Genomic DNA, 64690 nt, shown 5'->3' with positions numbered 1-64690 from the left:
ACTGTTCTAGTGAGTCAGTTGCCACTCTGACTGCAGTGATCCAGAACTCTCTGCTGACCACTGCTGGCCACGCATGGCTGCCTGGTGACATTCCTATGCTCAGGCTCTGCTATGTAACCTTTTCCCACAAGAGACTGTGGGTGCATCCTATTTCCGTGTTCCATTTGTTTAATGCACAAGATAATTGCTTCCTTTAGATTTGGTTTGAACTTATATTCGCCCTGAAGCTCATCCCTGCTACTGATAGAATAGAAGGACTATTTCCCAACCATGGGGTTAGGTCATTGTCATAAAGGTTACAGGGGGTCCCACGGTTAGCTGGTGTGTCGGGCAATTCTCTCTATTGCTGGCCTTGGATGTGCCAGGTGTCTAATACCTCTTTCCTGAATCGGGGAAAGATCCATTCAATGACACAGAGCCATTGATGACCTTGGGAGGGTCAGAGGTCAGGTCAGTTTTTTAAAGGTCACTTAACAGGATGATCCTCATTGTCTCAGCATGGTGGCCATGAACCAGCCATCTGCTGTCCCTAAGCTCACTGTCCCCCCCCCCCCCCCCCCGGATTATACAGCAGGTGCTTTATATGAAAAAAAACGGCCAAATACTTTTTTCCTGCTAAAACCAGCAAAATCCATAGAAGACCCGACAGATCTCCATTTAAGAGACAGAATAGTCCAGACTGGAAGTGTCTGCACATGGTGATCTGTGTCTATAGAGACCATACACACTTTGATAAATGATCGATTTATTTTCTGACTCAATCTCTCCTGGTAGGAATAATCGATCTACAGTCAGTAATTCACCTATCAGTCACACATGAGGAAGTGGACTTCAATCAATAGTTGGAAGACACAATCATAAACTATCCATCATATATCTGGTGTCACTATTTAATCTCAGATTCGATTTATCAAAAATGCTGACATTTGATGCAACACAATCAATAAACGTTCTGCCCTCTTGAATTGTTTTTGATTTTATTGTTTTCATCAAATCACAGATTGATACAATAAAAAAAATGGAAACATGTATGGCCACCATAAGCCTTTGCCATACACATTACTAGCTAGATTCACGTAGGGCGGCGTATGTTTGAGCCGGCGTAGCGTATCGTATTTACGATACGCCGCTGTAAGTTAGAGAGGCAAGTGCTGTATTCACAAAGCACTTGCGTCCTAAGTTACGGCGGCGTAGCGTAAATGTGCCGGCCTAAGCGCGCCTAATTCAAATTGTGAAGAGGTGGGCGTGTTTTATGCAAATGAATCGTGACCCGACGTGATTTACGTTTTTTACGAACGCCGCATGCGCCGTCCGTGGACATATCCCAGTGCGCATGCTCCAAATTACGCCGCAAAGACTTATTGGTTTCGGCGTGAACGTAAATTACGGCCCCATTCACGGACGACTTACACAAACAACGTAAACATTTCAAAATTTGACGCGGGACCGACGTCCATACTTAACATTGGCTAGGCCAGCTTTTTGTTGGACAAAATTTACGCCTGAAAATGCCTTACGTAAACGGCGTATCTTTACTGCGACGGGCAAGCGTATGTTCGTGAATAGGCGTATTTCGCTGATTTACGCATTCTAGGTGTAAATCAGCGTTCACAACCCTAGCGTCCGGCCTAAATAGAAAGCTAAGATACGACGGCCCCATCATTAGTGGCAGTGTTGAAAGAATAGTGCCCCAAGGGCGGGATAGAGGCATGCAAAGGGCCACAATTTAGAAACTACTGCATTAGATACTTGTTGGTAGATCTAAAGGATATTGTGGAGAGCTTAAAGTGGATGCAAACCCTCGCATACAGTGCCTTGAAAAAGTAATCATACCCCTTGGAATTTTCAAAATGTTTTCATGTTACAACCAAAAACGTAAATTTATTTTATTGGGATTTTATGTGATAGACCAACACAAAATGGCACATAATTGTGAAGTGAAAGGAAAATGATAAATGGTTTTAAATTTTTTTTACAAATAAATATCTGAAAAGTGTGGATTGCATTTGTATTCATCCCCCTTTACTCTGATACCCCTAACTAAAATCGAATGGAACCAATTGCCTTCAGAAGTCAACTAATTAGTAAATAGAGTCCACCGGTGTGTAATTTAGTCTCAGTATAAATAAAGCTGTTCTGTGAAGCCCTCAGAGGTTTGTTAGAGAACCTTAGTGAACAAAGAGTATCACAAAGGCCAAAGAACACACCAGACAGGTCAGGGATAAAGTTGTGGAGAAGTTTAGGGTTAGGTTATAAAAAAATATCCCAAGCTTTGAACATCTCACGGAACACTACTCAATCCATCATCTAAAAATGGAGAGTATGGCACAACTGCAAACCTACCAAGACATGGCCGTCCACCTAAACTGACAGGCCGGGCAAGGTGAGCATTATTCAGAGAAGCAGCCAAGAGGCCCATGGTAACTCTGGAGGAGCTGCAGAGATCCACAGCTCAGGTGGGAGAATCTGTCCACAGGACAACTATTAGTCGTGCTCAACACAAATCTGGTCTTTGTACAAGAAGAAAACCTTTGTTGAAAGAAAGCGACAAAAAATCCAATTTGTAGTTTGTGAAAAGCCATGTGGGGGACACAGCAAACATGTGGAAGAAGGTGCTCTGGTGAGATGAGACCAAAATAAAACTATTTGGCCTAAAAGCCTAAAACCTGGGCCTGCACATCACCCTGAACACACCATCTCCACCGTGAAACATGGTGGTGGCAGTATCATGTTGTAGGGATGCTTTTCTTCAGCGGTGACAGGGAAGCTGGAGCAGAATGCAGAGCAATCTTAGAAGAAAACCTGTTAAAAGTCTGCAAAAGACTTGAGACTGGGCCGAAGGTTCACCTTCCAGCAGCATATTCATGTGTTAGAATGGCCCAGTCAATGTCCAGACCTAAATCCAGTTGAAAATCTGTGGCAGGACTTGAAAAAAGGTGGTTCTACAAAGTATTAACTCAGGGGGGCTGAATACAAATGCACACCACACTTTTCACATATTTATTTGTAAAAAAAAATTGAAAACCATTTATAATTGTCCTTCCACTTCACAATTATGTGCACTTTTGTGTTGGTTTATTACATAAAATCCAAATAAAATATATTTATGTTTTTGGTTGTAACATGACAAAATGTGGAAAATTACAAGGGGTATGAATACTTTTTTAAGGCACTGTATACATAGTGAAGTGAACAGCTTCAGACGATACACAGAGATTAAACAAATCTCCCTACATAAGGTTTACTTGTATATCTGTTGTCTTCAGCTTTCAAGATTCTTTAGAAAGTGCACATTGTGTTAGAATTTTTTTTCCTGTTGCAGCAGTGGGATGGGAGTCTGGGCATACACTGTGTGTAAGATGATTGGAGGAAAGGCACGCACCCCCCCCTCCCTCCACATAGGCAGAGGAACAAAGAAAATTGTAGAGCTGTGCTGTGAATAGACAAGCTCTCTGCTTATCTCTAAGGCCCTGTACACGCGATCAGTCCAAACTGATGAAAACGGACTGAAGTTCAGTTTCATCGGTTCACCGATGAAGCAGACTGATGGTCTGATGTGCGTACACACCATCAGTTCAAAAACCGATCGAGTCCAACGCGGTGAGGTAAAACACAACGACGAGCTGAAATAAACGAAGTTCAATGCTTCCAAGCATGCGTCGACTTGATTCTGAGCATACGTGGGTTTTGAACCGATGCTTTTGCGTACTAACCATCGGTTTTGACCGATCGTTCAGGCGTCCATCAGTCCGATTTTAAAGCAAGTTCTAAAACTTTGGTCTGAAGGACAAAAGTCCGATGGGGCATACACACGGTAGGTTTGGACTGATGAAACTGAACTTCAGTCCGTTTTCATCAGTTTGGACTGATCGTGTGTACAAGGCCTCAGTTACCTCCCTGACACAAATTTTCAGCTGCTTTTATCTCCTGTGTCGGAGAGCGCGTGAGAAGTTATATTGCTGATAACAGAGGAACAGAGCAGCAGAAAGACACAGCACTTAGGACTTTGGAGAGAGATAAGTAAACACTACAGATAGATGTGCCCAGGTCATATTTCATGAATGGGGTTTACATCCACTTTAAGGCAATTAAATAAAGCGCAGTAACCTATAACAGCCAACCAGCAGCCATTTCTATGTTGTGGAAATATGATTGGCTGCTATTAGCCACCGTGGACTGTCGTGTGTTGCTCATCAGCATATTTTATGAGAGGGTCATTCCACCGGAATGTGTTTTAGTTCTAGGTGGAGTCTGGTGGCCGGAGCAGAGGGGTTTCCCCTTCATAGTTCTGGGCTATGTTTATGCCCACCTTGGTGTGTTCCCAATCCTGAACCATCCCCGTTCAGTGTGATGCCTTGTAACTGCCGTAGTAGATTGGCGGAATTCACGATACCGATACCACAGACCCCGAGAAACGTGAGAAAGTCACTGATGTCTAAACTCTCCAGCATCTCATGAAAACTGACCTTTCAGCTTCGGGTGGAGTGACCCTTGAAAAAAAGCCCAATTGAGTGATTTCTGAAATCTTTATTCTGTGTGTTATAAAAAATGTGAAGATGCAGAAGGTCTCTATGGTTGGGAACCGATGTGCGACCTAAAAGTCAGAGTGTCAGCTTCAATCAGAGGATTCTGAGACAGGCAGTTGGCTCTGTGTCTCCTCCACATCAATGTAGATGTCCACATATAAGAAGTCACTTACTTTGGCAGTGTCTGTGCCAGCCGGTCAGGATCACACGAAGGAGCGCTTGCGTCTTCCGCTGGTGCCGGAATTGCGCTTCCCTCCTCTGGAAGAGTCGCCTTCTCCAGAGCTCTAAAGCCCAACGGCCACTTTGTACGAGGCCCCATCTCTTCACCAAGTCTGCCCGCTCTTTGGCTTGTCTTGTGTGCCCCAACCAAGCCGAGAACATTCTATAAATACACAAAAGAAAAGAAATCAAAACACAGAATCAAATGTTTTAAAGTGGATAAACCCAATCACTAAAGTCTCATATATACGCTAACCTCGTAATGTCCTTTCAGAAGTAATTTTTTTTTCAATTTTTAAATCGGCATCTTCCATTAAAATAATCCCCGGTAATCCTGCCATGAAGGTCCTTGTTCAGGTACCCCTCAGATTCCCCTGAGGAAGTCACGTGATTGGTAAAGAGAGTGACATCATCACGCACATAATAAAGCAGGAAGTAACCCCCAATACTGAATGGAAGCTGGACACTGAAGTCCTATTGCTCGGTTACACAATGCGCCGATACTTGGGTGCACTAGATAGATAGAGCACTATAATATATGGGTGGTTTTAAGTCTTTTAACCACTTAAGACCCGGACCTTTAGGCAACTAAAGGACCCAGGCAGGTTTTACGATTCGGCACTGCGTCGCTTTAACAGACAATTGCGTGGTCAAGCGACGTGGCTCCCAAACTAAATTGGCGTCCTTTTTTCCCCCACAAATAGAGCTTTCTTTTGGTGCTATTTGATCACCTCTGCGGTTTTTATTTTTTGCGCTATAAACAAAAATAGAGCGACAATTTTGAAAAAAATTCAATATTTTTTACTTTTTGCTATAATAAATATCCCCCAAAAATATATAAAAAAACTTTTTTTTTCTCAGTTTAGGCCGATACGTATTCTTCTTCCTATTTTTGGTAAAAAAAAACGCAATAAGCGTTTATCGGTTGATTAGCGCAAAATTTATAGCGTTTACAAAATGGGGGATAGTTTTATTGCATTTTTATTAATTTTTTTTTTTTTTACTACTAATGGCGGCGATCAGGGATTTTTTTCATGACTGCGACATTATGGTGGACACTTCGGACAATTTTGACACATTTTTGGGACCATTGCCATTTTCACAGCAAAAAATGCATTTAAAATGCATTGTTTACTGTGAAAATGACAATTGCAGTTTGGGAGTTAACCACAGGGGGCGCTGAAGGGGTTATGTATGACCTAATATGTGTTTCTAACTGTAGGGGGGTGTGGCTGTTGTGTGATGTCATCGATTGTGTATCCCTATAAAAGGGGTAACACGATTGATGAAGCCGCCACAGTAAAGAACGGGGAAGCTGTGTTTACACACAGCTCTCCCAGTTCTTCAGCTCCGGGGACCGATCGCGGGACTCCAGCGGCGATCGGGTTCGCGGGTCCCGCGGTCCCGGTCACAGAGCTTCGGACCGGGTCACGGGCGCGCGCCCACGACCCACGGCTGGGCACTAGCACAGGACGTACCTGTACGTGCATGTGCCCAGCCGTGCCATTCTGCCGACGTAAATGTGCACGAGTCGGTCCTTAAAGCGAAGGTTCACCCGGAATTTTTTTTTTAACATTAGATTGAGGCTAATTACGGGAAGTAGAATCGGGTATTTTTTTTAAAATCAATGCAGTACTTACAGTTTTAGAGATAGATGTTCTCCGCCGCTTCCGGGTATGGGTCTTCGGGACTGGGCATTCCTATTTGATTGACAGCCTTCCGATGGTCGCATACAGCGCGTCACGAGTTGCCGAACGTCGGTGCGGCTCTATACGGCGCCTGCGCACCGACGTTCGGCTACTTTCGGAAACTTGTGACGCGCTGTATGCGACGGTCGGAAGGCTGTCAATCAAATAGGAACGCCCAGTCCCGCAGAGATACTCGGAAGCGGCGGAGAACATCTCTCTAAAACGGTAAGTACTGCATTGATTTAAAAAAAAACACCCGATTGTGCTTCCCGTAATTAGCCTCAATCTAATGCTAAAAATAGATTTTTTGGGTGAACCTCCACTTTAAGTGGTTAAAATGGTAAAGTACCGTATTTATCGGGGTATTGCACGCTCCGGCGTATAGCGAGCACCCCTAGTGGACCCGACATTCCTGTAAAAAAAGATTTTAGTACTTACAGTTTTGGTGTCTTGCTCGGCGTCCATTGGCGGCCTCGTCGGGTCCGGCGTCCGTCTGCGGCTTCGGGTGTCCTCTTCGTCGGGTCCGGCGTCCTTCTGCGGCGTCCTCCCCGCTCGATCCCCGCTTTCCCACGCCGAGTTTGAATACTGCGCCGGCATATACTAAGCGCAGTACACTCGTGTATAGTCGGGCAGGCTCGGCTACTCTCGCGCTCACGTCCTGGACGTACAGGACGTGAGCGCGAGAGGAGCCGAGCCTGCCCGACTATACACGCGTGTACTGCGCTCGGTATATGCCAGGACAGTATTCAAACTCGGCGCGGGAAAGCGGGTATCGGCGTATACCGCGCACCCACGATTTTGCCCTGATTTTCAGGGCAAAAAAGTGCGTGGTATACGCCGATAAATACGGTACTATGTAGAGTTTTTTTTTTTTTCATCTCGTTTATATTTTATGTTTTTATATGGAGTAGTGCTTCCCTGTTTTTAATTAATCTGTAAACATATGCATGAGTGTGGCATAAGGTGTGAGCAACAACTCATAGTAGGGAGGTGAATGTCATTGGCGATGGCAGCGCAAGGATTTAATTTGATTAAGTAAATACAAAAAACAAACTATCAAATCAAATGTTTTAAAATAGATCTAAACCCAATCAATTAAAATCTCATATACAGTATCTCACAAAAGTGAGTACACCCCTCACATTTTTGTAAATATTTTATTCTATTTTTTTTATGTGACAACACTGAAGAAATGACACTTTGCTACAATTTGCTGTCCTCTCAAAATAACTCAACACACAGCCATTAATGTCTAAACCCCTGGCAACAAAAGTGAGTACACCCCTAAGTGAAACTGTCCAAATTGGGCCCCATTAGCCACTTTCCCTCCCTGGTGTCATGTGACTCGTTAGTGTTACAAGGTCTCAGGTGTGAATGGGGAGCAGGTGTGTTACATTTGGTGTTATCACTCTCACTCTCTCATACTGGTCACCTCATGGCAAAGAACCCTCTGAGGATCTGAACAAAATTATTGTTGTGCTACATAAAGATGGCCTAGGCCAGTGATGGCGAACCTTGGCACCCCAGATGTTTTGGAACTACATTTCCCATGATGCTCACCTACACTGCAGAGTTCATGAGCATCATGGGAAATGTAGTCCCAAAACATCTGGGGTGCCAAGGTTTGCCATCACATCAGATTGCCAAGACCCTGAAAATGAGCTGCAGCACGTCCGCCAAGACCATCCAGCCATAGGTGTGCGCAGACCATGGCATTAGGGTGTGCACCCAAAGCTCAAACACACGTGTGTATGTGTGTGTGTGTGTGTGTGTGTGTGTGTGTGTGTGTGTGTGTGTGTGTGTGTGTGTGTGTGTATATATATATATAATCTCAGTGGATGGTGTCAGTAGGGAAGAAATTGATGTCAGTAGTTTATTTTTTTATCATAACTTTTTTTTACTATTTTTCACAATTTTTTTTTAATAATATATTATTATTATTTTTTTTATGTACAATTTTTTAGAAGCTCCATGTGGGGGCTTTGGTCAGATATCAGAGGTCTAAACAGACCCCTGATGTCTCACTTTTAAGACAGAGAATCTGTGCAGCACAGTGTGATTAGGGTGTGCCCAGGCACACCTGGCACACCCTGTGCGCACGCCTATGCATACAGCGGTTTAACAGGAAGGACTCCACTCAGAATGAGCTGAGCTCTGAGGGTGTGGGATTAATTATGCTGGCTATCAGACTGGGGACATCTAGTGACAGAAAATAGTAATGCAGGTGAAATCTCTGTATTGAAGGTGACTATTGCAGCTAAAGCCAGATTTGTTATTTTATCTGTTGCTAGGCTATTCATTTTTTACCTTGCTATTTTGGGCTAGAGTTCTGCTTTAAACTCATGTCAAAATAAAAATACATTTCAAAAAGGAATCAGAGTTAATGGGTTGAGTTTTTAAGGTTTTATATTCTAGCAGAGGTGGTGGATGATCTATGGACTTGTATAAATTGGATACCTTCTCTGGAGGGTCATTCTATGCAGCGTTTGCGCACTTTGGATGTTTCTAGAATGTCTCATCCATCTCATGAAACATCTTCTCAGCAGATTTTTCTCTACCTCCGTCTGGAGACAAACCTCCAACTCTCCGGACCCCTGTGAAATAATGAAGCGTGAGTATTTAAGTGCGCACAATGCTGACAACAAGCACAGAAATCCGCTCGGGATAAACTCTCCGACCCAGAATTCCTTCTTCTAATTGACAGTTCGGGAGGAGAGAGAGACGCTATTGTGCTCCTGGTGCCTTTTGTACGCCGGTAATTTCAGCTCCTCCGCCCGAGAATCAGGCCCGAGTCAAAAGTTTAAGTTAACATCAACATTTTGCGGCTTGGATTTCAGCGATTGTTCTTGCCCATAGCTTAACGGGTAACACGAGTCCGGCGTAACCTAATAACAAGCCGCCAGGCTCTTTCCTCCGAGCCGGAGATGGTGTCTATGATCTATATTTTCTGACCATGGGTGTCTGTTTCTCATGGTGGCCTTCTTGGGTCAGGAGCAAGTAGTGTACACAAGATTCTTTGAGGGGGGGGGGGGGGTGTTCTATGCCATGGCATTAAACAACTATTGGTCAATCCACCACATGGAGGTATAACAAACTGTGAAAAAAAGGAGATGGAACATGGCGTCTCTAAAGCCTCGTACACACGATCAGTCCGCGTCTACACACCATCGGTTAATTAACCGATCGTGTCAGAACGCGGTGACGTAAAACACAACGACGTGCTGAAAAAAACAAAGTTCAATGCTTCCAAGCATGCGTCGACTTGATTCTGAGCATGCGCAGGTTTATAACCGATGCTTTTGCATACTAACGATCGGTTTTGACCCATCGGTTCAATTTTAACATTTTAACCACTTTTTACTGGGCACTTAAACCCCCTTCGTGTCCAGACCAATTTTTAGCTTTCAGCGCTGACGCATTTTGAATGACAATTGCGCGGTCATACAATACTTTACCCAAATTATATTTTTATTATTTTTTCCCCACAAATAGAGCTTTCTTTTGATGGTATTTGATCACCTCTGCTATTTTTATTTTTTGCGCTATAAACATTAAAAAACAGAACATTTTGAAAAAAAACACAATGGGCCAGATTCACGTAGCCCGGGCGCAGCGTAACGTAACCGATTTAGGTTACACGGCCGCAAATTTTCTGTCTAAGTGCCCGATCCACAAAGCACTTACCTGGAAATTTGCGGCGGTGTATCCTAAATCCGTCCGGCGCAAGGCGGCTAATTCAAATGGGGCAGGTACCATTTAATTTAGGCGCGCTCCCGCGCCGGACGTACTGCGCATGATCCCGACGCAAATTTCCCGACGTGCTTTGCGCGAAATTACAACGCGCCAACGTTTTGTGAATCGCGACGTGAAAAAAAGACTTGCGCCGGGAATTTTATTTAAAAAAAAAAAAAATTCAAAAGCGACGCGGGAAAGACGGGTATACTTTTACATGGTGTAGTAATTTTACACTTTGTAAAAGGTGCCCTATCTTTGCGACGGCAAACTAACACTTGCGGCGACCTAACGACGGGAAAAAGTTTTGTGGATGACCGTAACTGCTAATTTGCATACCCGACGCTGGTTTAAGACGCAAACTCCCCCCAGCGGCGGCCGCGGTACTGCATCCTAAGATCCGACAGTGTAAAACTATTACACCTGTCGGATCTTAGGGATATCTATGCGTAACTAATTCTATGAATCAGTCGCATAGATAGAAACAGGGATACGACGGCGTATCAGCAGATACGCCGTCGTATCCCTTTTGTGGATCTGGCCCATTATTTTTTACTTTTTGTTATAATAATATCCCAATTTTTAAAAAAAATATATAAAAATGTTCCTCGGTTTAGGCCGATACGTATTCTTCTACATATTTTTGTTAAAAAAAAAAAATCGCAATAAGCGTATATTGATTGGTTTGCGCAAAAGTTATGGCGCCTACAAAATAGGGAAAAGATTTATGATTTTTTTTTTTTACTAGTAATGGCGGCGATCTGCGATTTTTTTGTCAGGCCTGCGATATTGCGGCGGACGTATCGGACACTTTTGACACAATTTTGGGACCATTCACATTTATACAGCGATCAGTGCTATAAAAATGCACTAATTACTGTATAAATGTGACTGGCAGGGAAGGGGTTAACACTAGGGGGTGAGGAAAGGGTTAAATGTATTCCCTGGGTGTGTTCTTACTGTGTGGGGGGGGGGGGGTGGGACTGACTGGGGGAGGTGACCGATGCTGTGTCCCTATGTAAAGGGACACAGATCGGTCTCCTCTCTCCCTGACAGGACGTGGAGCTCTGTGTTTACACACAGAGCTCCACGTCCCTGCTGTCACCGACGATCGCGGGTGTCTGGCGGACATCACGGCCGCCAGGCACACGCATCGGCTCCCGAGCGATGCGCCGGGCACGTGCGGCGCGCACAGGGAATGACAACAAAAGGACGTCTACTTGGCACTTGAGAGCCGCGCTGTGGACGTCTTTCGTCCATAGCGTGGATCCCAAGTGGTTAAAGCAAGTTCTCATTTTTTTGACCGAAGTTTAAATAACCTATGGGGCCTACACACGATCGGTTTGGACTGATGAAAACGGTCCTTCAGACCGTTCTCCTCTGGCGATCCTATTGTGTGTACGAGGCCTAAGTGTATTTGTATAATCGCATTAAATTCCAGGTAAAACAATGTCCACTTACCTTCTATTGTGGCTGCAACTGCACTGAAAGTGAACGTACTGAACATGGCTTTCCCTGGAATTGAATGCAGTTTTCGGATACTCTAAAGCTGGCCATACACTAGTAGATTTTTAAATGAATATTCATACATACGTTCGTACAGAAACTCTTAATACATTCAATGACTCTACCATGTCATTCAAAAGTGCTTCAAAATTTTGTGTATGTAGCACTACCCCTATAGGAGCCTCTAGATTTACTGGTTATTTCCCAAAATGAGTCCAGAGGCAGCCTGGCACACAGCAACAGTTCAATCCCTCTGGCTCATTAGTCAGTCTAGGGCAGGGGTGGGCAAACTTTTTGACTCAAGGGCCGCAATGGGTTCATATATTGGACCCGGGGGCCGGACCAAGAGTAGATGGACGGTGTGTATGTGTGAATTAATATAAATTAAATCAAATGCAGCCACTGTGCCATGCCATCAAACGCAGCCACTGTGCCATGCCATCAAACGCAACCACTGTGCCATTCCATCAAATGTAGTCACTGTGCCATGCCATCAAACGCAGCCACTGTGCCATCAATTGTCACCACTGTGCCATGCCATCAATTGTCACCACTTTGCCATCAATTGCCACCACTATGCCATGCCATCAATTGTCACCACTGTGCCCATCATTTGTCACCACTGTGCCATCAATTGTAGCCACTGTCCCATCAATTGTAGCCACTGTGCCCCGCAATTGTCGCCACTGTGCCCCGCAATTGTCGCCACTGTGCCCCGCAATTGTCGCCACTGTGCCCCGCAATTGTCGCCACTGTGCTCCGCAATTGTCGCCACTGTGCTCCGCAATTGTCGCCACTGTGCCTCGCAATTGTCGCCACTGTGCCCAGCAATTGTAGCCACTGTGCCCCGCAATTGTCGCCACTGTGCCCATAAAAATGCTGCCACTGTGACCTGTAAAATGCCCCCCCCCTGGCACTTACCTTTCTGGGGTCAGCCGTGCTTCTACTGTCCCTCGATTTCCCTCATCCAGTCCCTCGTCACACCCTCGATGACGCTTCAGCCAATCAGGTTACCGATTACCAGAATCAGATTACCTGATTGGCTGAGATGCCTGTCAGTCTTATCCAAGGAACGCACCGCCGGTACGTCCCGAGGATAAGCATTCAGGAAGCCGACTACAGCCTCAGGGCTGTACTCGGAAAGCCTATCAGAGCCGCTGGCTCTGATAGGCACTTCCACACAGCCAACCAGCTGCCGTTATTCAGCTGGCTGGCGCTCAACATCCGGCCAGCTGAATAGTGGGCGGCAGCGGCGAAAATAGATTCATACAATGCATGAATCTATATATTTTAGTGGCTGTACGAGAGCCAGAGGGGCGGAGCTCCGGCGCCCTCTATGGGCGCTTCCGACACAGACACACAGCGGCGGTGGTAAAAAAAAAACACCTCAGTCAGTTTTCCGCCCTGCTCCGCGGGCCAGATTAAAAGGCCGTAGTTTACCCATTCCTGGTCTAGGGGATGTCTTTTATGATTTTTATTGCTGAAGAACTTTAAAGAGGTAGTAAACCCTGCATTGCATAGTAGCCCACTATGTGACACTTACCTGCAGGAGAAGCCTGCGATGTCCCCGTCTTCCTTGCCGTCAGTGACCGTACATTCTTCACCCCTCTTCTTTCTGGGGCCCGCAAAACTCCGGCTCTGTGACTGGCCGGAGTCGCGTGGGCGCCGCCAGTCGCGGCATGACCCCAGCTTGAAACGGCACAGCGTGCCCTTTCAAGATGGCGAATGCGCAGTAGAAGGCATTGTTCAGGGACATTGTAAATATCTCCTAGACCGTGTACCAAAGACCGTAGATCGTTTTGCCTTTTGGCCAGCAAACACGAACTGACGTGTTTTTCCGGCTCTTTAGCGCCACCCTTTGGACACCTTCTGCTAATGTTGTGTTTGGTGAGCATTGCTTCTGAGCATGCGTGTTTGTACTTTGGATTTTTGTCCGATGGACTTGTGTACACACGATCGGAAAATCCGTCGACAGACAAATGTTTGTGGAAAAGTTTTACAGCTTGCTATCCCACATTTGTCTGCGGAAAACCTGACAACAATTGTCCGATGGAGCATACAGACCAGGGGCGGCCTTTGGGGTGTGCGAGCTGTGCGGCTGCACAGGGCGCCATGGGCAACAGGGGGCGCTGTGTGGCACGCACAGCTCACAGAATGTGAGTCACATGAGGAGCGATCCTAGATGGGGTGCAGTTCACCCAGGCGCCACAGAGGTGGGGGCGCTCAAGCCCCAGCCTGCCCTATACCACCCCAGCATGCCCTATACCACCCCAGCATGCCCTATACCACCCCAGCATGCCCTATACCACCCCAACCTGCCCTATGCCACCGCAACCTGCCCTATGCCACTGCAACCTGACCTATGCCACCACACCCTGCTCTATACCACCCCATCCTGCCCTATGCCACCCCAGTCTGCCCTATATCACCCCAACCTGCCTCATATTACCCCAACCTGCCCTATATTGCCCCAGCGGTCCCAATACCACCCTGTACTTTGATTTACAGGGGCCATTTTGGGGGGGGGCACCACAGGATTATCTCGCACAGGGCGCCTGAACACCTAAGGCCGGCCCTGATACAGACGGTCAGATTTTCCGCCAACAACCTGTCATCCCACAATTCCCATCGGAAAATCCGATCGTCATAGGCGTGCGCACAGGGTGTGCCAGGTGTGCCCAGGCACACCCTAATCACCCTGTACAGCACAGATTCTCTCTACTGCCCTGGAACCCCCCCTTCCCCCCCACAGTGCTTCCGGCTGCCCTCCTCTCCTTTCCCACCAGCTGCTGCTGCGGGCACACACAGGGGGATGTTTTAGGATGAGTGGGGAAGGGGCCAGTAAATATGTGATTTACTGGCCCCTTCCCTTTATGAGTGAACACAGTGAGTGATTAGTAGCGTGTGTTTGAGCTTTGGGGTGCACACCCTAATCCAATAGGCTGCGCACACCTATGCCGATCGTGTGTACGAGGCTTAAGAATCCATATTGTCTGTGAAATCTGAATATTTCAGGCTTACATTACATTACAGGATATTTTTCATGTTATTGATCTTTATGTCCAGACTTACATACTTATCGGCAGCACGCCTGCACTTCCCTTGTAGAACTCGCGCTCTGCTGTCTTGTAGGATGACGACCCATGCCAGAGCTCGGAGCCCTTTCCGCAATAAGTGGCACTCATAGAGCTTCTGGGCGCACTCATATTTCTCCGTGATCAGCTTATTCCAGGCTCGCAGGCAGCAGGAGAGGAGTTGTCTGTCTGCAAAACTCAGATACCTGTGTGCAGGGACAAGGATAAGGTCATAATGAACCAAAGTTCAATATAAAATGAACACACAAGGCTCAAGTCACAAAGGTTAAGCATCAAGAAAAATATACTTATTTTCAGAAAAGTGACAGTTATTTTCAACCAATCAAAGTGGTAGTAAACATATAGCCAGATTCATGTAGGCGGGCGCAACGTTAGGCAGGCGTAGCGTATGGCATATACGCTACGCCGCAGTAAGTTAGAGAGGCAAGTGCTGTATTCACAAAGCACTTGCCTCCTAAGTTACGGCGGCGTAAGGTAAATGGGGCCGGCGTAAGCGCGCCAAATGAGGATGAGGGGCATGCGCCATCCGTGGACATATCCCAGTGTGCATTGCTCCAAAGTACGCCGCAAGGACGTATTGGTTTCGACGTGAACGTAAATGATGTCCAGTCCCGTTCACGGACGACTTACGCAAACGACGTAAAATTTTCAAATTTCGACGCGGGAACGACGGCCATACTTAACATTGACTAGGCCAGCTATTTGTTCGACTAACTTTACGCCGGAAAAAGCCATACGTAAACGACGTAAAAAAAATGCGCCGGGCGCACGTACGTTCGTGAATCGGCGTATCTAGTCATTTACATATTCTACGCCGAACTCAACGGAAGCGCCACCTAGCGGCCAGCGGAAAAATTGTACCCTAAGATACGACGGCGTAGGAGACTTACGCCGCTCGTATCTTAGCCTAATTTAAGCGTATCTGGTTTCCAGAAGTAAGGGTGGGAAAAAAATGCCATTTGGACACAGAAGACAGCAGTTACAAACGAGCAGGAGCAGGACCCGTGGTGTTCCGGGTCTTCTGGTGTTGCTGAGCTCACTTGTGCGTTCTTTCTTTTTAAGGATGTTCCAAACAGTTGATTTGGCCACACCTAATGTTTTTGCTATCTCTCTGATGGGTTTGTTTTGTTTTTTTTCAGCCTAATGATGGCTTGCTTCACTGATAGTGACAGCTCTTTGGATCTCATATTGAGCGTTGACAGCAACAGATTCCAAATGCAAATAGCACACTTGAAATTAACTCTGGACCTTTTATCTGCTCCTTGTAAATGGGATAATGAGGGAATAACACACACCTGGCCATGGAACAGCTGAGCAGCCAATTGTCCCATTACTTTTGGTCCCTTAAAAAGTGGGAGGAACTAGGGAATAGGAAATATATATTCTATCTAACTTTTCCTCTCTCTCCCCTCTCGCCTCCCTTTAGTAGGGACTCCCGCAGTGTTTTGGTATATGTTTTGATATGTAATGTGTTTCTTATATTCAGTGGCTTAAAGTTTTTGGGGGGCGCAAACGATAAAAAAAAAAAAATTGCAGCCTCACTGTGCCCATCAAATGCAGCCACTGTGCCATCAATTGTCACCACTGTGCCATGCCATCAAATGCAGTCACTGTGCCATGCCATCAAACGCAGCCACTGTGCCATCAATTCGCACCACTGTGCCATGCCATCAAACGCAGCCACTGTGCCATCAATTCGCACCACTGTGCCATGCTATCAAACGCAGCCACTGTGCCATGCCATCAAATGCAGCCACTGTGCCATCAATTCGCACCACTGTGCCATGCCATCAAACGTAGCCACTGTGCCATTAATTGTCACCACTCTGCCATGCCAAACGCAGCCATTGTGCCCATCAATTGTCGCCACTGTGCCAATTGTCACCACTGTGCCCTTTAATTGTCGACACTGTGCCCATTGTCCCCACTTTGCCAATTGTCCCCACTGTGCCAATTGCCCTCACTGTGCCCATTGTCACCACTGTGCCCTCTATAGACGCACCGCCACTGCTTATATTACTATTATTATAATGTGGTATGTTCTTTATCATTACCTATAGGATGTGGACAATGCTTCTTTTGTTGTTATGTCATTTAAATCGAAATAAAATTAGAGTTGGAAAAAAAAAGTGGGAGGCACATATACAAACTGTTGTAATTCCCACACCGTTCACCTGATTTGGATGTAAATACCCTCAAATTAAAGCTGAAAGTCTGAAGTTAACGGACATCTTGTTTGTTTCATTTCAAATCCATTGTGGTGGTGTATAGAGCCAAAAAGATTAGAATTGTGTCGATATCCCCATGCACCCACCCAGGATCGGCCGTGCCTCTGGAGGACTCTATCAGTTAACCAAGCCAACTGGTCTGCAGTGAAGGTGAATAAAATTGATTGAAAGCCATCAAATTGTCTTGTGTATGACCAGCTTTCCTATTAATGCAGACACAAATGCCATTGACAGTATGTAATCTGAAAGCAAGGGTTTGATGTTTGTAAGAAGTATTCTCATGTGACCTGCACCATTTTTGCAGCTCTGCAATTTATGATGTGAACACAGTTTAGTGAAGGGGACTGTCATGCGCAATGTACGCAGCAAGAGACGTGAAAGTGAGAACAGGAAATTAAATCTCTCTCTGAGGAAGTGTGTGTCATTCTGGGCCCCATAATCTGTGGGATGTCTCCATCCCCGGCTGCCTGATCACCCACACAGATACATGTGGTTGAGCAAATTTCTGAAAATATTGTGCGTGACTTCTCGGTTCTTCCCCTATCGAATCACGCGGATCTGTGTCCATGTGAGGGATGGCAATGCTTGCCACCTGCAATGTCCAGCTGTGGCCAAAAGTTTGGAGAACAACACAAATATTAATTTTCACAAAGTCTGCTGCCTCAGTTTTTAAGGCTTCATTTCCATGGACGTTTTTACAGCCACTTTTCTGAGAGTTTTTTGCAGCTTAAAAACGGCTCTCCATGTTAGTCTATGGCCTCATGCCCACCATGACGTTTTTGAGCTGTAGATGGTTGAGCCGTTTTTAAAGGGGTTGTAAAGGAAAACATTTTTTTCCCTAGATAGTTTCCTTTACCTTAGTGCAGTCCTCCTTCACTTACCTCATCCTTCAATTTTGCTTTTAAATGTCCTTATTTCTTCTGAGAAATCCTCACTTCCTGTTCTTCTGTCTGTAACTCACCACCGTAATGCAAGGCTTTCTTCCTGGTGTGGAAAAAGCCTCTTGAGGGGGAGGGGGCGAGCAGGAGTGTCAGGACGCCCACTAACACACAGCTCCTTTCTCTATCTGCAAAGTAGAGAGTGTCCTGACTTGCCTGCTCGCCCCCTCCCCCCTCAAGAGGCTTTCTCCACACCAGGAAGAAAGCTTTGCAATTACGGTGGTGAGTTACAGACAGAAGAACAGGAAGTGAGGATTTCTCAGAAGAAATAAGGACATTTAAAAGCAAAATTGAAGGATGAGGTAAGTGAAGGAGGACTGTACTAAGGTAAAGGAAGCTATTTAGGGAAAAAATAAAATTCCTTTACAACCCCTTTAAGCTGCAAAAAAAACCAGGACCAGTGCGTTCTGAAGCTCCAGAGTTAGAGCTGTAAAAACGGCAGACGTTAAAAAACGCTCAAAAACGCGCAAAAACGCTACCGCAGCGTTTTTGAGCTCCAGCTCAAAGAAAAAAAAAAAAAAAACATGGACAGGCGTTTTTAAGCTGTAAAAAAGGCTAAAAAAAAGTGGCTGTAAAAACATCCATGGAAATGAAGCCTTATGATGGCAATTTGCCTATACTGCAGAATGTTATGAAGAGTGATCAGATGAAATGCAAATTAATTGCAAAGTCCCTCTTTGCCATGAAAATTAATTTAATCCCATTAAAAAAAACATTTCCACTGCATTTGTGAAGAAGGCTTCAGGGTGCCCAAGAAAGTCCAGCAAGTGCCAGGACGTCTCCTACAGTTGATTCGGCTGCGGAATCGGGGCACCACCAGTGCCGAGCTTGCTCAGGAATGGAAGCAGGCAGATGTGAGTACATCTACAAGCACAGTGAGGAGAAGACTTGGAGGATGACCTGGTGTCAAGAAGGGCAGCAAAGAAGCCACTTCTCTCCAGGAAATCCATCAGGGACAGACTGATAATTCTGAAAAAGGTACAGGGATTGACTGCTTAGGAAGCGGGATTCCACCCGCAAATTTTTTTTTTTAAAAGTCAGCAGCTACTAACAGTGTAGCTGCTGACTTTTAATAAGGACACTTACCTGTCCTACTTGCCCGTGCTGATGGCCCCCCCCCGATGCCGATCCCACAATCGATGCAGGTCCCGCGCCGCTTTTCACACTAGGGGAAACAGGCAGTAAAGCCTTACAGCTTCACTGCCCATTTCCTACTGCGCATGCGCGAGTCTCGCGCCGACTTGCGAATGGGCGGCTGCTCTCTGAGAACACACACAGTTCCCAGAAAGCAGCGCGCCTCATTCACTAGGAGAAGATGAAGAAGACAGACCGCGGCCACGGAAGAGGCAGATTACGAACTTCCGCATAGCAACAGGTATTTCGGGTGAGTATAAAAAAAAAATTTCACTTTTTTTTTTTCAATTTTTTTTTTATGATTTTTGGGCAAATGTTTTTTTCCTGGGTGGAACTCCACTTTAGGACTGGGGGAAAGTCATTTTCTCTAATAAATCCCCTTTCCAATTGTTTGGGAAAACTGGGAAAAACCTTGTCCAGGGAAGAAAAGGTGAGCGCCACCATCAGTCAGTCCTGTGTCATGCCAACAGTAATGCCTTATACACACATTGGAAATTCTGATCGTCTGTGTGGAACAAGTCGACGCATGCTTGGAAGCATTGAACTTCATTTTTCTCGGCTCGTCGTAGTGTTTTATGTCACCGCATTTTGGACGGTCAGAATTTGGTCTGACAGTGTGTATGCAAGACAGCTTGAACGGAATTCCGACGGAAAATTCCATCGGATTTTATCCCATCGGAAATCCCGAACGTCTGTACAGGGCATTAAGCATCCCGAGACCATTCATGTGTGGGGTTGCTTCTCAGCCAAGGGAGTGGGCTCATTTACAATTCTGCATAAGCACACATCCATGAATAAAGAAATCCTCTGAGAGCAACTTCTTCCAACTATCCAAGAACAGTTTGGTGAACAATGCCTTTTCCAGCATGATGGAGCACCTTGTCATAAGGCAAAAGTGATAACAAAGTGGCTTGGGGAACAAAACATGGACTTTTTGGGTCCATGGCCAGGAAACTCCCCAGACCTTAATCCCATTGAGAACTTGTGGTCAAATCTCAAGAGACAGTGTACAAAAAAACATAATAAAATTCTGATAAACTCTAAGCATTGATTATGCAAGAATGGGCTGCCATCAGTCAGTGTGGGCCCAGAAGTTGATTGACACCATGCCAAGGTGCATTGCAGAGGTCTTGAAAAAGGAATGTCAACACTGAAAATATTGACTCTGCATACATTTTATGTAATTGTCAATACAAGCCTTTGACACTTATGAAATGCCTGTAATTATACTTCAGTATACCATAGGAACATCTGACAAAAAGATCTAAAAACACTGAGGCAGCAGAGTTTGTGAAAATTAATATGTGTGTTATTCTCAAAACTTTTGGCCAAAGCTGTACATGTAACTAGCCCAGGGAAAATGAGATTTAAAAGAGAGCCCCAGCCAGAGAGAAAGAGAGAGTGGGGAGGGAATGGAAGAGAAAGGGGGAGAGAGAGAGGGAGACAGAGATAGAAAGGGGGAGAAAGAAAGGGGGAAGGGAAGAGAGAAAAGGGGGGAGGGGCAGAGGGGATGGGAGAGAGAAAAAGAGGGGGGGGGAGAGTGGGGAGGAAGGGTGAGGGGGGAGAGAGAGAGAGAGAGAGAGAGAAGAAGAAGGGACAGAATGATAAGGAGAGGGGAATGGAATGGGAGAGAGAGAGGGGGAGGAGAGAATGGGGATTAAGGTTGGGGGGGGGGGGGGAGAGAGAGGGAGAGAGAGGGGGGGGGGGAAAGTAAGGGAAAGAGGGGAGGAGAATGAGAGAGAGATAGAGGAAGGGAGAGGGAGAGAGAGGGGGAGAGAGAGAGAGAGAGAGAGAGAGAGAGAAGGGTAGTAAGGTTGGGAGAGAAAGGGAGGGAGAGGGAGACAGAATGGGAGAGAGAGGGAAGTGGAGAGAGAATGGGAGGGGGAGAGTGGGGAGTAAGGGTGGGGGAGAGAGAAAGAGATGGAGGCAGAAAGGAAGGGAAAGAGGTGGAAAAGAGAATGGGAGAGAGAGAGAGAGAGAGAGAGAGAGAGAGAGAGAGAGAGCAAGAAAGGTTGAGCGAGAAAGGGAGGGGGAGGAAGGGAGATAGAGAGGGAGTTAATGATGAAAGGGAGAGTGAAGGGGCGAGGGGGGAGAGGTTGAGCAAAAGGTGCAGAGAGAGAGAGAGAGAGAGAGAGAGAGAGAGAGAGAGAGAGAGAGAGAGAGAGAGAGAGTCAGGAAGAAATTGAGAAAGGGAAGAGGGTGGGAGAAAGGTAAAGGGAGGGAGCAATAAGAGACAGAGGAAGAGAGAGTTGGGAGAAAGGGTGGGAGTGAGGGGGGAGAGGGAGAAAGACAGAATAGGAGGGAGAGGGGGAGAGAGAGCGAGCAAGCAAGTAAATAAATGGTGGGTGAGAAAGGGAGGGGGAAGGGCGATAGAGAGGGAGGTAATGAAGAAAGGGAGAGTGAAGGGAGGGGAGATTGAGCAAGCGGGGCAGAGAGAGAGAGAGAGATAGATGGGGGAGAAATTGAGAAAGGGAAGGACAGGTGGGAGAAAGGAAAAGAGAGGGAGGAAGGAAGAAAGGTGGGGCGAGGGAGGAGAAAACGAGAGGGAGAGAGAGAGGGAGGTAGTAAGAAAAGGGGGGGGGGTATGAGCAAGCGGGCAGAGAGAGAGAGAGAGAGATGGGGGGACGGTTTGAGAAAGGGAGGGAGAGAGGGGGAGAGAAAGGCAGAAGGAGGGAGCAAGAAAAAAAGTAGACGGAGGGAGGGGGAGAGAGAAAGAAAGAGAGAAGGGGCGAGGGGGGAGTGTCAATATGTTCTGTACAGCTATGGAAACCTTTTTTAATACAGATAACACAGGTTACTTTAAGGCTGGATTCCCACTTATGCATTTTTAGTACTTTTTGCATTTTGCAGATTTGCACCACAGAACCTGTCTAACAGAAAACCATGTTAAATGAACTGTAGTGCAAATCTGCAAAATGCATAGGTCTTAATCAGGCCTTACAGATCCCTTATAATGTACCGAATTATGAATACTTGTAAAGTCTGTATGAAAAATGCAAATAGCAAAGCAAGGTGACTATTTTACCTGGAAGGTGGAATTTTCTCTGGGGTTTCAAGAAGTGTCTCAATCTAAAAATATAAATAAAATTACAAATATTACATTTTCAGAGCCTATTATTTTATTTTAAATCTACATGTATGTCTATCTATATCTACATATATATATATATATATATATATATATATATACACACACACACACACATATAATTTATATATCTACACACAGGGAGGGGGTTGGGGTCAGTGATATTTTGCAGGCCTGTGTTCTGCTCATCAGTGGTACATAGTGATTGTACTATATTGTACCCCTATCTCAGTACAAGTCTAGGGATCAGGTATGTAGGGTGACCACATTTCCAAACTACCATTCAGGGACCCCCCTCCCTTCCCAAAAATCAGCTTGTGCTGTAATGAATCACAGCACAGTGATTGAACACAAGAGGCGGGATTTATGATTTCTCCCATCACAAGTAGGGGGCGGGGATTGTGCTCCTCCAGGCATTCCCGGCCAGGACCAGTACTGTCAGTGAGTCAGATTGGCCTGGGGGGGGGGGGGGTGGCTGCATCAGTTTAATCCCGGGACACTGTATTGTCCTGGAATGAAGGTGCCCGGGACAGACCTGCAAAATGCGGGACTGTCCCGGGCAATCCGGGACACGTGGTCACCCTACAGGTATGACCTGATAGAAAATTATAGTCTCAGTAAAGGTAGTTATGAAATATCAGTCTGTGCTTCTAAGCCTTGCCTATAGGAATTTAAGCAGGTCTCATAAATCTGATCTTTTCAGCCCCCGTGTGAAATGATCTAGATGTTTAGCTAATCCAAATGCAGACCTTTCAACTTTCTGAGGTGGGAATGAGGGGCACCTATTGGCAAAAATATGTAGGCATAGGAAACGCCCCCTTAAAGCGGGAGTTCACCCGAAAAAATTTTTTTAACATTAGATTGAGGCTCATTTTGTCAAGGGGAATTGGGTATTTTTTTTTAAATCAAAGCAGTACTTACCGTTTTAGAGAGCGATCTTCTCCGCCGCTTCCGGGTATGGTCTTCGGGACTGGGCGTTCCTATTTGATTGACAGGCTTCCGACGGTCGCATACATCGCGTCACGAGTAGCGGAAAGAAGCAGAACGTCGGTGCGGCTCTATACGGCGCCTGTGCACCAACGTTCGGCTACTTTCGGAAAATCGTGATGCGATGTATGCGACCGTCGGAAGCCTGTCGGAAGCCTGTCAATCAAATAGGAACGCCCAGTCCCGCAGCCCATACCCGGAAGCAGCGAAGAAGATCGCTCTCTAAAATGGTAAGTACTGCTTCGATTTAAAAAAAAACACCCAATTCCCCTTCACAAAATGAGCATCAATCTAATGTTAAAAATTAAGTTTTTGGGTGAACCTCCACTTTAAAGGCAAGTTATGTGAAAAAAAATATTAGTTAAACCCACAAGTGCTTTTTTTTTTACCACTACTATTCCTTTATATTGGCTTTTGGAATTTACAAATGCAGCAATTTAAAAATTGGATGAAAGGGAAACACGTTTTGATAGATAAGTAGTGCATTTTATATACAACTATACAGATCAGACCAATGACGAGGAAAGAGGGACATTTTTCCAAATCAGGCACAGCCCCCCTGAAATCAGGGACAGCTGGGAGCAATGCAAATTTGCTTATTCTTAAAAAAAATAAACCTCTGATGTAACAGGGGCTGAAGGCCAGAAATACATTGCCAATTCTACTAGTGTATACCCAACTTTACTCTTAAATCCCAGTACACACTGCAAGTTTTTTTTCGTTCAACTCAGTAGGTTGAAAAAAAAAAAAAAGACATATCATCGTATTAACACTATATTCCTCTGTCAGAATACACTGATCAGCGCTTGCAGCCATTGGCTGCGAGTGCTGATCGGATGCTGGTTTTCCAGCATGTCCCTTCAGCAAAAGAGACATTCTGTGGCACGTATTCACTATGCCATATGAGAAGGCACTGCTGTGTCACAGAGTTCAAAGAGCCTGTGTTTTATCAGAGGTGCTGAGACTGGAGTAGGAGTGTTAGGAGGCAGATTCAATACAGGAATCACTGCTTGTAGGCAGCAAGATACCATGGGATATGTAGTCTTTAGAAATTGAGATTAAACAGTGGAAAAGAAGCTGCAAAACATGCAGGGAATCCATGAAGTTGGGGAAATCGATAGCCAACAGACAGGTAGGACTCACAAAATGAAAGAAGATTTTTCAAGTAAGCTTACTGCATATTGAATTTTAAAAAATAAGTATAATTTCCATCGTAATTACAATGCTTAAATTATAAAATGAAAGTGGCCATAGATTACCTTTAAGAGTAGTAAAGTACAACCACGTAAATGTGCACATACGTCATTTATAACCCACAGCTGCATGCAGTCGTTTTTCTCATGCCGCGTAGACACGATCGGATTTTCCGTCGGAAAAACCTTGGATGGTTTTTCCGACAGAATTCCGCTCAGGCTTGGCTTGTATATACACGGTCACACAAAAGTTCTCTGAACTTTCGACCATCAAGAACGCGGTGACGTACAACACTACGACGAGCCAAGAAAATTAAGTTCAATGCTTCCGAGCATGCGTCTAATTGTTTCCAAGCATGCGTGTCGGAATTGCTACAGACGATCGGATTTTCCGATATTTTTTTTCCGTCGAAAAATTTGAGAATCAGCTTTCTTTTTTTTGGGGGGAAATTCCGACAACAAAAGTCCTAAAGAAGCATACACACGGTCAAAATTTCCGTTTAAAAGCTCACATCGGGCTTTTGCTGTCGGAATTTCCAATCGTGTGTATTGGGCATAAGCTCAGCTGTCTATGTACTAAAAAACTTACATTATTTTGAAATCTCTGAAGCTCCGCATCACGTTTCTTCAATGAAGTCCCACCAAACTCTTCTTTCCAATCAACCAACCTTTCATGGAAGACATCCCCATCATCTTGAGATGGCAGAAATGGGTTACGTCCAGTAAACTGGCTTCCACTATACTGTCCAAAGACAAAATCTCCAGGTAGGTTTGTAGAAGTTCTAAAAATTACATTTTCGGAAGGAATTTTCGGCCCATCCAACAATTCATAGTCAAAACTGGAAAAAAAAGTTTGAAGCTGTTTCTCTGGGTAGTCCAAAGAAAGGTCAGAATATGGGCTGGTTTCTCCATTCTGATTGGACACAATACAATCAGGCTTTTGAATTTTTGTATGCCAAACATTTGGTGGATGTTTAATATTTGGACAAAAACCTAAATGATTAACTTCATGGACACTGTCAGAAGCCAATTCCAAATGTGAATATGATGGTGGAACTTTTGCATATGAAGACGTTCTGGTGGGTTCCATACAAGAATTTTCCAAAGAATCTAGATCTTGGAAGAATTCTGTTCCAAACCAGGGATGGGACTTACCAGAGACAAGATTTGAGGTGGTCTGACAACATTTCTTTCCATCTGTAAAAGATAAGTTGAGATCTTCTGGTAATTGGACAAATTCCTCTCCCGCGGCTGTTGGACAAGTCAGTACAGGAGGTTTCATGAATAAATTATCCAGCTCATAACTTGTAGTGGGATGAATTGTGATATTGATATAAGGATTGATTTGATTTATTACTTCAGAACCTGTATGGTTTCCTCCATCTTTGGGGCATGAAACAGCCTGGAAACCTCCAATGGGCCTCTTTTCTAATGAATGCAGACCACACTGCTTTATTTTACGGCAGCACGGTGGTGACGTTTCCCTCAAAGTCTTTTGAGTCGATCTCTTACTTTGAACACATTTACTATATCTGACAGCCGCTCCTGGAGGAGAAAGGTTATTTTGCTGCTTTTGAACATTGATTGGCCTTTTGTGAGTTGGGGCTTCCCCTTGATGTTGTGAACAATTGTATATATTGTCTTGCACCAAGCGTGGTTCATTGCTTGGTTGACCTTTGACATGTAGATGTGAGTTGCTCTTTCTGTAAGGCTGCCTGCTCGATACTGTCACAGGAGTAATAATCTCATGTGTTTCCGTTATAGACTTAGACTTGACACTCCTGTCAACGTTGACCTTTGTCTTTTGTTTCATGTTCAGGGCGTCTACAGAAAAAAAAAAAAAAGATATAATTACAGTAAATGTGGATGTCACGGAATGCTTTTTCCATAGAGAAGATGGTGCTTTATAGCAAATGTTGGTGCGCAGGCCAGTAGGCAGCCATGTAGGTGGGATGGGGACGCCTGCCTTTACACGGACATGAACTTTAATAGCATCCCAGTCTTAGTCCATAGGGTTCAATATTGAGTTGGCCCACCCTTTGGAGTTGTAACAGCTTCAACTCTTCTGGGAAGGCTGTCCACAAGGTTTAGGAGTGTGTCTATGGGAATGTTTGACCATTCTTCCAGAAGAGCATTTGTGAGGTCAGGCAACTGATGTTGGAGAGAAGGCCTGGATCACAGTATCCACTCTAATTTATCCCAAAGGTGTTTTATCGGGTTGAGGTCAGGACTCTGTGTAGGCCAGTCAAGCTATTCTACCCCAATCTCACTCATCCATGTCTTTATGGACCTTGCTTTGTGCACTGGTGTGCAGTCATGTTGGAACAGGAAGGGGCCATCCCCAAACTGTTCTCACAACATTGGGAGCATGAAATTGTCTGAAATGTCTTGGTATACCAATTCCTTAAAGGGGTTGTAAAAATTCATGTTTTATCACCTTAATGCACCTGGCAAGCACCGAAAGCATCCCGTTTTACTTACCAGAGCCAGTTCACCTGCTTGGCGTGTCCCCGGCGTCCTCTTCTCCATGGAGTCTCCACGTTGATTGGATAGATTCATAGCAGCGCAGCCAATGGCTCCCGCTGCTGTAAATCAAATCCAATGACGCGGCCGCTGGGGGGCGGGACCGAGTCATACACTTGGTGGCTATGGACGCCAAGTAGATGACACGGGAGCGTGCCCGCAAGGTAACCCCCTCGGGAGAGAGCTTCCCAGAGAGGGTTAGCTATTGCGGGGAGGAGCTGAAAGATCCACTGCGGGACCCCAGAACAGGAGGATCGGGGCCACTCTGTGCAAAACAAACTGCACAGTGGAGGTAAGTATGGCATGTTTGTTATTTAAAAAAATATATATATAAACCTTTACAAGCACTTTAAGTGTTCCCTTCACTGGAACTAAGGGGCCAATCCCAACTGAGAAAAAAAACCACACCATAATCTCCTCCACCAAATGATTTGGACCAGTGCACAAAGCAAGGTCCATAAAGACATGGACGAGCGAGTTTGGGGTGGAGGAACTTGACTGGCCTGCACAGTCCCGATCTCAACCCAATAAAACACTTTTGGGATGAATTAGAGCACAGACTGTGATCCAGGCCTTCTTGTACACATCAGTGCCTGACCTCACAAACGCGCTTCTGGAAGAATGGTCAAACATTCCCATAAAGACACTCATAAACCTTGTGGACAGCCTTTCCAGAAGAATTGAAGCTGTTATAGTTGCAAAGGGTTGGCCAACTCAATATTGAACCCTACGGACTAAGACTGGGATGCCATTAAATTTCTTGTGTGTGTACAGGCAGGCGTCCCAATACTTTTGATAATATAGTGTCAATTTACAGTAGTTTGTGACAGACTTTGCTGCAAGACATATGGATAGGGTTTTCTGTCTGCAAAGGGAAAACATGAGTCGTTAAAAAAAAAAAAAAAAAAAAAAGTTGAAATGTGCATTGGACCCAATCTGGACTTCCCCGCTGATGCTTTTCAGGATTTGGCGATGGCAGCTGAAGAGAAAGGAGGATCACTGGGGTTTACTAAACACAAGGAGAATCCCTATTAATAAGGAACAATTCTAGCACAGATACCCCAGTGTCCCTTTCATTTTAATTCAGGGGCAGGAATACCTTATCAGCAATAGGTCATCTTCTAATTACAGAAAGGTCCCGGTTCTTTACTTACCACGGTTGGACCTCAGGTGTCTGCGCCTTTCTTCAGCCATAGCGTGTCCTGGGAGAGATGGCTGCCGGCAGGTCTCTCAGGAGCGTCTAAGCTGCTTATTCCTGCCGATTAGTCCGATACGCAGGCCTTGCAATCTGTCGCAGTATAAGACAATAGACACACTGACCCCCGTCTAATGAGGGCCTCGTCAATAAATGAGCACAATCAGGCAAGCGTTGAATACAAGGCCTTCATCACCATATAGAACACTGCATTGAAATCACATAGCAAAATACACAAACTGATGGGTCTACTTTATCTGTAACCACCTTAAAGTAGGTATAAACTTCAATAAAACAGTGGGGTAGATTCAGGTAGGGCTGCGCACTCTTACGGAGGCGCAGCGTACCGTTTTAACGCTACGCCTCCGTAAATTACTTGCGCTACGCTTCATTCACGAAGCAGTAGCTCCGTAATTTGCGCGGGCGCTCTGTAAAACTGGCCGGCGTAAGCGCGCGTAATTTAAATGATCCCGTAGGGGGCGTGGATCATTTAAATTAGGCGCGTTCCCGCGCCGAACGTAGTGCGCATGCTCCGTCTGGAAACTTTCCCGACGTGCATTGCGGTAAATGACGTCGCAAGGACGTAATTTGCTTCAACGTGAACGTAAATGGCGTCCAGCGCCATTCACGATTCACTTACGCAAACGACGTAATTTTTAAAAATCGCGACGCGGGAACGACGGGTATACTTAGCATTGGCTGCCCCTGCTAATAGCATGAGCAGCCTTACGCAGAAACCGACGAACGCAAACGACGTAAAATGCAAACGCAGGGCGCGCGTACGGTTGTGAATCGGCGTGAGTATGCAATTTGCATACTTTACGCTGACCACTACCGGAACGCCACCTAGCGGCCATCGTAAGAATGCAGTCTACGATACGACGGCATAAGAGCCTTATGCCAGTCATATCTTAGGCTGCAGTCGGCGTATCGAGCTTTCTGAATAGAGAAAAGTCGATATGCCGGCGCAAATTAGCAATTACGCTGCGTATCTATGGATACGCAGACGCAATTGCTTTCTGAATCTACCCCAGTGGATCTATTACCCATTACTGGTTTCATATCGGCTTCAACAGGTCATGTCAAAAGTTATTTTTAATCTGCAACTTTAAAAGGTGGAGCTCCAGCCAAAAGCAACAAGATAAAAATAAAAAGCCTATTAAATGTTAAAAGAGCAAAACCCGTTTTTGCAGCAAAATTCACTTTTAATTCAGAGATTTCCTCTGCAGTACTTCTTTTTTGTCACTAGATGTCGTCAGTCTGATGGCCAGCATCATTTAATCCATTTTCTCCGAGCCCAGGTCTTCTTGGATCTGTCTCCAGCCTGTGACTAGACAGTGAAAGGAGGAGCACAATGGTGAGCTCATCTCTCTGTCACTTGCTTTGTTGCACCTTGCTTTGTGCACTGGTGTGCAGTCATGTTGGAACAGGAAGGGGCCATCCCCCAAACTGTTCCCATAAAGTTGGAAGCATGAAATAGTCCAAAATGTCTTGATATCCTGACGCCTTAAGAGTTCCCTTCACTGGAACTAAGGGACCAAGCCCAACCCCTGAAAAACAACCCCACACTATAATCCCCCCCCCCCCCCCCGTCAAATGATTTGGACCAGTGCACAAAGCAAGGTCCATAAAGACATGGATGAGCGAGTTTGGGGTGGAGGAACTTGATTGGCCTGCACAGATTCTTGACCTCAACGTGATAGAACTTTGTGGGAATGATTTAGAGCGTAAATGAAACAAGGAGAGGGGTGCCTCCGAGTATGTATCATAAAAACTTTTTTTAAACAACAATATCCACTCACATGGAGGAACGTAGAGTTGAGTTCAGATCCGTAGCCGGGCTGAAGAGATAGGATGGGACTGCAAGTCACAGCAGGTCCATTATGCTGGCACCACATCAGATCCAGGCAGGAAAGGGTGGGATGGCAGAGCACAGCACAGTCTTCTTCAGGGGCCCAGGTTTGGCATATCACAGTCAGGAGGGGTCCATCTGGCACGTATATGGGTTCCAAATAAAGATAAGTGAGGGGGGGCAGAAGGGTGGGCCAACTCAATATTGAACCCTAGGGACTAAGGCTGGAATGACATTAAAGTTCATGTGTGTGTAAAGGAAGGCGTCCCAATACTTTCAGTAATATAGTGTATATTTGATGATGTATAAATGATTACAAACCTGCATTAGAGTTCACCATTAACGTGATATCTGCCATTAAGGACCTTGTTCAAGCATTTCCTGCAATCTGTCCAAGACTCACAATTGAGCTCCTGAGTTGTCACCCTGTCAGAGACTACAAGTGGCCCTCCCGATATGTTGCGTAGACATGGTCAAACGTTTTCTCTGTCAGATTGTTGGCCCAGGCCAATGATGTGCAACCTGTTGCAGGAAGTGATTTAACGAGACTGGAGGAGATCAGCAGTACTGAGATGGAAATTAAAAAAAAAAAGGTGACATTGCGTGCTTTTATTTATAATAATCAAAATGTGTATAGGACACCGCGTGCGGAGCAAACTAATGCCGCGTACACACGATCATTTTTCAGCATGGAAAAAAAAAAACATATTTTTTCAGCATGTCCAAAAAACAAAGTTTTCCCAACTTCATCATTAAAACGACGTTGCCCACACACCATCGTTTTTAAAAAATGATCTTGCAAAGCGCGGTGACGTACAACACGTACGATGGCACTATAAAGGGGAAGTTCCATTCGCCTTTGGGCTGCTTTAGCTGATTCCTTGTTAGTAAAAGACGATTCACGCTTTTCTGTCTGTTACAGCGTGATGAATGTGCTTACTCCATTATGAACGGTAGTTTTACCAGAACGAGCGCTCCCATCTCATAACTTGCTTCTGAGCATGCACAGGTTTTTTACGTCGTTTTAGGACACACATGATCATTTTTTACAACCCGAAAAACTACATTGTTTAAAACGTTAAAAAATGCAGCATGTTCAAAAAAAATTTTTTTTGTTGTTTTTCAGAACCTGAAAAATGATGTGTAGCCCACACATGATCATTTTAAATGACGTTTTTGAAAAACGTCATCCAAAAGATGTCATCCACATCTCCTTCCATTGCAATGTTGTCAGTGAACTAAAGCAAATCAGGGATGGCTAACAAGCTATCCATAAAAACACTATGGCCCGGATTCACGTATCCTATTTACGTTACGTCTCCGCAACTTTTACAGGCAAGTGCCGTATTCTCAAAAGAAAGTTGCGGCGGCCAGTGCCGATCCTGACCTCCCTGGGGCCCTAAGCAAAATGACATGGCACATTAAAAATGAGAAGCAGTGGGCGCCGACGACAGTGACATGTCACATTAAAGAAAGTTGAGAAGTGTGGGGAGGGGGTGTTCTGCTGTCGGAAATGACTCAGCCAGCGAGTTTAGAAGCGGGGTGAGGGGGCGAAAATGACTTCTCACCAGGCTGGGCCTCTAGAAATTTGAGGGGCCCTTTGCAGCTTTGCAGGGCCCTAAGCGGCTTGCATAGTGAGCCTATAGGGAGGATCGGCCCTGGCGGCGGCGTAGCGTAAATAGGCCGGCGTAAGCCCGCCTAATTCAAATGTGGTAGATGTGGGCGTGTGTTATGTAAATTTTAGGTAACCCCACATAAATGACGCTTTTTACGAACGGCGCATGCGCCGTCCGTAAAAAGTATCCCAGTGCGCATGCTCCAAATTAACCCGCAAAAAGCCAATGCTTTCGACGTGAACGTAAATGACGCCCAGCCCTATTCGCGAACGACTTACGCAAACGACTTAAAATGTTCAAAATTCAAAGTGGGAACGACGTCCATACTTAACATTGGTACGCTGCATGTACGCCTCATATAGCAGGGGTTACCTTTCCCCCGGGAAAAGCCTAAGGTAAACAGCGTATCTGTACTGCGTCGGCCCGGCGTACATTCGGGAATCCGCGTATCTAGCTGATTTACATATTTCTAGGCGTAAATCAGCGTACACGCCCCTATCGGCCAGTGTAAATATGCAGTTAAGATCCGACGGCGTAAGAGACTTACGCCGGTCGGATCTAATACAAATCTATGCGTAACTCTCTTCTAAGAGACTCAGAGATACGATGGCGTATCTCCTTTGAGATTCTGGGCCTGAGACTGTGGAACACCAATGTCCGCTGGACGGTGGAGTGACACTCTGTCGTGGAAGGAGACTCTCCTGGAGTCTTGACAATCCTCACACAAGCAGATCTGTCACTGCTCTTGATTAATGTCCCAAGCCAAATCCTTATCAGTCATCGGTGGCCTTGAAGGTGATGGCGATCGTTGTGGCGGGATTAGCCAGCTGCATGTGTGCCATCTTTAGATGTAATGAACGTGGCTGATGTGATGAGTCTGCAGATCTCCGTTGTATATGAAGTGAAGGATGAAAGCTTACCCAGCGCAGACCCCCCCCCCCTCCCCAACACATGGACCCTGCAAACATGCTGACTTCACCAGACTGTCAGCTAAACTACAAGCAAAGCAATATTCTACCTTCCTGAAGTGGGGACTCCCTGTGAATTATTCATGGGAATTGTAATTTTATCACCAGGCTAAAAAATCGGTTAACATCGACGCCTGAACTTTTTCTTTAAGGAAATAACAGTCCTTTCAAGGTAAACTACACAAATCAAAAGCATTTTGTTCGTTTTGTCGCCTAACCTGTCTCTGTTCTGTAGCTTTGGAGATAGAACTCCTTTTGGAGATTTCAGCGAGTCCACTGCGTCCACTTGCCGACCGCCTAACGTACATGTACTGCGGCAGGCCGTCTCTATTGTGTGAAATCACGTACCTGTACATCATTTCGTGCAATTGCCAGTAGGGGGCGTGTGCGCCGCTGGAGGCACGATCGCACGCTACAGAGGGGGAGCCAATCAGCCTTTCCAGCAGACCCGCTTATCCACCCACAATGGTTCCCGAGAGAGGCAGAACGGCGGTCTGCCTAAGTAAACAAGATAACAATAAGAAGCATATGTAAACAAGGCAGATCGACGTTCTGACAGGGGAGAAGATAGATGATGAAACTTGTGTTTTTACATTTTATTTATTGGGTACGTTTTATAGCAGAAAGTAAAAAATATTGGTTTTGTTTTTTCAGAATTGTCAGGTTTTTTTTTGTTTATAGCGCAAAAAATAAGGTGATCAAATATAATCAAAACAATGCTCTAACTGTGAGAGAAAAAAAAAAAAAAGGACAACAATTGTATTCACGTGCAAATGTCAGGTAAAGTAACGCAGTACCGTATTGCAAAAAATGGCTGACTATCTCTGCTGGAAGTCTTTTGGCATCAAGTACTCTTTTCGGTAAAATAATACTTTATAAGAATCAGGATAGCCTTCATCCTGCTGGGGACCCCTCTAGTGATAACTAAAGATCTATAAAAAGGAATCAGGACCTCTTTCCTCCTGCTGGGGCCCCCCTACCCCAGAATCCTACTCACCACTGCCAGACCACAGTTTCATCTGACAAACATTCCTAAATATTTTTCCTCTGCAAACCCCCAATATTGTCCACTATTTGAGGAATCATTAAAGTGTTTGTTACTCCAACATTTCGTATTCCCGATACCAGCCTGCTATACCATGTACTTGTTTGAGAAAGGATCCTGTTCTCTTTGTATTGCTTCTTTTATGTGAAATCCCTGGTGTTCCTGCCATGCCCTCTGCTTTCCTATTAAAAAATTACCACACTAAGCAGAAGAGCACATCGTGGTCAGTTCTCTAGCTGTGCTGGGAACTCGTGCCTGACAGGACCCACTGCACAGCCATTCCATTCACTGGGAAGCTCAGTGTGCTGCTGCTCCTTCCCCAGCTCTTATGCAGCTGAGAACAGAGGGAATGCGATCACTTTTAAAAAAAAAAAGATAATATAAAAAAAAAAAATATATATATATATATATATATATATATATATATATATCTGTACGAATGGGTTGTTGAACAAGATGATCATTTAGGCCCCTTTCACACTGGGGCGGGAGGTGCGCTGACGGTATAGCGGCGCTATACCGTCAGGATTGCGGCGGTATTCGGCCGCTAGCGGTGTAGTTTTTAACCCCCGCTAGCGGGCGAAAAAGGGTTAATACCGCCCGCAATGCCCCTGTGAAGAGGCGCATTACAGGCGGTATAGCCGCAGTGTCCCATTGTTTTCAATGGGAAGGAGTGGTGGAGGAGCGGTAAGCACGCCGCTAAAAAGATGCCCTTGGACTTTCACACCGAGACTGCAGGGCAGGAGTTTTTCAGGCGGTATTTAGGCGCTATTTTTAGCGCTAAACTGAAAAACTCCTCAGTGTGAAATCCTTTTAAGTGTGAATTTATTTTCCTTTTTTTTTATTTTCACATCTACTGGAACCAAGTCACAAACATCTACTACGCTTTTGGTAAAATAGTACTAGGGGTACTCTCGAACGTTCATCAGGCTAGCCTGGATATGTCTCAGTGTTCCTGAACTCAGTTAATTTCAGTTATATATATATAAATATATAATTTTTATATTGTATGTGTGTATATCTCAGCTTTCTGAGGTGTAAAAAAAAAAGTTGATTAGGCTCCAGCCTGTGACATACAATTTGCCTTTCAACACTAATAATCCTTTCCCTTTCGGTCCCTTGCTGTTCTGTTTCATCACATTCCGCACATTAGCCTACCAGGAAGGGGTGTAATGAGCGCACGTTATGCCGGATCTTTCGGACATTATGACAGTTGCCGGTGGGAAGCAGTCGCGAGCGACCTTATTATTTTACCTTTTCCTGGTCTGAGACGAGATGAAATTTCCTCCAGAACAGAACCAGCTCCAGACGAGGCAATTAGCACTCGACAAGCGGCTGAGCAAAGGATACGGATTTCAGTGGTCGGGGGGAGAAAGATCCTCAGACAGCTCAAAAAATTGCTTATCAATGCAAAGTTTTTACCAAAATGCAACATAAAACTCTCATCAAATATTTACACAGCGAGAAACAAAATATTGCGGTTTCAGATTTGATACTCTGTTTTTCTGCAGCCTGCAATTCAGCAATATTTCTCAAACTGATCGAAGAAGAGAGGAGACTAGAGAATACTTTTCATTACTTCCAAAGAATTACATTTAGATCATTTACATTTTAGGACAACAGAAAAAAATGGACAATAGACTTGTATATAGTATGTATAACGAACTAGTACCTAAATAATTCAATCCAAGTCCGAAAACATACTTATGTTGATATCAATTCAATGCTAATATCCCATGAAAGAGAAGTATGGGTGCGTCAGACTCACCAGAGACGTTTTGTTACAATGGGTTTTTAATTTTATTTACCCATTATACTTACCTAGATAGATGGGTCCGATGCTACATCTGTCCCCTGGCGCCTTCTACACTGAGAACCGAGCGATCGAACACCGCCGATGGCTCAGTTCTCATAGATCCCTGAGCGGAGAGCTGTAGACTGTCAATCAGCAGCTCCCCGCTCTGCTTCTCCACGCTCACTGGAGCGCTGAGCTGTGGAGGGGGCGGGGAGCGGCCGTCTCAGGCTCTTAGCGGGGAACCGAGAGGCTGAGCCAATAGAAAGAAGGAACCGCCGCTCCAGATGATGTACCTCAGTGGTAAATAAAATAGCCCAAAATCCAGTGGGTGCAGGCAATGCACAGAGCATAAATGGGAGAAAAGAAATTTTGGACAGCCACACTCCAATAAAAGGTAAAAAGGTGGTGCCTTTTATTCTGGTAAAAAATACTACAAAAGCAAGAAAAAAACAGCAAACCGTGGGGTAATAGAGCCAACTAGTTTCACATTGATAACCAATTGGAGTGCGGCTGTCCAAAATTTATTTTCTCCCATGAGAGGCTGAGCCAGGCAGCGGTCCAGGCACCGCGTCATCCCGACAATGGAAGTCTGGATCCGCCAGGTGCCTGGAATGATTCGAGAGACAGCGGACTTCAGACCTCTCTCTGCTGAAAACGGGTCACAGGAGTGCAAAACGAATTGCACTAATGTGACTTGTAGGAGAAGCCCAGCCAAAACGAGCTCAGACTGGACTTCTCCTTTAAGAGTAGCTATTTTCAGCAATGCAAGCATTTGAGAGTTGCAACCAATCAGATCTGACCACAGTGACTGTAGATCCAGTGGCTCTTCACGGTTATCATACTTAATAAAACAAAGTATTGACACCCATCTACAGTCATCACATTACAGAAAAAAAGACCAATAACCGATTTTATTTTAAAGATCTTTATTTTCTTCAAATCTTTCTAAGGAACCCAGTATATATATTATTGTTTACCACAAACAAATACATTTTTATATAATACAAAACAGTTCACAATTTGTTGCTCAAAGGGAGTTGCTGAAAGAATGTATACACACGAGTAAGGCACAGAGACAAAAAGATTATTCCTGAGAAAAATATATTTCGAAGCAAAAGAGATTGTTAGATAGATTGCTGTTTTGTTGGCTGGAACCATACTGAATGGGAATCCATTGACCACGTAACGATGACATCACTTAGAAAGCAGCCTATCCGTTCACCAGAGACTGGTGACATCAGTGAGGATTCAGTCTATCAATTCATTACAGTTTAATTACATCACTGAAGATGAAGGCTATCCATTCATTACAGATCAGTGAGGATGAAGGCTATCCATTCATTACAGATCAGTGAGGATGCAGGCTATCCATTCATTACAGATCAGTGAGGATGAAGACTATCCATTCACTACAGATCAGTGATGATGCAGCATATCTATTCACTACAGATCAGTGACATCACTGAGAATGCCACCTTCCATTCACTACAGATTGGTGACATCAGATGCAGCCTATCCATCCATTCATTACAGTACAATTACATCACTGAGAATGAAGGGGATCCATTCATTACAGATCAGTGATGATGCAGCCTATCCATTCTCTAAAGACTGGTGACATCAGTGAGGATGCAGCCGATCCATTCATTATAGATCAGTGACGATACCACTGATTTCTAGTGAATATATATGCTGTATCAGTAAAAATGCCACCAATTTATTCAATAGAGATGGGCGACATTGGTGGGGTTGCAGCCGATCTGTATTGAATAAATTGGTGGCATTCTTACTGATACCACTGATTTCTAGTGAATAGATATGCTGTATCGTCCCTGATCTATAAAGAATGGATCGGCTGCATCCTCACTCATTTTCACCGATCTGTAGTGAATGGATAGGCTGCAACCCCACCAATACCTATCTTATCCATTCACTACAGATCGATGACATCACCAAGGATGCAGCCTATCCATTCACTAAAGATCAGTGACATCACTGAAGATGCGGCCCATCCATTCACTACAGATCAGTGACATTACGGAGAATGCAGTCTACCCATACACTACAGTTGAATGACATCACTGAGAATACATTCTATCCATTCACTGACATCAGTGACATCACTTACAACGCAGCCTACCCATGCACTACAGATCAGTTACATCACTGCGAGTGCAGCCTAATACTGGTACGTCAAAGGTTAAAACCACCCCCCGGATAAAAATATGGATGGATGTAATGCACATAAACGCATCAAAACCTTGAGCGAACACTCATGCCAAGTATAAATGGGCCTTTAAACCGAACTGCGCCTTTATAAAATGTTAATGTATCCATTTACTTGTAAACATATATTCTCCGCTACGAATTACAAGAAGGGAGGCGGGCTCCTATTTGCACTGCTCATTAGTCACTGGCCAACACAAATGCCACCCTGCACCTGCGTAGTGGGCATTGCAAGGGGTGAACAAAGTCGTTGGGATGCTGCTCTGACCTATTGTACAAACATCTGTTGCTTTACATCTACTTCGGCTATAAAACTCTCCGGAACATACAAGCGTTAGAGAAAAAAAAGCCACCAAGAAGCACTTGGAACAAAACACCTCTCAAAACTTGGCAAGTTTCCCATAGTAAATAGCACTAGCGGTCCTTCATTATACCCAGGGAAAGCCATTTACGCTTTGTCTACGAAAACATTTCAAAGTCACAAGAATTTCAATCAATTTCAATTCATTCAAAAAATAAATGAACAACTAATCTGCAAAAGAAGTGCAAAAAAAAAGCAAAGTGCACATATTCTTTAAGGGCCAAATCACCCTAAAAAAGGATTTTCTTTTGGAATGTAGGTCCAACCACTAGGGGCCTCACGTATCAATATATTCTTACTAGGAATGGAGGAGTTGGCCTTTAACACTGTCCAGTGGGAACAAGGAATACTTTATGAACCTGTATATACACACACATTGAAGAAGTATAAAACACTATTCAAAACAGAAAAGCTTGCGCTTTTAAGGACAATCATACTTTAAAGGCAGTGATGGTGAACCTTGGCACCCCAGATGTTTTGGAACTACATTTCCCATGATGCACTTGCACTCGGCAGTGTAGTTGAGCATCATGGGAAATGTCGTTCCATCTGGGGTGCCAAGGTTCAGCATCACTACTTTAAGGCCTTGTTCGTATAGGCGCACTTACAACGTACACCAGCGTAAGGACCACACGGGATGCACAAGGCCCCGTACACACGAGAGGATCGATCCGCGGAAACGGTCCTCCGGACCGTTTCCGCGGATAAATCCTCTGGCGGATTTTGATCTCATGGTTGTACTAACCATGAGATCAAAATCCCCGCGGACGTGTCGCCGCGATGATGACGCGGCGACGTGCGCGACGCTGTCATATAAGGACTTCCACACATGCGTTGAATCATTACGACGCATGCGATGGATGGAATCGGACGGATTGATCCGCTGAGTCTGTACAGACCAGCGGATCAATCCACTGGACTGGATTCCAGCGGATAGATTTCTTAGCATGCTAAGAAATCTTGATCCGCTGGAAATCCATCCCCGGGGAAAAAAATCCGCGGAAAAATATCCGCTGGATCGTACACACTAGGGGATCTATTCACTGAAACCGGTCCGCGGATAAATTTCAGCGGATCGATCCTCTCGTGTGTACGGGGCCCAAGTGTTCCATGCAGGCAGTCCCATTCATGTCAATCGGACACAGCCTCTGCTCCCAATTTGACAGCCACGTGGTTGCAGCCACTGCGTCCCAACTGACATAAATGGGATTGCCTGCACACAGACGCACAAACTCCTGGGCATCCTGTGCGGGCAAAACATGGCTCACACATGGGTCTACGCTTAGGCACGCTCGTGTGAACAAGGTTTCAGACAACTATATGCGGCAAAAATAGTTAAAGTAATATACAGCCACGGGCTACTGGTTGGTTTTATTATTTATACTGGTTCAGTGTTGCCCACCTATACTGGGCAACTAAGATCATGCAGGTGGCAGTGTGCATCAGGTTGGTAGGCAGGGAATAATGTCTCCCCCCGACACAGACCCAACTTCCTGTGTAACAAACTGCATACCAAGATCGGGCATCGGGGATAAAAGGGAGAAGAATGACAAACAGACCATACAGTCTGACCATTTATAAAACTGAAAAATAAAATAAATGAACCAGTTAACTTTTATATTCAGACAACTCCAAAGTTGTAATTTACATATATCCATACGTATGTGATCAGCATGTCATGCATTCTTGGCTTCCTGTTCAGTGGTGCTGCGCAGCGATTGTGTTTTATCTCAATGTAAATCTATTGTCAGCACTGACTGCATGAACACAGACCCATTATAAGGCTAACTGAGCAGTTACTGAACAGGGATGTTCAAGCGCATACCGTGATAGACAGATTGGGGTTTATTTACTAAAATTGCAGGGTGCAAAATCTGGTGCAGCTCTTCATAGAAACCAATCAGCTTCCAGGTTTTATTGTCAAAGCTTAAAGTGATTGTATACCTTTGTTTTTTTTAAATAACATATCATACTTGCCTCCATTGTGCAGATCATTGTGCACAGAGTGGCCCCGAACCTTGTTTTCTGGGGCCCCCCGGCGGCTCCTCCTCGCATCGGTTAACCCCCTGGCAGAAGAGCTCTCCCAGCTCCAGCATTTGCGTCCATAGACACAGAATGCTGACTCGGCTCGCCCCCCAGGTCATTGGATTTGATTGACAGCAGCGGAAGCCAATGGCTACACTGCTATTAATCTATCCAATCAAGAGCCGAGAACCCCGGGCTGAGAGGAAGAGTGCGTCTCCGCCATGGGAATTACAGGAGGTGAGTAAAACGGGGGGGGGGGGCTGGGAGGCCAGTCACTGTCAGAAGTTTTTTCATCTTAATGCATAGGTGCCATTAAGATAAAAAAAACAAAAAAACAAGGGTTCACAACCCCTTTAAGACCCCTTTCACACTGGAGCGTATTGTAGGTGCTATAGCGTTAAAAATAGCGCCTGCAATCTGCCCTCAAACAGCTGCTCCATTGTCTCCAGTGTGAAAGCCCGAGGGCTTTCACCCTGGAACGTTGCGCTAGCAGGACGGTAAAAAAAGTCCTGCTGGCCGCAACTTTGGAGTGGTGTGTTTACCGCTCCTCCACCGCTGCTGCCCATTGAAATCAATGAGACAGCGTGGCTATACCGCCCGCAATCAGCTGCTTCAGCCCTTTCTCGGCTGCTAGCGGGGGGGTAGAACCACCATGCTAGCGGCCGAAAATGCGACCATAGCGTCGGCGGTAAAAATAGCAGAGTTTTACCGCCGACGCTATGGGCGGCTCATTGTGAAAGGGGTCTAATTGAACAAGCTGAAGTTAGAAGCGGATTGGCTACCTTGCACAACTGCGCCAGATTCTGAGTGCTCCAGTTTTAGTACATCAACCCCATGGAATCAAGAGGGCATGTATGAAATACAACACTCCAAAATGTGGAACCGTAAGAGAATAAAAAAATTGTGAACATCACTTTAACACCTTTCCACTGATGCAACCCGACCCTTTAAAAGGAACTAAAAAAGTCAGGAGACAGAGATGTTTTTTCCAGTCGTGAGACCGCTGAGATTGGCTGTCACATGACTGAAACCTACCAATCACGAGTATGCATCAGGAACTACCCGTGACAGCTTAGTTACTGGGCTGAAAACTTGCAGTGAGCACACTCTCAGAATGGAAAAGCCGTTTCCCCCATGGACGTATATGTGTGCAGTGGCTTGGCATGAGAGCCCACCCGCCCAGCAGAAGCATATATACATACATACATACAGCTTAAAGATTTTTAGCCAAGTTCTCAAAACACAGCCGCTGAAAATATGCTGCGGCTTCCCTTAAAGTCCAACTGAACTTTATTTAAAGTTTATTCAGGTTACCACTTTCCAGGTGCATCCAAACAGAAGTGGTTTAAAGTTTTACAGCTTTTTTTGTTTTTTTTTTAAAGCCGCCACAACCTGAGCAGCCTGTAGAAAATGACTCCTGCTGTCTGTACGGAAGCAGTGGTCTCTCTGCAAAGGCCCAACATGCCCTGTGCTGACTCAGAGCTAGAGCTTTCCATTCAGAAGGGAACATGAGCTTTGTTGATTGGAAAAATTTAGCTCTCGTTCAGCAGGGTGGCGTGTTGGAAGTCTGCAGAGTGGCCACTCCTTCCACACAGAGAACAAGGGCTCTTTTTCTGTAACATGCTGGCAGAGGACAGGCTTTTCATCTCATGCTTTGTCTGTTTTTAGAAAACAGCAAGGCCTTGTTCACACCATGGTGCAGAGACATCAGTTTTTCTGCACACGTTCTGAAGGGCACGTTCCCTTTGTGCCCTCGTCACACCACCACATTGGTATAACCTGCAGATCTTTTCTGCACAGGAATCAACTTGTATGCAGTTTTCTGCACAAAAAAAAAAAAAAACTGACATCAACATTTGTGTGAAAAGGGCAAATTACGGACGCACGTGAAAACTGATGTTTTTATGCACAGATGTCTCTGCAAGTGAAATCTGCACGGTTTTCCAAATAGTTTTCCTGCATGTATGGAACGGAACGAGCCCTTCGCCTTGCAGACCTTTTTGTTTTAGAGGGACCTGGAATGTGTTTAACTGATTTAAACTGAATCATTAGGGCTTTATATAATTTAAGTCCAAAAAAGTAAAAAAAAAAATCTAACAATAAATTTCCCTTTATATATAATTTGGTCTTAAATAAATCAAATCATTTACATATATATTATTTTTTTAATATAAACAGTCTATGTCAAAGTGAAGGCAGTAATGTAGCACACACTGGAGGTAAATCACATTTAAGGGGGTATTGCAGCACATTTGATTCGCCGTACATATAGACCTGTACACACACACACACACACACACACACATTTCCCTGCTGACCTAGTAACAGACAGACAGTCAGGGAGACAATCGCCATGCAGTGGCCTTTATAGAAGACGCTTTTGCCACTTCTGACCACCCACAAGTGTCGTCTTCTTCCTTGTGTGGAGAAGGCAGGTGGGCGCACACATTTCCACCCTTAGTACCGGGAGGGCATCTTGTTCTCTGGGTCGGCAGATCCTTCTGTGTGATCGATCGTCTGGTATGTACTTCGATCTCGTGACCCAGAGATAAACCCCGAGGACACTGAGCAGAGACAATGAAAAAGACTAAAATTAGTGGGAAAGATCCAAATTATTCACATTTGTTAACAAGAGTATACAGTAAAATGACTGTAGTCACCACAACAGCAGAAGCCCAGGATGGTCCAGCATTCCTGGCAGGGGAGCTAAAGTGTTTAGCCAGTTGTGGACACTGGGTATGCTACACACAGCCAAAAAAAAAAAAAAAAAAAAAAAAAATCGGTAAACAGGGACCCCTCCTACTGCTTTCACTCTGCACTTGCCAGCAATTTCTGGTTGTCAAAATGATAGCTGGGAGTTTCTGTATAAATACAGGCGCTGTAGAAGCTGCTTATTTAACAAAAAATGGACTGACACTGTGTTTATAAACACTGTGCAACGTTTTTCAGAGTGGTACCAGTGACCGCTGCTAGTGTAAACAAGCCTTAATATTTTTGTATCTGGTTTGTTTTTTCCCTCATCAACAATCAAAGGGATGAGCTTCAATCCGTATACGGTATGATGTTAAAGAAAGTGGTTAAGTAAAAGAAATAATTAATAAATCTTATAGTTTACCCAAACAGCCCTAATGAATGCCTTCTTCCCCTTCTGCCCTTAAACCTTAAGTTTAGTGAAATCTTTTAAAATCAGCACCAGGGTCAGTATTTACAATGAATTAAAAGTGTCTCTTGAGCTGGTGGTGGCTATGCTCATTGAAAACTTCATTCCTCTCACCCAGATATCTCCACACCTTCCAGTGCCGCAGAGGTAAAAACGAGCGCATGGCCTTGTCACAGGCACATTATGCAATTCGCTGCCCATCTTTATGGAGCGCATGCCAACCCCGTAGAACCACTTACTGCATAGGACCATCAAATAAGACCCAAACAATAGCCGGCCATAAATCACATATTTTTACCAAGCTCAAATAACAACATTTTTGACTTACTGCAAAATCCTCTTCATGGAGCTCATTAAGCAACACAGGGTAGAAGTAATTTTGAGAGATTGGGCTCAATAAAGCTTACAGTGCCACTTGAAGAACCTTATGATTTAAAAAGGGGTTGTAAAGGTTTGTTTTTTATTTTTTTAAATGGGTTCCATTGTTGGTTCACTTACCTTTTCCTTTCGATTTCCCTTCTAAATGTTTTATTTCTTTGTCTGAATTTCTCACTTCCTGTTCCTCCTCAGTAAGCTTTCCCCCCATCATCCGAGCCGTTCTGGCTGGGGGTTAGTCAGTGTGCTCGTCACCTCCCTTGGGACTACATCCCTGCGGGGGAGACACTGTGAACACAGCATGTAGGATGTAGTCCCAAGGGAGGGGGCGAGCACGCTGACTAACCCCCAGCCAGAACGGCTCTGATGATGGGGGCAAGCTTACTGAGGAGGAAGTGAGAAATTCAGACAAAGAAAAAGAACATTTAGAAGGGAAATTGGAGGAAAGGGTAAGTGGACCAACAATGCACTTAAAGGAACCTATTTAGAAAATAAAAAACAAACCTTAACAACCCCTTTAAGTTGGCATCATATTTGGCTTGAAAATCCAACTGGAGAAAGATGTCTGATGCTGAAAAGCCCACAAAGCACTAACTGATCTAGTAGAGTGTGCTTTAACAGGAAAGAAAAGAACCGGTCTTTGGGTTTATACACTTGAATGAAGAGTTGGAAAATCCAACTAGAGATGGTGGAAGGGGAAACAGACTTGTCCATCACAGAGAAATGGATAAATGGAATAAGGTTGTTGCGCAAAATATAAAACATATATAATCATATAGTGACCAAATAATATATAATTATAGTGACCAAAAATATATAAATATATGAAGTGCTAGAGGTGTCCAAATAAGTCAAATGGTGTAAAAACAAATAAAGTCCATGAGTCAAGTGGCAGTCAACACTACTACTAAAGGAGAAGAATAGATGTCCACCAATCCCAGAGAGGAATGAGAAACTGCACCAAAAAGACTTCAATCTGGTCTCCCAGAACTCTCACCTCACCAATGGATCAAATCAGCGGTACAATCAGAGATGTATCCACATGTATACACTATCCCATGGACTTCCCGAGTGTCTCACGGTCCGGATAGTCAAAGCCTTAACGAGTCTCCCTTTAGTACCTAAAAGGACTCCGTACCCGGGAACAAAAGGGACAGAAGAGAGGGCCTCCAATAGTGTAGTATTAAAGCTTAAGGAGCATTTATTAGGATAAAAATGCGCTTACAGGCGATAAATAAAACAAGTGCATAAAACAGACAGTGGCGTTCTCAGCGCCGTCTCACTTCACTCCTGGTGTACGTCTGTCCATGGCACATTACTGTCCATCACAGAGACTCTTACGTATGACAAAAAGAGTCAAGTCTGTCTAAAAAGTACAGCACATACAAAGTCTAGGTGATGGAGGGAAATCTCTCCGGAAAGTCTTCTAGTAGGACAGAGGGATAGGGGAAAATGTCCTGGTTAAGGCAAAAAGGAAGAAACCACTTGAAAAGGAGAGGGCCATGTGGCCTCAAGACAACCTCATATCTGTGTAGCACAAGAAAAGGTTCTTTACTGGTTGAGGCCATCCAATCAGGAAGAGTATTGAGAGGAATATCCTGAAGATGTTACAAGGGCAGTTTCTGAAGGGCTGCCAGAACTAGGTTGAGAGCCCATGGCATCACTGTGGAACGTACAGGAGGGACAAGGTGAGCGACACCCTGTACAAAGGCTCTCAATGAAAGAAGTGGTCTGTGAAAGAATTGCCAGGGTGGAAATTTGACTCGATGCCAAATGTTGTTATAGGCCGAAGACAGAGTTTGTCCCTCGAAGTACATCTTACGATGGAAGCTTCTTAATTATTTTGCACCATAAGAAATATGCTTTCCAGGTGCGATCAGTTTACTTCCTAGTTTTAAGAAGAGTACGGATAATAGAATCAGGTAAGCCCCTGACTTTTAGAACCTGGGCTTCAACAGCCAGCAATTCAGAAGAGGTGTGATAAACCAGTCCTTGGGATGGAAGATGCAGGCAATTTGGGTGAGCCTACGCAAAGTGTAAGGAGTGATGAGGTCCAAGAAGAACCACATCAACCCGAGTCAGTTCAATGCAAGGAGTATCCCCAGAACACCCTCCCCTAGAACCTGTGGAGTTATGCGTTTCAGGGGAGGAAAGGTGATCATGCTGGATTCAGAGAATGTGTCTTCTTGTCCAACTCAGCCAGAATGTTGAGTTGCAACAAACTGGAGTGGAATTTGGCATATAAAACTGCTTTGAAGAAAGCGACCATCAAGCCCCAAAACCCTCATGCAAATGTGGAGGGGTAGACTAACAGATGTTCCTGCAGAAGAAACCCCTTGAACAGAGCAGTATCCAGATTGAGGCCTAAATACTCCAAGTGAGTCAGTTCCAGGGCTGACTTGTGGAGGAGGAAAGACCATGGGAGCATGCCCCTGACTCTTGTGTTCTGAGTGAGCAAACATGGATGACATTTTTCCCCATACTCACAGTTGCAGAAAATTTCTACCTGGTCAATGCAGATAACCTGAAGGAGTTAGACTATGCCGCCCTGAGCGTCGGCGGTAAAACGCCGCTATTTTTATCATCACTTTACCGTCGGATATGCGGCGCATTTCATCCACTAGCGGGGCGCTTTTAACTCCCGCCAGCTGCCGAAAAAGGGTTAAAACTGGCCACAATGCTTCGCTACTGTGGCGTTTTGCCGGCGGTACGGCGGCGCTGCCCATTGATTTCAATGGGCAGGAGCGCATTAGGGGCAGCGAGTTCACCGCTCCTAATGCGCTCCAAAGAAGGACTTTTTCTGACGCCCTGCCAGCGCACCGCTCCAGTGTGAAAGCCCTCGACTTTCACACTGGAGTGAATGGAGCAACTGTTTTAGGGTGGTTTGCAGGCGCTATTTTTACCGTTATAGCGCCTGCAAAACGCCCCCTCAGTGTGAAAGGGGTCTTACAGAGGATGCCATTAAATGCACATACTCAAGCACGGGATGGTGATCTGGGCAATCAGTATCAGTTTGTTATAGATTGTACACTGTACAATTCCTTGGATCAGTTAGTGGATCATATGCTGGAAAGTCTTGCAGGACCGGTAACCTTGTGTTTATGATCTGCCATACTAACAGTGTGCAAACTGAGGAAATTCCCAGTTATGGATACTCACAAACCAACTGCTGAAGCAGGAAGGAGTAATGGCAACCAATGACCCGGTCACCATATGGCACCAGTAAGGAGGAAAGAACCCTGAACCTTGCAAGAAGCTGGCTGATGTGCCGGAGATACAGGGGAAGTGGGCACGTGGACAACAGTGTGGCAGGGGTTACCACCCATAGTTTTGGGGTGCCAACAGAGAGTGTTTGAAACACATTAATTGAGTCATAGAACACAGACATTAAATCCAAAAGGGAAAAGGAGAATGCACTCTGTACTGGTGCCGGGCTGCTCTTTTAGCAGTGAAAAGCCCTTACCAGACTGTCTTAGCCCCTACATTTTAAGTCATATTTGGGAATCTTTTTAAAAGCTGCCAGGGTTTATTCAGAGGGTGTAATTACAAGAAGCAGATCAGAGGACAGGGATTGAGCAATCGTGTTCTGTGCTGTAGTAGCAGACATGAATATTTCAGCGCACAGTAAGTAGAGGTCAGTCAGCCTTGTAGGAAGTGATGACAGAGTGACAAAGAACCCAGCACAGCCCCTTTCACTAGACCAGAGTAACTTATCAACTATACGCTTATCAACTACACTCAGTGTATCCCATGGCCAAACTCAACCCACCACACTGATAAAGAACACATGGAAGCAGTTTAAACAAAAAACGTTATAACAGCAAAATCAGTGCATGACAACACATAACAAATGAAGAGCCGAGAGGGAGGGAAGATGTGTGCGGAGAAAGGAAGGCAAGATGGAAGACAATGGAAAGAATCCTCCAGTGGTGAAGAGTATTTCAGGAGAGGCGAGTAATGCCTTGTACACATGATCAGAATTTCCGATGAAAAAAAGTCAGATGGAATTTTTTCATCGGATATTCCGACCGTGTGTGTGCCCAATCTGACTTTTTTCCATCTGAGTTTAGAAAGAGAACATGTTCTCTCTTTTTCCCCCAAATGAAAAAAATAAATTTTGATTGAGTTTCACACAGACGTTTGGAATTTGCAGACGGAGAAAAAAAAAAACACGCATGCTCAGAAGCATTGAACTTAATTTTTCTCGGCTCGTCGTAGCGTTGTACGTCACCGCGTTTTGGGCGGTCGGAATTTGGTGTGTCCGTGTGTATGCAAGACAGCTTGAACGGAATTCCGTCAGAAAAATCCGTCTGAGTTTATCCCGACGGAAATTCTGATTGTGTGTATAGGGCATTAGATAGAGAAAGGAGCAGAGTCCTCCAGCAGTGCAGAGTATTTCAGGAGAGGAGAGTTAGATAGAGAAAGGAGCAGAGTCCTCCAGCAGAATAGAATTAGATAGAGAAAGGAGCAGAGTCCTCCAGCAGTGCAGAGTATTTCAGGAGAGGAGAGTTAGACCTCCAGCAGAGCAGGGTCCTCCATACCTATGCTGAAATTGCACTCTCCTCCACGCTCCACGTACATGTGATATGCGAAGAAACACGACAATGGCTTCAACAATAGACTTAATATGGCCATTCCAGCGCTAAATCGGAACAAGTCCCTGGTGACCAACTTCTCGGTTGTTTCTTCGGCGCCTGCGTAGTACAGAGCGAGGAGTAAAATGTCCAATACCACTGTAGTGATCAGACCAGCCAGAAACTGCAAATAAAAAAAGTCAGCCAATTAGCAATGCTCATGTAAATCCCCTTAAATGGGGTTGTAAAAGGTACCATTTTTCTTTTTCCTAAACAGCTTCCTTTACTTAGTGCAGTCCTCCTTCACTTACCTCATCCTTCCATTTTGCTTTTAGAGTTGAAAATATATTTATTGGTATTTTAACAAATAAAACAAATAACATGAAGTGTTACAATCGAAGAACAGTCATAAATGTGCAGGGGTAAAGAGTCAGCCCAATGGCTATCGCCCACAGCAGGACTCCCATTTTGCTTTTAAATGTCCTTATTTCTTCTGAGAAATCCTCACTTCCTGTTCTTCTGTCTGTAACTCCACACAGTAATGCAAGGCTTTCTCCCTGGTGTGGAGTGTCATGCTCGCCCCCTCCCTTGGGCTACAGGAGAGTCAGGACACCCACTAACACACAGCTCCTTTCTCTGCAACGTAGAGAGCGTCCTGACTCTCCTGTAGTCCAAGGGAGGGGGCGAGCATGACACTCCACACCAGGGAGAAAGCCTTGCATTACTGTGTGGAGTTACAGCCAGAAGAACAGGAAGTGATGATTTCTCAGAAGAAATAAGGACATTTAAAAGCAAAATGGAAGGATGAGGTAAGTGAAGGAGGACTGCACTAAGGTAATGGAAACTATTTAGGAATAATTGGTTTTACCTTTACAACCCCTTTAAAAGGGTCAGATCTTCCAAAGATAATAATTCACTTTTATCACCAACTGCCTTCCAGAATCTCTTGAGATCTGTTTCCCAGCATCTCCCCCCCCCCCCCCCGCTAACTGCTAGCATTTATCAGTTTATTTGGTAGACTTCTCTTTCACCTTACCCTACAGACAATGTAAAGAAGAGATAAAAAAAAACAAAAAAAACCCCACAAATATCAGTTTAGGATGGACCGATACTAAAAATCAATCCTACCACAAAGATCCATGTGTAAAAAGTCCAATGAGTGTGCCAGACCAAAGAACTAAAGCTGGTCATACTCATACACTAGTACATTCATTTACTTCATTTTAACAATTTTCCAAATACCACATTCACTGTTAGAAATGTGTTTGTCACTGTGGCTGAAAACCATATGACCCCACTTATGATTCCAAAAATCAAACCAACATTCTTAAAACAAAAATGTTTCAATAAATGTTTTTCCACTTTATGGCCAGCTTCAATACTGGGCACTTTCACCCCCATCTTTCCCAGGCCAATTTTCAGCTTTCAGCGCTGTCACACATTCATGCAACACTACCCAAATTAAATAATTATATTTAAATTGAAAAAAAAAAAAAAAAAAATGATGTATGTATGTATGTATGTATGTATGTATGTATGTATGTATGTATGTATGTATGTATGTATGTATATATATATATATATATATATATATATATATATATATATATATATATATATATATATATTACATACCAGTGCAGTACAGCATCATCATAAAACTGGTGTGGTGGTGATCAGGGGCACTGACTGGTGGCAGTATGTTAAAAAAAAAAAATCATAATAATAATAAAAAAAAAAAATATTTTAATATTTTTTTTTTCTTTTTAAAGAGATTGGAGAACTACATGCAAATATGCGATTAGAGACATGCACAAGGGTGCATTTGCCTGTACGGTGTAAACATACCTCATCTTTTGGTGTATGGGATGTTCTGATGCTGCATACAACTGCCCACAAACATGAATGGGTGAAGGTGGCGGTGCACAGCTATGCACCGCTACTTGCATAAAGAGGAAAGCCGCCTTCCATGGGGCCAACTGTGTGGGCTCTCCTGTCCCGCCGGGACCCGAGCTACAAACTGGCATGTCTCGTGATGACATGACATCACTTCCAGTTTACCCGAATGTCAACAGGACCATTTTTAAGGATCAAAAGAATTAAAATAAAAAAATAAATCTTGGCGTTTTGAATACTTTTAAAGGGCAGAGGAGGGATTTGGGGTCTTATAGACCCCAGATCCCTCCATAAAGAGTACCTGTCACAAGGACGTTTACATTCCTTGTGACAGCAATACAAGTGAAAAAAAACCTCTAGCGTGCAAAGGAAAAGGCGCACATCTGCCTCGTACACAGACAACGATCATCCCAAATATGTCGCGGCAAATGTCAGATCATGGGCAGTAATTCTAGCACTAGACCTCCTCTGTAAATCTAAAGTGGTAACCTGTAAAGGCTTTTAAAGCGTCTCCTATGGATAGTAAAACTTACGTTGTTTGTCGCCATCGAAAAGGCATGCGCAATTTTAAAGCGCGACATGTTTGGGGGGTATCTATTTACTCAGCGTAAAATCATCTTTTATATTTTACAAAATTGGGTTATGTATTGAGTTTTTTTGCATTAAAATTCAAAACAGTTTATGGTTTCCCAAAATTGTATTTAAAAAGAAACTGTGAAAATACTGTGCAAAATACAAAATTGCAAAACCCACCAATTTTCTTCTCTGGGGCCTCTGCTTTAATATACAATATTTGGGGGGCCCCCAAGTCATTTTCTAGCAAAAAAAAAAAAAAAAAATTAAAAATGATTTTTACGTGTGAAAAAAAAAAAAAAAAAAAAAAAAGGTGGCTAGACACCAGTGTCAATCAGGGATTTCCTCTCATTTCCTGCTTCGGCTATGAGACAGGAAGTAAAGAGAAATCTCCCCAATGGCACACAGATGGCAAAAACTGGCCGGTTATAACCCTCCCTTACTCTATCCAAAATAAAAATAAAAAAGTTTTGCCTTAAGTTCCACTTCAACTAGATTGATCCGTTCCCCACGTTCGAGACTAAAGTAAACCCTTATTGCTGGAAGGCAGGCTCATTATGATGTCAGAGGGGCAGGACCCAGCTTGCGGCAGATTACAGAAGGACAATGCTGGATCCACTAGGCAAGAGAGTATGTTAATGAAGGTCAATGCAGCAAAAAGGTAATACGAGGGAAAGAGGGGTTTGTGGTTGATGTTTCTCTTGACGTGGGAGTGTCTGAACCCCTAAAACACATTGGCAGCTCCATGCGGTTTTGTTACAAGCAAACACTCGATATTAAAGGATTTTGGACACTTGGACTCTTTGGTTTGGCACTCTTTTTACTCATGGATCTTAAACTTTGGGTCCCCAAAATAGTGGGCCTCACCAAAGCCTTTACACCCGATATGAACGCAACTTCTTTTCTTCAACCAAGAACTACTAAAAAGAGCTGAATCCAACATCCTTACCATAAAAATAGCGTCAGCGGAGTCCCGCTGGATAATTGCCCAGATGCCCACAGCCAAGACGGTCAGATTAGACAGGTAATAGGCATTTGGCAGCCATATTAAAGTGCAGGCCCTGCAAGATACAAGAATTCTGTCAATGAATGGATGTGTCATGTTCCAGAATGTTATGGTATTAACCCCTCCATTACCAAAGGTTTCTAGGATGCAGGCAGGCATTGGTTGCTAGGGTGCTGGCCTGGCCTTAGTTTCTAGGATACAGGTGGACACCCATGCCATAACAACCAATGACACTGTGGGGCCAGGTGCTGAACATACACAGGGCTGAACATGCAATGAGGATGGGGTGTCCATTATGGACATAACTGAAATCTTTTAGGTGGAGGGAAGTAAACAAAAAATATATATAATAATAATAATATTATGATTGCATAAGTGTGCACACCCTTAAACTAATACTTTGATTTTACTACAGCACTCAGTCTTTTTGGGTATGAGTCTATCAGCATGGCACATCTTGACTTGGCAATATTTGCCCACTCCGCTTTGCAAAAACACTCCAAATCTGTCAGTGCACAGCCCTCTTCAGATCACCCCACAGATTTCCAATGGGATTCAGGTCTGGGCTCTGGCTGGGCCATTCCAAAAAATGTAATCTTCGTCTGGTGAAGCCATTCCTTTGTTGATTGCGATGTATGCTTTGGGTCATTGTCATACTGAAAGATGAAATTCCTCTTCATGTTCAGCCTTCTAGCAGAAGCCTGAATGTTTTGTGTCAATATTGACTGGAATTTGGAACTGTTCATCATTTCCTCTACCCTGACTAAGGCCCCTGTTCCAGCTGAAGAAAAACAGCCCCAAAGCCTGATACTGCCACCACCATGCTTCACAGTGGGTATGGAGTTCTTTTGGTGATGTGCAGTGTTTTTGCGCCCAACATATCTTTTGGAATTATGGCCAAAAGGTTCAACCTTGGTTTCATCAGATCACATTGTCCCTCATGCTTTTGGGAGACTTCAGATGTGTTTTTGCAAAAATTTAGCCAGGCTCGGATGTATTTCTTGGTAACAAAAGGCTTCAGTCTTGCCCATCTACCCCATAGCCCAGACATATGAAGAATACGGGATATTGTTGTCACATGTACCACACAGCCAGTACTTGCCAGATATTCCTGCAGCTCCTTTTAACATTGCTGTAGGCTTCTTGGCAGCCTCCCTGACCAGTTTTCTTCTTGTCTTTACATCAATTTTGGAGGGACGTCCAGTTCTTGGTAATGACACTGTTGTGCCATATTTTCTCCACTTGATGATAACTGTCTTCACTGCGTTCCATGGTATATCTAATGCATTGGAAACTCTTTTGTACCCTTCTCCTGACTGATACCTTTTACCAATGAGATCTGATGCTTTGGAAGCTCTCTGAGGACCATGGCTTTTGCTGTAGGATGCGACTAAAAAAATGTCAGGAAAGACCTACTAGAACAGCTGAACTTTATTTTATTTTAAATGTAATTGCCCAATTATGAACACAGCTACATCCCCAGTTATAAGAGGGTGTGCACACTTCTCCAACCACATTATTTTATTTTTACTTTCCCCCCCTTAAAGATTTGAATTTGTTTTTCAATTGAGTTGTACAGTTTATAGGTCACATTAAAAGGTGGAAACAGTTCTGAAATGATTTATCTTCGTATCATTTTTTTTACATCACAGAAACATTACTTTTTTTGTAATTCCTTTATTACACCAACAGTTAGACATTGACAATTTAAGGCGTGAGTCAAGCAAGTTACAACAGCATACCAGAGACACATATTGAATATCCGCCTCAGCTTCAGAGGTAACTTAATAGATTCAAGGTATATTTAGAGTAACTCATTTAATGCATGAAAAATTCTCTTAACTGGAAGGGCATAACGATAAGCATTTCTACTTCTCCAGGCCTATATAGAAAGCCCTAACGCAGTATTGCAACCCTGTGGGGTCAAATATAATACAAAATAAGTAATACCGGGAAGACCCCGGGTGGCCAACAAAGTCCAGTAAGCGGACAAAGTCCATCTTATGTGGTCAGCTATATAAAACAGCGAGAAGACTACAGCAAGGGAGCCTCCAAGAGGAAACCTGACATTTTAACCACTTAAGACCCGGACCATTATGCAGGTAAAAGGACCTGGCCCCTTTTTGCGATTTGGCACTGCGTCGCTTTAACCGACAATTGCGCGGTTGTGCGACGTGGCTTCCAAACAAAATTGGCGTCCTTTTTTCCCCACAAATAGAGCTTTCTTTTGGTTGTATTTGATCACGTCTGTTTTTTTATTTTTTGCACTATAAACAAAAATAGAGCGACAATTTTGAAAAAAATGCAATATTTTTTACTTTTTGCTATAATAAATATCCCCAAAAAATATATAAAAAAACTTTTTTTTCCTTCAGGTTTAGGCCAATACGTATGCTACTTTTTTTGGTAAAAAAAATAAATTGCAATAAGTGTTTATTGATTGGTTTGCGCAAAAGTTATAGCGTTTACAAAATAAGGGATAGTTTTATTGCATTTTTATTAATTTTTTTTTTTTTTTTTTACTAGTAATGGCGGCGATCAGCGTTTTTTTTCGTGACTGCGACATTATGGTGGACACATCGGACACTTTAGACACATTTTTGGGACCACAGTTGCACTGTGAATGACAATTGCGCGGTCATGCAACATTGTACCCAAACTAACATTTTTATAATTTTCTTCTCACAAATAGAGCTTTCTTTTGGTGGTGTGTGATCACCTCTGGGGGGGTTTATTGTTTGCTAAACAAACTAAAAAAAAAAAAAAAAAAAATTCCAAAATTTTTGATAAAAATATTTTTTTCTTAAAATGTTGTTTCACCGACGGGCACGGATATGTAGAATTGATGGGCACTGATATGCAGCACTTATGGACACTGATTTGTTACTGCTGGGCACTGACAGTCTTTTATTATGAGGACACTGCTGAGCATTGATTGGCACATCTGAGGGGGCTTTGCTGATAATCAATGTGCCGATTATCAGCACAGACCCCCCCGGCGATCGGCTCTCCCTGTCAGCGCGAACTGAGGAATGCCGTTTACTGGCACTTCCTGGTTCACGCGATGATCAGCTGTTATTGGTCACAGCTGATCACGTGGTAAGAAGCCTCCGACAGAGGCTCCTTATCACGATCGGAGATGTGGCATTATCAGACTGACACGCCGCACTGCGCGCCCCTACTGGCGCACACCAGTATGTTATCCTGTTGGACATCATATGACACCCAGTCAGGATAACAGAACCACTTCCTGGACGTCAATATGTTATTGGCCAGGCAAGAAGTGGTTAAGAGCCTTCATGTGACCTAAAGCCAAGGCAAAGATCACATGGTCTCTGAATACCACGGAGCATTGCAGGAGTTTCAGGTGATCAGAAACTGAATACTCTCTGTTGTGTACAATCTGATAGTCTTGTGCGATTTATCGCGCAACAATGGCGGCATGCCCGCACTGCGATTTTAGATGATTGACATCTCAAATGGGAGTCCCGCGATTTGTTATTCGGCGCTTTGAAATGGTGGGCAGAATCGCGCCAAATCTGCCTGCGATTTAAAAATGCTGAAGTGTGAATGCAGCCTTACATGAATGTATACTTACAACATTGTCAGCAGCCAATGCACGTAGATGATTGCCTGAGGGAAGAGGAGATACAAAGTTATTGTTGTCCGAACCTGAATTCAAAGCTGAACCCCAAGCACAAAAAAAAACCTCAAATATATTCCTCTATAGTCACAAATGATAACAATCCACTGTGCGCGCACCAAAGGCTTTTGCAAACCTAGACATTACCTTGTAAAAAGTAGTGGCGACATCATCTGCTGTACATAGAATGTGCAGGAAACAACTCTGTGGGAGGGGCCAAGTTGGCTCCACCCACTACAGGCCCCCTACATAAAACTACGGGAGGAAGCGGAGACCCTGCACAAGTAGGGAGAGCAGCAGTGACCAGTCTTTATTACAGGAAGCTCCTGTACACACCGGATTACTGCAGAGATCTGGAAGAAACACACAAAGATCTCACTCATTCATGTCTTTATGGACCTTGCTTTGTGCACTGGGGTGCAGTCATGTTGGAACAGGAAGGGGCCATCCGTAAAATGTTCCCACAAAGTTGGAAGCATGAAATTGTCCAAAATATCTTGGTATGCTGAGGTCTTAAGAGTTCCCTTCACTGGAACTAGGGGGCCAAGTCCATCCCCTGAAAAACACCATAATCCCCTCCACCAAATGATTTGGACCAGTGCACAAAGCAAGGTCCATAAAGACATGGATGAGCGAGTTTTGGGTGGAGGAATTTGACCGGCCTGTAAAGAGTCCTGACCTCAACCTGATAGACCTTTGGGATGAATTATAGTGGAAAAGCCAGGTCTTCTCGTCCAACATCATTGCCCGAGTTCACAAATGGAAGAATCAGGGTGGATTAAATAAAAAGTCGATGGCCACCGGGCACCCGCGATTGCCCAGTAACTGAGCAGGGACGTGGAGCTCTGTGTGTAAACCTGTGTCCCTAGGGACACAGATCGGTCACCTCCCCCAGTCACCCCCCTCCCCCTACAGTTAGAACACACCCAGGATACACATTTAACCCCTTCCCCGCCCCCTAGTGGTTAACCCCTTCCCTGCCAGTCACATTTATACAGTAATCAATGCATATTTATAGCACTGTTCACTGTATAAATGTGAATGGTCCCAAAAATGTGTCAAAAGTTTCCGCTATAATGTCGCAGTCCCGAAAAAAAAAAAAAAAAAAAAACGCAGATCGCCGCCATTCCTAGTAAAAAAAAAAAAATCATTATGTCCCCTATTTTGTAGGCAATATAACTTTTGCGCAAACCAGGTTATTGGGATTTTTTTCCCCCAAAAAATATGTAGAAGAATACGTATTGGCCTAAACTGAGAAAAAAAAATATATTTTTTTTTAAAAAAATTGGATATTTATTATAGCAAAAAGTAAAAAATATTGTGTTTTTTTTTTCAAAATTGTCGCTCTTTTTTTGTTTATAGCCCAAAAAATAAAAACCGCACAGGCGATCAAATACCACCAAAAGAAAGCTCTATTTGTGGGGAAAAAAGGACGTCAATTTTGTTTGGGAGCCACGTCGCACGGCCGCGCAATTGTCAGTTAAAGCGACGCAGTGCCGGAAGCTAAAATCTTGTCTGGGCAGGAAGGGGGTGTATGCGCACAGTAGGCAAGTGGTTAAACAATTACCTTAATAAACTTATGAAATGTTCTATATATCTTCATTAATTTTCTTCTAAGATGCTTTTAAAGCCCCACGCCTGTGTTGGGGGTATTTTGTTTTCAATAATCTACTTTTGGGGTGTTGGCAACATATCAGCCTTTTTAGGTGAAACTCACATTTTTAATTTACAATTTCTTACAGATTATTTCTCTCAACAAGTCAATGTTTTTTAGAACAACCCTGATCTACATTTCTACAGAGTGACTATATTCCCGGACAGCGGAGTCAGGCGACTCCTGGCACGCTCCCATACAGGCACAGTGCCCAGGACAGAGGATATAAACAAATACATGAAGCAAGCAACGTCTCCAGCTGAGCGGACTGCGTTCTGACTGTCTGCTTCCATGAGATCCCACCAACCCGACCATCATTCTCCTTCCATACACCTCAATGGATCTTCCATATATGAGGATCATCTCTGGGGGTAAGGAAGAGGGGGAGAGGACTGGTCACCCAAATACTGGGCATGTATGGTATAGCAAGGACAGACATCCTCTCCAGAAAATAGACAGAAAGGGACCCGGAAGTTCTGCACAATGTAACTCTGCCTACCCAACCCCCTCCCCAAAGAAAGGGGAGAAAACAGACTTTCCAAAGATTTATTACAGAAAATGTGTCAAACAAACTCACATTTTTCAGATTAAAAAGAAGCCTGAAACAGATCCGTCTCCTGTAGGATCAGCCAATCCCAGGACCTGGAACCAGATGAGTGGCAGACCGAGCACATGATGTGATTGACCCGAATTCAAAATCGCGGTAAAAATCTTGATTTTACGGCTGCGTTTTTGCCGCAATAGAATTTTGTATGGACTCCCTCATATGGACTGTGTTTCAAAATATAGGGGTATCCACACCCTGCATCTAAAGGAGCCTCAAAATAAATGGGGAATCCACACTCTGCATTTGCAGAAGCCTCATAATATAGGGGAATCCACACCCTGCATCTGAAGGAGCCTCATAATATTGGGGTATGCCAGGGATCGACAAATCCCGGGCGCCAGGTCGCCATGGCGACTAGAAATAGTGTTTTTTTTGTGAGCTGGCGCCATCTGGTGGTGAGCCGTTGGTATTACAAGTTATTACCACCAGATGTGTAAGCTGCCGCCATCTGGTGGTGGCCGTTGGTATTACAAGTTAAGCATTACAAGTTAAAACAGCAATTCTAATGTCATTTTTCACTATTTTCACTGCCATCTTCTTCCCTCTAATTAGAACCCCCAAACATTATATATATTTTTTATCCTAACACCCTAGAGAATAAAATGGCGATCGTTGCAATACTTTCTGCCACGCTGTATTTGCGCAGCGGTCTTACAAGCGCACTTTTTTGGGAAAAAAATTACACTTTTTTTAATTAAAAAATAAGACAACAGTAAAGTTATCCCCATTTTTTTTTATATTGTGAAAGATATGGTTACGCCGAGTAAATTCATACCCAAAATGTCACGCTTCAAAATTGCGTCCGCTCGTGGAATGCCGACAAACTTTTACCCTTTAAAATCTTCATAGGCGACGTTTAAAAAAATCTACAGGTTGCATGTTTTAAGTTACAGAGGAGGTCTAGGGCTAGAATTATTGCTCTCGCTCTAACAATCGCGGCGATACCTCACATGTGTGGTTTGAACACCGTTTACATATGCGGGCGCTGCTCACGTATGTGTTCGCTTCTGCGCGCAAGCTCGTCGGGACGGGGTGCGTTTTCTGGCTCCTAACTTTTTTAGCTGGCTCCTAGATTCCAAGCAAATTTGTCAAACCCTGGGGTATCCACACTCTTCATCTAAAGGAGCCTCATAATATTGGGGTATCCACACTTTACATCTAAAGGAGCCTCATAATATTGGGGTATCCACACCCTGCATCTAAAGGAGCCTCATAACTCTAGGAAATCCATACTTTGCATCTAGAGGAGCCTCATAACACAGGAGAACCAAAACTCTGCATCTAGAAGAGCCTCATCTTACTGGGGAACCCACAATGCCCAACCTGTGGCCCTTTGGTATTTGATATGTGGCCCTTGGACCTCAGCAGTCTGCAGAAGGAACATTGATTAGGGTATTAGCATTGAAGTGATAATTAAAGGAACTTTTTTGTTATAAAATAACAAACATGTCATACTTACCTGGTCTGTGTAATGGTTCTGTACAGAGCAGACCAGATTCTCCTTTTCTCGGGTCCCCTGCCCCTCCTCCCTTCCAAGTACCCCCTAGAGCAAACAGCTTGCTGTGGGGGAACCTTAGCCGCTGCTCTGCGTATCCATTCAGACACAGAGCCGTGACTCAGTCCCACCCCCTCTCTCTTCTCATTGGCTCACTGGCAGCAATTGACACTGTCTCAGTCAATGAGGAGGGAGAGTCCCTGGCGAGCCGAGGCTCTTGTGCACATCGCTGGATCGCGATGGGGCTCAGGCAAGTATTGGGGGAGGAGGGCACACAGGAGGTTTTTTACCTCTATGCATAGAATGTGTGAAGGTAAAAAAACCTTGAGCGTTTACAACCACTTTGATCTCTATTAGCCTCATGTAACATCTCCCAAGGTTCGTATTGTCTTCTGCAGCATATCCCCAGGCAACAATGTATCATATCCACACACTCTGACCCTTATTTCCTCTATTAGGCCCCATTTCTCCTTCAACTCCAAAAAGCTGAAGGAGAAAAAATTAAAAAAATCAATTATTCGCTATGGAGAAGGTTCACATATCCACTCCAAGTCAAATAAAGCCAAACGCCTGAAGCTCCAAAAAGTTCTGGAGCTTTTTTTGTAGCTCAAATCGGACATATTGGAGCGTCTTTATTCCCATAGAAACAAATGGAAATGAGCCATTTGTGCATTTTTCTGCTCAAATGCAAATGCAAAAAAAAAAAAAAAAAAAAAAAAAAAATAAAAAAAAATAAATGTAAAATACACAAATAACTAAAAATCATCATAAATAAAGTAAATGAAAGTGGAGTTCCACCCAAAAGGGGAAGCTCCACTTGTTTGCTTTCTCCCCCGTCCACTGCCATATTTGGCGGATACCTGTTTTTGACCCCTCCTCCTCCTACCACCGCAGGGCCAATCAGAAAGCACAGCGCACTTCGCAAATGCATAGTAGAAAACTGGCTGTGAAGCCGCAGGGCTTAATGGCCGGGTTTGGGGCTCAGTTTTAATAATACATGAATGAATAATAATTAACCCCTAACCTTAAAAAATAATAAATTAGTAATAACAATAATAAACCTCCAAACCTGAGCAAAAAAAAAATATAATAATAATAATAATAATAATATTTAAATGACCTATTTAGTTTGTGTTAGGGTGTCAAGGAATTTATTAAGTGGTGTTGCATAGCAAGATCACTTACTGTTCTCTCACATATATATTATTCTTATTATAGCCAAATTTGCCACCCTAACTCCTCCCACAGTTTTTACACTACATAGACGAGTAATATATCGAAATGTGCGGATTGTTCCCGATCGCGTTGCTATTACTTTGTGGAACGTTTTGTCGAATCGTTCGCAAAATATCGTCGTTTTTGCGGCGAAATTTTCCCATAGGAATGAATGGTGAGCGGTAGAGTGTGGAAATGTCAGAAACTGACAAATCAAGACATGATTTGTAAACTGCGACCACTCCCTCATTTTCAAGCCGACCTACACAAATCGTATATCAAAACGTTCAGCTATCCCTGCTGCCACTACACGTGTTCACGGCTAAGCGATAGTCCCAATCGTTTTCACAATATGACAATTTGTTTGCAACATACACCATACACTGACCTCCATTGACTTCCATTGAAATTTAAATCAAAATCCCTAAAAATGTTTGCACAATATATAAACTGCAACTGTGCTTTCAATTTTAATATTTCAGAGACATACTATACATCAAAATGTAGGTCTGGGTCTTGTGATTCACACAATATAACGATATTCGCTGTACGATTTATAGTTTTTAAAATACAACCTTTTGTACAGGACAAGTATTAAAAAAAAATCCTCAATTTCTGCTGTGTTTACAGAGAGCCTGCAAACCAAACAATTGGTTTCCTAGGAGACGCTGAGGAGTTTAATAACACCTCACAAACAGCTGTGAGGTGAGTTGGCTCCTCCCACACAAGGCTGAGGGAACTTGGCTCTGCTTAGAGGCTGCTTGCATATGTTTACATTGGTTTCCTAGGAGACGCTGAGGTAAAAACCTTCATACACACAGCTGTGAGGGCTTTCTATAGCTCCTCCCACACAGCTGTGAGCTGGTATGGCTCTGTTTTTTTTGGCTCTGCATATAGCAACCATCCATAGCAACCAGTCCATAGCAACAAGTCCATAGCAACAAGTCCATAGCAACCAATTTTGATGGGGTAGTTTTTGATGGGGCAGTTTTTGATGGGGCAATGGATCGAAATGGATTAACACACGGTTGGATCACATTTACATCTCCAGGGGCACTGTCTCCAGTCAGGAGTATTGGTGGAGGCAAGACCACGTCGCACAATTTCCCCAGAAATTGTATCTTTTCTAGTTTTAAGTGCCGGTTCACACAGGGGCCACCTGTCAGCAGGGCCGCCGTCAGGAATTATGGGGCCCCTTACACAGCTTCAGGCATGGGCCCTCCTTGAGCAGAGAACCGGGGGGGGGGGTGCTGCCGCCTGAAATTAAAAAAAAATAAACATTTATAAAAAATAAAATAAAGGGGGTTGCCATCCAGGGCCCTGGGGACCTCTGGGCCCTTTAAAAAAAAAAAAAAAAAACATTTATAAAAAAACGAAAAAAGAAAAGGGGGTTTGCCACATGGGGCCCTTTGAGCCCTTTAATTTTATATATATATATATATATATATATATATATATATATATATATATATATATATATATTAAAAAATAAAAGAAAAAAATATATAAAAAATAAATTAAAAAAAAAGGGGGGTTGCCATCCGGACCCCTAAAACAAAAAACAAAAAAAAAGGGGGTTTCCATCTGGGCCCCTGGGGACCTCCGGGCCCCTTACAGGTGTACTGCCTGTACCCCCCTGATGGCGGCCCTGCCTGTCAGACAACTTAACCGCCTAACAAGTCGCGCTCCGTGCATTGCAATGGAACCGATCTAATAGGAGCGACTCAAGTTGCTCCGAGTTAGAAAACGGTTCCTGTGCTACTTTGGAGCGGCTTGCACCGACTTTCGATACAGAAGTCCTTTTGCAAGTCGCGCTGTACAAGGCGCCACCAGAGTCGGATGACTTTGAAGCCGCCCCTGTGTGAACCGGCACTCAGGTTTATGGGTTATTTATTATTACATAGTATTTATTTATTTTTTATGGCCTAACAAAAAATAAACAAACAATAAATAACTCCAGCACCTAATACTAACCCTTTACCCTGAATAATAAAATAATAATAATATTGTTATATTATTAAAAAAAAAAAAATATATAAAATAAAAAAAATAAATAAAAAAAAAAGGGGGGGGGAGAGGGAAAATAAAAGCTAATGAAAAAGCTAACATACCTAGCAACAAATAATGCAACAGATGATAGTTTTCTCTATTGGCTAATAAAAAAAAGGGCAAAGTTCAACAACGCTGTATAAAAACACAGCAAAATCACACATAAAAAAAAGTCCTCTCCAGCATTCCATATATTGAACGTTATGTGTGGCCCTTAATGATGTCAGGGGCCACATTTGAGGCCCCTTATAGCTTACAACCAATGCTGTAGAATATACCACCTGTACATACCACTATATACACCCCCTTTATATTACACCCCCAGTTTATACCTCATATACACCCCCTTTATATTACATCCCCAGTGTATACCTTATATACACCCCCTTTATATTACATCCCCAGTGTATACCTCATATACACCCCCTTTCTATTACATCCCCAGTGTATACCTCACATACACCCCCTTTCTATTACACCCCCCGTGTATACCTCACATACACCCCCTTTCTATTACACCCCCCGTGTATACCTTATATACACCCCCTTTCTATTACATCCCCAGTGTATACCTTATATACACCCCCTTTCTATTACACCCCCAGTGTATACCTCACATACACCCCCTTTCTATTACACCCCCCGTGTATACCTCATATACACCCCCTTTCTATTACACCCCCAGTGTATACCTCATATACACCCCCTTTCTATTACACCCCCCGTGTATACCTCATATACACCCCCAGTGTATACCTCATATACAACTCCAGTGTATACCTCATATACACCCCCTTTATATTACACCCCCAGTGTATACCTCATATACACCCCCAGTGTATACCTCATATACACCCCCTTTCTATTACACCCCCCGTGTATACCTCATATACACCCCCAGTGTATACCTCATATACAACTCCAGTGTATACCTCATATACACCCCCTTTATATTACACCCCCAGTGTATACCTCATATACACCCCCAGTTTATACCTCATATACACCCCCTTTCTATTACACCCCCCAGTGTATACCTCATACACCCCCTTTCTATTACACCCCCCGTGTATACCTCACATACACCCCCTTTCTATTACACCCCCAGTGTATACCTCATATACACCCCCTTTCTATTACACCCCCCGTGTATACCTCATATACACCCCCTTTATATTACACCCCCAGTGTATACCTCACATACACCCCCTTTATATTACACCCCCAGTGTATACCTCACATACACCCCCTTTATATTACACCCCCAGCCCCAGTCTATCCCCCGTCCTTCCTCTTCCTCCTCGGTGTAGTTCCTCCTCTGTGTACACTCGGAGTTCCCACCGACTTCTAAACTTTCTAGAAACTTTCCCCGAACTCTGTACTCCCCCCAGTACCGGCCCCCTCCCCCCCATTCCCCATCCGGGTACCTTCAGGCTGACAGCAGGTAGCTCCATCTCGGCTCCCCGAGTCCAGCGATCAGCGGGCGGGCGAGGCTCTCTGTCATGTGACCCGATCCCCGGACAAGGAGCTGAGGGGGAAGAGGTTGGCCGGTCACGTGAACCCGGCGGGTTGCTAGGAGACGGCGTCCTGTGCAGCTACTGCGGAACCTCCGAATGACCGAACCCCACAGGTGTATAGAGGGGAGGAACCCCACACACATCGACCAATCAGGGCGATAAAAGCGGACCTGTCCCAGAGCAATATATACTCACTCCATGGACTGCTCCAAGGCTGCAGGGGGGCCTGGTGCATGGATAGGGAGGGAGGCTGGGGACATGGTACAGATGTCAGAGGCTGGGGACATGGTACAGATGTCAGACTGGGGACATGGTACAGATGTCAGAGGCTGGGGACATGGTACAGATGTCAGAGGCTGGGAACATGGTACAGATGTCAGAGGCTGGGAACATGGTACAGATGTCAGAGGCTGGGGACATGGTACAGATGTCAGAGGCTGGGGACATGGTACAGATGTCAGAGGCTGGGGACATGGTACAGATGTCAGACTGGGGACATGGTACAGATGTCAGAGGCTGGGGACATGGTACAGATGTCAGAGGCTGGGAACATGGTACACATGTCAGAGGCTGGGGACATGGTACAGATGTCAGAGGCTGGGGACATGGTACAGATGTCAGAGGCTGGGGACATGGTACAGATGTCAGACTGGGGACATGGTACAGATGTCAGAGGCTGGGAACATGGTACAGATGTCAGAGGCTGGGGACATGGTACAGATGTCAGAGGCTGGGGACATGGTACAGATGTCAGAGGCTGGGGACATGGTACAGATGTCAGAGGCTGGGAACATGGTACAGATGTCAGAGGCTGGGGACATGGTACACATGTCAGAGGCTGGGAACATGGTACAGATGTCAGAGGCTGGGGACATGGTACAGATGTCAGAGGCTGGGGACATGGTACAGATGTCAGAGGCTGGGGACATGGTACAGATGTCAGAGGCTGGGGACATGGTACAGATGTCAGACTGGGGACATGGTAC

The 64690-nt window shown here is 44.3% G+C and overlaps 2 protein-coding genes across 2 annotated transcripts; both read right to left on the bottom strand.

Moving 5' to 3' along the window:
* Positions 1-24119: 24119 nt before the first annotated feature.
* LOC120915858 lies at positions 24120-28094 on the bottom strand. Its single transcript, XM_040326667.1, has 3 exons — positions 28012-28094; positions 24924-26158; positions 24120-24218 (listed from the first exon to the last, which is right to left on the bottom strand). The coding sequence occupies exons 1-3, from the start codon at positions 28049-28051 to the stop codon at positions 24120-24122; spliced, it is 1374 nt and encodes a 457-aa protein (XP_040182601.1). The 5' UTR covers positions 28052-28094.
* Positions 28095-41772: 13678 nt separating this feature from the next.
* Positions 41773-63826, bottom strand: LOC120915513 (angiotensin II receptor associated protein). The gene is made up of 5 exons (XM_040326083.1): positions 63615-63826; positions 55123-55157; positions 51468-51579; positions 48017-48233; positions 41773-42504 (listed from the first exon to the last, which is right to left on the bottom strand). The coding sequence occupies exons 1-5, from the start codon at positions 63639-63641 to the stop codon at positions 42398-42400; spliced, it is 498 nt and encodes a 165-aa protein (XP_040182017.1). The 5' UTR covers positions 63642-63826; the 3' UTR covers positions 41773-42397.
* Between the last annotated feature and the right edge of the window lie 864 nt (positions 63827-64690).

This window comes from Rana temporaria, chromosome 10 (genome assembly GCF_905171775.1).
Source record: "Rana temporaria chromosome 10, aRanTem1.1, whole genome shotgun sequence".
NCBI classification, from domain to species: Eukaryota; Metazoa; Chordata; class Amphibia; order Anura; family Ranidae; genus Rana; species Rana temporaria.
Note: the sequence above shows the minus strand (reverse complement) of the source record. Positions and strands in the feature narration are given on the sequence as shown.

Coding starts and splice junctions, on each gene's coding strand:
- LOC120915858 (XM_040326667.1), bottom strand. CDS start 28,051: ATGGCTGAAGAAAGGCGCAGACACCTGAGGTCCAACCGTG. Junction 26,159..28,011: donor ACACCTGAGGTCCAACCGTG/GTAAGTAAAGAA, acceptor TTTTTTCTGTAG/ACGCCCTGAACATGAAACAA. Junction 24,219..24,923: donor TTCAGAGATTTCAAAATAAT/GTAAGTTTTTTA, acceptor CATGTTTTGCAG/CTTCTTTTCCACTGTTTAAT.
- LOC120915513 (XM_040326083.1), bottom strand. CDS start 63,641: ATGGAGCTACCTGCTGTCAGCCTGAAG. Junction 55,158..63,614: donor TACCTGCTGTCAGCCTGAAG/GTACCCGGATGG, acceptor CTCTTCCCTCAG/GCAATCATCTACGTGCATTG. Junction 48,234..51,467: donor CCGCTGACGCTATTTTTATG/GTAAGGATGTTG, acceptor TTTTATTTGCAG/TTTCTGGCTGGTCTGATCAC.